The sequence below is a fragment of the Ascaphus truei genome, chromosome 1 (genome assembly GCF_040206685.1).
Source record: "Ascaphus truei isolate aAscTru1 chromosome 1, aAscTru1.hap1, whole genome shotgun sequence".
Taxonomy (NCBI): domain Eukaryota; kingdom Metazoa; phylum Chordata; class Amphibia; order Anura; family Ascaphidae; genus Ascaphus; species Ascaphus truei.
This window is the reverse complement of record NC_134483.1, coordinates 353,923,901-353,991,071: the sequence shown is the minus strand read 5'-3', so window position 1 is coordinate 353,991,071 and position 67,171 is coordinate 353,923,901. Positions and strand designations below refer to the sequence as shown.

General features: G+C 41.0%; 2 protein-coding genes across 2 annotated transcripts; both read right to left on the bottom strand.

The window, feature by feature from the left end:
* Positions 1–12,283: 12,283 nt before the first annotated feature.
* LOC142499735 (alcohol dehydrogenase class-3) lies at positions 12,284–27,845 on the bottom strand. Its single transcript, XM_075609554.1, has 9 exons — positions 27,669–27,845; positions 26,231–26,332; positions 23,346–23,487; positions 21,853–21,940; positions 19,358–19,577; positions 18,076–18,336; positions 16,209–16,344; positions 13,691–13,829; positions 12,284–12,510 (listed from the first exon to the last, which is right to left on the bottom strand). The coding sequence occupies exons 1-9, from the start codon at positions 27,804–27,806 to the stop codon at positions 12,486–12,488; spliced, it is 1,251 nt and encodes a 416-aa protein (XP_075465669.1). The 5' UTR covers positions 27,807–27,845; the 3' UTR covers positions 12,284–12,485.
* Positions 27,846–36,687: 8,842 nt separating this feature from the next.
* Positions 36,688–56,369, bottom strand: LOC142499727 (all-trans-retinol dehydrogenase [NAD(+)] ADH4-like). Its single transcript, XM_075609543.1, has 9 exons — positions 56,224–56,369; positions 49,855–49,956; positions 46,960–47,101; positions 46,011–46,098; positions 42,985–43,216; positions 42,072–42,332; positions 39,123–39,258; positions 38,316–38,454; positions 36,688–37,001 (listed from the first exon to the last, which is right to left on the bottom strand). The coding sequence occupies exons 1-9, from the start codon at positions 56,239–56,241 to the stop codon at positions 36,977–36,979; spliced, it is 1,143 nt and encodes a 380-aa protein (XP_075465658.1). The 5' UTR covers positions 56,242–56,369; the 3' UTR covers positions 36,688–36,976.
* Positions 56,370–67,171: the final 10,802 nt, after the last annotated feature.

Sequence of the window (67,171 nt, the reverse complement as noted above, 5' to 3'; positions counted from 1 at the left end):
GATTTACCAATGAATGATGAAGGGAAGGAAGGAGACGGAGAGGAGGGGGGAGGAAGGGGGAAGAAGGGGGGGAATTCATGAAATCTCAATTGTTAAATTATGAAACCCTGACCATACATAAACTGATATTTTTTCATATCAATGAAAAATACATTTCATGTTAACGAGAACGTGTATATGCAGAGATCACAAGAAACATAACATACTCATATTAATTGTGTAAATGTACACAGAATCATTGTAGTTAGAGACCAAACTACCAAGGTATCTTTGTAATCTAAAAATGTCCACACACAGTATACTAATTTAACTGACAGTACTATAGAACAGTTTTCTAAGCAGCTAAATTTGCTATGTTTAGATAACGATTTTTTCAGAATGACGTGTATTTTTTGAGGGTTTATTTAAAATATGTTGTGGCCGAGCTGCATAGGTGAGGTATATGTTATGTACAATGGTTCCCAGTATAAAGAAATCGTTGGTGTTAAAGGAAATGTTTTATCTCCCAGTCGACGTTGATTCCTCTTGGTGTCATGGTGTCCATTGTAAAAATCCAGAACATTTCTTTTTAGTTAAGGATGTTCTGGCGGTCACCACGTCTGACTGGGGGTGGAATGTGTTCTATTCCACTGAATGTTAAAAGATCTAATTTCCCTTTTGAACATTCCAAAAAATGTCTTGCTACTGGGAACCGTTGGTCTTTATTTTTTATACTTCTGATATGCTCCATTATACAAAGTTTTAATGGACGTGTTGTTCTCCCTATGTAGCTCATACCACAACCACATGTCAAGATGTATATCACATAGTTTGTATTGCATGTGATAAAACTCCTCAGTCTGATTTTATCTTTGTTTATTTTGGAATGTATCACTTTTACGGACTTGGCGTGGGCGCAAACTTTGCAAAAACCACACTTGAAAAAACCTGTCAGTGGAACAAAACCCCTAGTTTTCTTCTGAGGGTTTGTGTATATACTGGGTGAAATATAGTTTGACAAAGTTTTTGCTTTTTTGAAAACAAATTTAGGTAGTTCTTCAATATATGGTTTTAGTTTAGTGTCTAAAGTCCAGACGTTCCAATGTCTTGCTACTATGGAGCGGATGGAATTGGCTTGTCGGCTATGTTGTGTGACAAAGTATAAAGGTGTATGAACTTTCCCACATTCTATTTTTGTCATTCCTTTTCGTTTTTTCAACAAGTCTATGCGCGGGGTATGAAAAGCGCATTCAAAAGCTTTCTGTAGATCCAATTTGCAGTATCCTCTATTGCGGAATCTGGTGGCCAATTGTTTTGATTGATAAATGAATTGGTCTGTGTCTGAACAAATGCGTTTTAGCCTTAAAAACTGAGCTTTAGGTATGCCCTTAATTAATGAGTGAGGGTGACCACTATCCGCTTTCAAAAATGTGTTTCTGGAATTTAATTTCCTGAAAATGTCGGACTGGATACACTGGTTTGAATCAATGTATAACAGTAAATCTAAATATTCAATTTTTTGACAGTGATAAGAAAAAGTAAAATGTAGATTGTAATCATTTTTGTTCAAATGGTCCACAAACTCCATCAGGAACCTTGTGTCACCTTCCCAAATCAAAAACAGGTCGTTAATGAATCTTCGATAAAAAATTATATTGTTACGAAAGGTATTTGTATGACTAAAAATGTGTAAAAACTCCCAATAACCCATAAATAAATTTGCGTATGATGGTGCAAATGAAGTGCGCATTGCTGTGCCACGTGTCTGTAAATAATAAGTGGTGTCAAATAAAAAATAATTGTGAGTGAGTAGATAAAGAATGGATTCAATAATGAAAGTGGTTTGTGCAGGTGATAAAGATGAGTGATTAAGAAAGTGTTGTACTGCTGTAATACCTTGTGAATGATCAATGATTGTGTAAAGAGATGTAACATCTAGAGTGACCCATAAATAATTCTGGGACCAAGTGAAAGGTGAAAGTGAGTTGAGTAAGTCAGTGGAATCTTGAAGGTATGACGGAAGTTTGTGGACCAGTGGCTGTAAAAAAATATCAATGTATCTGGATAACCCATCTCCCAAAGATCCAATACTCGATATTATTGGTCGTCCAGGAGGGTCGACCAGAGATTTATGGATCTTAGGGAGATGGTGGAAAATGGGGATAACTGGGTTTTGGACGAACAGAATGCTTCTCTCCCTCTCACTAAGTACCTGCAAAATCACACCAAAATCTAGGATATTTTTTAACTGTTCAAGGAATACGTCAGTAGGATCAGATTTAAGAGTAATATACGAACTCCTATCTTGTAGCTGTCGTAGAGCCTCTATCCTATACTTGACACTGTTCTGGATTACAATTGCACCCCCCTTGTCGGCATTTTTTATGATCAGATTTTTATTTGTCATCAAACTCTGAATGCTCAGTCGATCTTGTTTACTCACATTATTGCCAAGATTGGGGGTGAAATTGTAACCTTTGGCCATCAACAATAAATCTCTTTCAACCAGTTTTTCGAAGGTAGCTATGTGTGGACCTTTAACATAAGACGGATAGAAATTAGAGCGATTTTTTTAGTCCTGAGTCTCTAGAACCTACCAGAAAGGAGGACGCATGAACTACCTCCTCCTCTGTGGTTTGTTCATTTAAGAGGCTATTCATGTCTTTTTGCCCCTAGACCTTAGGAACCCCCACACTCGACCACCACTGGGTCCGGGAATGAGGGACCCCGTAAAGGGTCGCGCTCACCTTGAGGGTCGTCCCATTGAATCCCATGGCGGCGCCGGCCCATGCATTTCCTATGGCGGCGCCGGCCATTGATTCCAATGGGAGGAAGCCGCGTGGCTTTAAAACGGCTAAGTCTGAAAAGGTAAAAAGAGTAAGCCCATATCTCCGATTCTGTGAGGACCAGAGCGCTGGGATTTGGGTCGCATGTTGTCACTGTTCCGGCATGACTGCATGGCCATTTCCAGCCCTCTCTGATCAACCAGATGGAGTATGGGCAAATGTAAAGAATTGTGGTTTTCCTATAGGCTTCAATGGCGGAGTTGCTCCATTGAAAGCCTATAGCGGCAGAGCCCATAGACTTCAATGGCGGAGTTGCTCCATTGAAAGACTATAGCGGCGGAGCCCATTGACTTCAATGGCGGAGTTGCTTCATTGAAAGCCTATAGCGGCAGAGCCCGTTGATTTCAATGGGAGAGTAAAAAGCAGAGATTTATTTTAGCTATGGCGGAGAATCCTGCATTAAAGTTAATAGGGGATTTTAACTTGTTTTTTGTATCTCCGGTTCTGGGGGACGTGGGAGGCTGAAACCTGGCCACCATTGCAAAGGTCCTCTGGCATGAGGACCTGGCAAATTTCAGCCCGCTCAGACCCACAGAACGGATTATTTTAATATGTGAAGATATTAAAGAGTGAATTGTATTTTGGGTCTGGTATAAAAACTCAGAGCCCATGTGTTATGTTAATGCTCAGGGAGGGCGACAAAGGGCCTACAATAAAAACCCTGATCAAAGACTCCCACACCCTGTTTTTGTATGGGAGCCCAGCAGAAAGCAGGACGTGGGTACTTGAGGATAAGTGTTATAAGTCACACCCTAAGACAAAGGGTTTCCTGGCCCAGGTAGACATTCAGGGGCCGGGCTTGTGGTTGGGGGGCTAGGGAAATAAGCCCCTGATTAGAATAATACCCACCCAGTGGGCAGGTATTACGGTGCCCCTCAGGTGAGGTGGCAAGGAGAGATTGGGTGTAGGTAATTGTTCTCCAATGACATGCACTCAATGATAAGGTATAGGACTGGAATTACATATAAACCAGTGTCAGTCCTATGCTTGTGTTGTTCGTTGTTCGTGTTTTCGTGACTTCAAGTTTACCAACTATTTGATGCCTGATGAATTGCTAATCCTGTTTCCTGAGTATTTCATCATCCCCATTCCTGAGTAAGTGTCTATATTTTACCTGTTATTTGTATATCTTGTGTTCACCTTACTGGGATAAGGGAACAAAATTAATTGTCCTTGGAACGAAAGAAATTGTCCTTTGCTTGCAAGCACCAGAAATGCAACCTTGGTTTAAAAGTCATGTGGTTATGTTGTTATTAACCCCTTCACTCCTGGACTGGTTGCTGCTGTGCTGGAACAAAGTCTTGCATCTTTACATCATGCATCTTGTCTTTTAACCTCGCAGGCAGGGAATGGCCTGCAAATGGGGAATAAAAATGGCTGGGACAGGGCAAACACAGTAATGCATAGCAAATAAGTTTAACCCCTTCCTTCCCCGTCACAATCGAGCACCAAGAAAGCTCTGTTCTTCATTCATAGTATACCTATTTAGTCTGTATACTTGTAGATGAAGCTTGATATTTTGCCTCAAATAAATAATGGAAATGTAAGAGATCTGTTTTCCAATATTTCACTTGACATTGGACAGAGAAAGGATCTAGAAGAATATAAAAGAAACATGTTTATTTTCATAAGCTCTGAAAACGGGTATCAATGGCAGGTAACGCTGGGTCTCTTGCCTTCATCACCATTATCAGTGGCCCTAGAAGCATCAACCTATAAATTATGTTTTTGTTCTGGATTACTATATATAAAAACACACATATGCCGGGTGGTAATATTACCAATGGTAACACTACCACCCTGTATGTGTGTTTCCATGTAGATTATTATGATGGGGAAAAAAGAAGCATCTTTCATAAATGTTTCAGCACATTTAATCAGGTTCTCTATGCATTCCAATAGGTAATATACGAGAATGTTTGTACTGTGTGTATAGTTTTGTAGCACCGACCAGTTAAGCTTTACAATTATACAGACATTACAATACAGAGAAAAATATAACACTGGGCGAAAGAAGAAGGGTCTTTAAAAGGGCCAAGCTACCTAAAGTGACCAATGACTATAAAAAACATCATATCTATCGGTGGCTTTAAGGCCAAGAGGACCTAGATAAACCAAGACAGCAGTTTAATAGACGTTCCAGACACAATATGAACTTTAGCCCCACTATGACAGGCAGTGATTTTGACTTTACTGATTCCCAATATGCTTCCACAGCCCCTCAACAAGGTTTTGTAGCCTGATGACAATGGCGCAAATGCAAAGGGGACAAAACCGCAGAGGGGGTGGCGGCAAATACAAGGTCCCAACCCCCCCCCCCCCCCAACACCATGCCTGACACAGTAGTAAATAACCTATCATCCTACCCCCTGGAACAGTCCGAATTACCACTATTACAGAAAGGCCTATAGCTCATTCCCACATTTAAACAAACATCCTTTGAAACAGAGGTAGAACTATACAAAATGCACTGTCATTTCAGGATTAAAGATTTCTATCAATCTAAACATCTTGATACCTCGAATAGCCCTAACCCATTCAAGCTTAGAAGTCAATTTGATCCTATTAACACACATGCATCTATTATCACATTTCAATGCATAGTGAGCCGTGAGATTAGGGACTTGCATAAAAACCCGCACACATTCTAATTTACCTATGGCTGAAAAGGCTACTATAAAAAAAATCTGACAATCAAAATATGATCAGAGCAGTTGACAAGGGAGGAGCTATTGTAATCCTAAATTACTCTGACTACAGGTCTGAGATTATGTCCCAATTACAAGATATTGAATACTACGAATTACAACCCAGGGATCAACCCTCCCATTCAAGAATGAAATTGATACCATCCTTTTATTGAGACTATCCAATGGGTGGATCGATGAAACCACCCACAGATTATTCACACAAGAACACCCTGTAAAACCTATTCTCTACACATTACCAAGGATCCATAAAATACTTCATAATCCTCCTGGCAGAGCTATCATTTCTAACAGAGGATCGTTGTGTCAATCTATTTCACAATGTTACTTTCTTCAGCTATACATTACATCTTTACCCAGTGTTAGAAATCTGTTTATTAAAATGTCCGAATGAGAATGTATAGCAAGACAATTGAATGAGAATATGTTGTAAAACAGCAGTGCGGAAACTGGGGGGTGCGAAACTGCCTGCGGGGGGAGGGGGGGCGCGGTTTACAGAGGCCCTGCACGCTTCCCGAAAGCACTTCAATTAAGTGCTGGGGGAGCTGCAAGGCCTCTGTAAACCTTTACTTACCTGGGCTCCACTCGCGTCGCCATGGCAATGCGGCGTCATGTGACATGTTGCTATGGCAACGTGACGTCCTGATGCCAGAGCCGACGCTGAGGTAAGTGGGAGGGGGGGTTGGCAAAGGGGTAAGGTGACCGCCGGCAAGGGGGAGCAGGGAAAAGGGTTTGTGCCCCCCTGTTGAAAAATGTAGAATTCAAATGTAAGTGTAGCCCCTCTTTATTTTACCTCAGATTATATGGCTATCACAGAGGTGGAAGCCTGAGTCCTATGGGTTACTGTTTAATTCTTATAGTGTGTGGTACATGGTGTGTGAGACTGTAGTGACTAGACACAACACAGTGGTAATGAATTATAACAAGCTTTATATATTCACATAGCTATAATTTGTGGTGTTACATATCGCATATGAATCAGTATGGTGACTATTAATCTCAGAATCACTCCATACACATATATACTTAAACAAACTATACCAACAGTGCGAACACTCCGCAAACAACTTTTATCTCTGTCCGGCCTCCCAATCATGGGGCACTGGCCTGTAGATCCTGGTGTGCTAGCATCGTTGCAGCTCATAAACTGTGTGTGTGTGTTGCTGGGCTGGTGCTTCACAAAGATGAAACTGATGGCAATATAACTGCAGTTTATATCCTTTGTTGGTTAGCTCACCCACTCCAACCTGGTGTAATTCCTGCACAGCTGAACTCCCTAATCTCTCTCTGTAGTAGCCTCTGTCTGCCTGCTTCCCTCTGCACTGTCGGGTCCTGGTATCTGCTGGGCCCTGCTGCATGCACTGGTCCAGTGGGGCAACTCTCTCTCTCTCTTTCTCTCTGCAGTTCCCTCTCTCTTAGAGGTCCTGCATGGACTCTGTGCAGGATGGGCCTGCACACCCTCAGCACCATTTCCAACTGTCACCAACTGTCATTCCACTGGCAAAGCAGTCACATGGTCAGTGGAATGTAATTCTTAAAATGGCCATGTCTTGTGCGGATAGCAGACACAGGGGGGTTACATAAGCCAACACAGATGAATGGCAGATAAGGGTTAATGCATAACAGATGTTGGAGGTTGGTTTATAGTTCACCTTTCAGGCCTACAGTAGTCTGAAGTGGCTAAAGTTCTTTGTTACAGAAAAGCACGGGGAGAGAGGGGTCGGAGTTCGTGATCAATAAATACAGTCGTATCTTATTCAGCTCTCTTCCTAAGTTCACTTTACAAGAAACATCTAAGCTGCATGTGAGACAAAAGTCTCTTTGTTCTATCATTACCATCTGAGAGAGAGAGCATGTTATCATCAATGATTAAACTTCCATTTGTATGCAACGCTATAAGAATAAACCATAACGTTGTCTGCTGCACAACAATCTTCTAAAATATTGGAATCTTTCTGATCAAGGAATAAGGTGAAATTATTCTAACACCCTTCTACGTTAGGGATACAACTTTTTTTTCCCAGCAGACTCATTAACCCCAATCCCTCCGAATGCCTGGTTGGTCACTATGGAAGTCTCAAGTTATACACCTACATCCCACACGAAGAGGGCATGAATGCTGTTCGTGAATTTATCACCGATAACCCTCAGTACACTGGTCCCCCTGTTGACTATTTCATCGTGTTCATGTGCATCATTTTACACAAGAACTATTTTAAATTTGAAACTAACTTTTTGCAGATCTCGGGTACAGCCATGGGCTTGAATATGGCTCCTCCTTATGCCAATGCCTTTATGTGCATGTATGAAAACACATACCTGCCAGCAGACTTTCTCCTATATATTGGGGTACAGCAGGTATATAGATGATCGCCTTCATTTGGACGAGGACCCGTCAGGTACTTTCCACCTTCTTTGACGCATTGAACATGTTACCAACACCGATCAGACTTACCATGACGTATGACATGCATGAGATTCACTAACTTGATGTCAAACTGACAAATCACCACTACATTTTTCACAAAACCAGCCAACAGTAACACTTTGCTACATGCCAGGAGCTTTCAGTAACCTACCTCTTAAACAAGGTCTACCATTCTCCTAGATGGTTAGAGTGGCAAGGATTGTTAGTGAATCGACAGAACATCTGAAACAATTTAAACTTATAGGACTCAAACTTATACAGTCACACAGACATGGATGGCAGTCTTGGAATGCGTCCTACTATGTGATAGGAACACTTAAAGGATCCGACACGGGACATAGTGACAATGTTACATTTCACATTAAGTATAGCCCTATCTCAAAAGGCATCCGTAGCTATATACAAAGCAATTGGCATATTCTATCTAGTGATGAAACTATGGATCCCTCATTCAAACTACCACCAAGGTAGTGGCCACAGATCCGATTCCTAAGTACAGCAACAGGACTGACCAACTGGGCAAACAGCGCTGTATAAAATGCCTTGGCTGCATCACCATCGCTGGCACAACATTCAAACACCCACATACAGGCACATACAGGCAAACAGTACAAGATCAGACAATGGCTCACCTGTTCCTATACACAGGCCGTCTATCTTATTGTCTGTCCATGCAGACTGTACTATATTGTAAAGACTAAGAGATAGTTCAAGGAGCTTATGGCCGTACATATGAAGCATCAGGCTGCGACTGGCACTGGGAAGCCAGATGAACCAGCGGCAAAACACTTTTTATCCTGTAGCCACCAACTGACAACACTTTGCTGTATGCCATTTTACCAGGTGACAAGACCCTTACGGGATGGTCATTTGGACCAATTATTACTACAATGTGGAAGTTTCTGGATTCACGAACTGGTCACTGTGACCCCTAAAGGTTTGAATACATGTCTGACACGGTCGTGTTCTCTGCCATCCAGACCTTAACTACTTATACTGTTTGTCCAAGTCTGTTGCCATGTTTGATGTATGGCATTATATGACCATGCTCCTGCTTTGTGACTACCAACTCTGGGTTGACTTTTACCTTACAGGTTTTATATCTTCCCATGTACTCCCTTCACCCTAACAGTTAGAGCCAGTATGATATTACATCTGCGTTTTTTGATGAAAATGTGGCCACCTCTCTACCAACATCTTTTCCCCCCCTATACAGAAAGTGTCCACTCTCATTCATTAACCATCACTGTATAACTCCCCCTGGTGGCTGTTAGTAACATGTGGACGGGACTTTTGAACCTGTTCTGAGTACATCGCATACTGTACATGCTGATTACCATTGAATGAATCAGATAACTCTGTCATGAGGATGTCAGTGATCCTGATTCATATTTAACTTCTGGACACATTCACTTATGCTACATGGTGCTGACCCTGGCGACATGATGTAGTGTAAAACTCATACTGTTCTATTCCAGGGTATGGATACTCCTACAGGTAAAATAGAAAGAGAGCCATGAAGGAGAGAATAGTTTAGTAATGATGTGGAATTTAATAGGAGCCAGCAGAAAGGTTTCAGGAGAAGAGGCAGATATTGCTGGACAGGAGAGCGAGGTTATCCTCCCAGCAGCATTTCAAATGGATTAAAAAGCGTAGAGAGTTGGCAGGAGTGGGGAGAAGGTTGCAATAGAATAGATGTCAGAGCATAAAATAACATTTTAGAAGTATAGAGAGAGAGAGAAAATATGGTAAATAAGCAATGTTCTAGAGAAAGAAGCAGCAAGATTTAGTGATGGTATTAAAGTGAGGGAATAACAGAAAGATATAGCTAAACAATATGACACCTAAACAAGGACTTTCAGAACGGGATTGTAGTGTTATTGACTGATGGTAAAGGGCACAATGGAGTTGGCTCAGCAATGAAAGAAACATTAATCTAAACAAAGGATGAATAAACTCACTAAATCCTTGTTCATTTGTTAGCAAATTTGCTATTTAAAGAATATTCCTTTCAAGGTATAATTCACGTCTTAGGCTAAGGCCCCGATGCACGTGACCGCACGGCCACCTTGCTTGCCGGCGGTGTGTGCAAGTCACTGCGCCACGATCTGCGGTTAACTTTTTTGGGTGCGGCAGCGTAGCCAAAACTGGTTGGGTGGGTGTGGCCATTATGGGGGCGTGGCCAAAACGGCAACAGCAGCAGCGTGCAGGCAGATGTGTATAATAAATGCTACCTCTCCCTGTTTTATGGCACAGGTTTTGCTATTTGCAGTTGGTGGTAACGAGTCTCTCTCCCACCCGAGACTAGCACAAATGCTACTAGGGAACTGGGGGGTGCAAGATTAGTTAAAGGGGGCGGTTAGAGGTCCAGCACCCATCCCCACAGCATTTAAGTTAAATGTCGAAGGAGGCGCGAGGCCTCTAAGTACCACAAGATTAGCGTAAAGCAGGTGTGGTGCCTATATTTAAAAAGGGAGCTAGATCACAACCGGGAAATTACAGACCTGTAAGCCTGACTTCAATAGTAGGGAAACTACTTGAAGGTTTAATACGGGATAATATTCAGGAATACCTAATGGAAAATAAAATTATTAGTAATAGTCAGCATGGATTTATGAAGGATAGATCTTGCCAAACTAACCTTATTTGTTTCTTTGAGGAAGTAGGAATCTAGACCAGGGTAATGCTGTTGATGTGGTCTACTTAGATTTTGCAAAGGCTTTTGATACGGTTTCACACAAGAGGTTGGTGTACAAAATAAAGAAAGTTGGACTCAGTAATAATATATGCACCTTGATTGAAAACTGGTTAAAGGACAGACAACAGAGGGTTGTCATAAATGGAACTTTTTCAGGTTGGGCTAAAGTTGTGAGTGGAGTACCTCAGGGATCGGTACTGGGACCCCTGCTTTTTAACTTGTTTATTAATGACCTTGAGATTGCTCTCGATGCCAAAGTCTCCCTCTTTGCTGATGGTACTAAATTGTGTAAGGTAATAGAATCAGAGCAGGATGTAATTTCTCTTCAGAAGGACTTGGAGAGACTGGAAACGTGGTCAGGTAAATGGCAGATACATTTATCTGTATTAAACCGTAAGGGTATGCATTTGGGATACAAGAATAAAAAGGCGACTTACAAATTAAATGGAGATATATTGGGGGAATCCTTGATGGAGAAGGACTTAGGAGTGCTTGTAGACAGCAGGCTTAGCAATAGTGCCCAATGTCATGAAGTAGCTGCAAAGGCAAACAAGATCTTATCTTGCATCAATGGATGGAAGGGAAGTAAACATAATTATGCCCCTTTACAAAGCATTAGTAAGACCACACCTTGAATATGGAGTACAATTTTGGGCACCAATCCTAAGAAAAGACATTATGGAACTAGAGAGTGCAGAGAAGAGTCACCAAATTAATAAAGGTGATGGACATTCTAACTTATGAGGAGAGGCTAGCTAAATTAGATTTATTTACATTAGAAAAGAGGCGTCTAAGAGGGGATATGATAACTATATACAAATATATTCAGGGACAATACAAGGAGCTTTCAAAAGAACTATTCATCCCAAGGACAGTACAAAGGACTCGGGGCCATCCCTTAAGGTTGGAGGAAAGGAAATTCCACCAGCAACAAAGGAAAGTTTTCCTTACAGTAAGGGCAGTTAAAATGTGGAATTCATTACCCATGGAGACTGTGAAGGCAGATACAATAGATTTGTTCAAAAAAAGGTTGGGCATCTTTTTAGATGGGAAAGGTATACAGGGATATACCAAATACCAGTACGTATACATGGGAAGGATGTTGATCCAGGGATTAATCTGATTGCCAATTCTTGGAGTCAGGAAGGAATTCATTTTTCCCCTTAATGGGGTTTTTTGTTTGCCTTCCTCTGGATCAATAAGTATAGATATAGGATAAAGTATCTGTTGTCTAAATTTAGCATAGGTTGAACTTGATGGACGGAAGTCTTTTTTCAACCTCATCTACTATGTAACTAACTTACCTGCTGTCAGCCGGGTCTTCGGCGACGCGGCGTCAAGTGACGATGTGAGGTCATGTGACATCACGCGTCAAGACAACGCATGTCAAATGACACGGCGGAGTCATGTGACGCAACGTCATTTGACGCCGGTTCAGTCTGAGGGGGGGGGGGGTGCACCCCTTTGCGCACCTCTGTCTTAGCATACAATACTTCCCTGCAGCCAGGGATTCTGGGAAATGAGGGGAGAGGGAAGAGAGTTTTTTTTTCCCCCAGGTGAGTGGCATTTTTATAATTTGTCGAGCCCTGATAATAACCATCAATAAACACAACGACAGGAGAACCAAGTTGCCCAATTTCATTTTTATTAGACATTTCAGGTATTCTATGAAATTGGCTGACATGATATGCATCAAAGGCTCAAAACAATTGAATTTTTATTGTAACGTTTGAAGTTTTTTTTTTGTAATGACAGACGCAAGTCAGACTGCTGGTGGGACGGCATATAATGCCTGGGTGTTCTCAAAGATCTTCGACACAGGATCCTTAAACATTTAGGACACTTCGGATGCTGCAGAGAAGAAAAAAAACTAAATAAAAAAAAACTAAATAAAAAAAGGTGGTGCAGGGTTATTTTGGGGTATCGCATATTATACATGTTTTGGGATTGCAAGCCTAATATTGTTTTAGCCTGGCTTAAGAAATACATGCAAAATATATTTTGCCTTTATAGTGATAAAAGTTCCTCCCCATGTAGTAAACGAAAAAGAAAGTAGTTGGAAAGATGCAGAGAGCTCATAATAAATGGAGATGATATTGCAGAATAAGTGTGGCAAAATTGCCCAATATGGCCTTCTCTGACCGGCTCTCTAGGGGGCAAGGCTATAGAAAACCCTTGATTAACGAGCACTTCCCAATTTAGAACCCACTAAGAAAAGCAATTTGTAATGCAAAACAAAAGCCAAGATACAGTATCTGCTTTTCGCACAGTTAGATTAGTTTGGAGGAGCCAATTAGATTGCTAAATAGTTTACAAAAAGGTTGATGTTTTTGGAAGGCTACATAGGATTGCAACTTGAAGTGAAGCAAAGAGCCACAATGACATTCAGACTTACTGTTCTTGATGCCGCGGACAAACCTGCTTAAAACCGTGGCATGATGATGTAGTAGATGCCCCAATATGGGTTTCACAAGGTAAAATACTATAGGATCATATTTGGGAATCTATGCCATCAAGGGGCTGGATAGAGCCGACTGACTGCAGACTGCCTCAGGGCGCTGCTCATTGAGACAGAGCGAGACAGCTTCTGTGATCTCTCTGCACAGCTCTTCCAGACTGTCCGTCTGCTGGTTGACGACCCAGGAGGATTAACGCTTGAACCCCCTGCAGAGTTAATCCTCCAGGGCAATTTACGGTTTTCGGTGCCGTGATCGCAGGTGGCTGCAGTGCAGTCCGGCGAACGCAGCACCGAGAAGAGAAAGTCTGGACACATTAGTAGGAAACTTCTTCCTGCCCTTTGTGAACTTGTACCCTACATTTCCCAAATGCTGTACCATATACTTTTGACTCAAACTAGGTCAACCTTCTTACAGTCTCCCAAGTTAACATTTTGTCTAAGGAATTTTGAGATTGCCAAAGACGGCTGTGCAGGTTGTTATAATACAATATGCCTAGCTAAAGAAGGAACAGTAGGAGAGAGTAAAGAAGTGGAACTCTGGTGTCAAGTCCTGGACATAGGAAACAGACTTACCTCTCCCCTGCATGCATCAGCTCGAAGGCTTCGTTAATGGAACTGAAGGGCAAAGTGTGGGTCACAAACTCATCAACTTTAATTTTCTTTGCCATGTATTCAGAGACCAGCTTTGGCACACTGTCTACACTCTTCCAGCCTGAAATATACAAAACCAAAAGGTTTTTTTTTGTTCATACACTGCAGTTTCATTAAACAAAACAAAGGGGGGGGGGGGGGGGGGAAGAGAAACACTTTTTAAAACTACATTAAAAAGTGAAATTTAAAAAATAAAAAAAACCCACTACTTTTTTTTGTAAGTCAGCCAAAAGGACTACTCAGGAAAAAAAGAAAAAGCTTCATCTGTTAGTAAATCTTTAAAACATATCTGGCTATGATCTGCAAGAGATCGATTGTGTATTTTGACCAACACCTATTTTGGGGCAGCTTTCCTCCTAGATGTCAGCTAATGCAGATAATCAAATATCTTTTATGCACTTCAGTATATACAGATACACCAGATGGTTGGTCACGTTGGCGAGGAGGCCGTAGATGGCAGCTGCCTGAACCACTGCGAGATGGCAGAATCCCGCCACCGGACAAATGGCCATTCGGGATTAACACAGTGCGAGTCCCTGATTCTGAATCGGACTCCCACTGTGTTAGTCCTACCGGGCTGCAGCAGTATGCAAGGCTGCGGTCCCAGTGCGTTCTACAGCACGCGCACAGTGGAGCGGGGGGGGGGGGGGGGGGGGGGGGGAGGGGGAGGTGGGGAGGGGGGTGGTGCGTGCACAGAGCTTCCCCGCAGTCTTGGGAGAGGGAGCGTTTGCGACGGGAGGGGGTGTGGCAGGGGTGGGGTGGCCATGCCTCCGTCGCAAGTTCCACATACAAAAAAAATTGTGTGTGTGAAAACTTGCAATACAGCGCGGCAGCTAAATGCGCGCTGACGCATGTACTGGGCCCGGATAGATTGGGGGTGGTGCTTGTGCGCACGCTGAGGTGTGCGCTGTAGAATGCACTGGGACCGCAGTCTAAGAGACGCGCAGTGAGTAGACAGAATCAGTCACCCTACCTGTGCACCTCTAACTGGTGATCGCACCGCTTTTATTTTAAGAAGATTATTGAAACAGGGGGTCTCTGGAGCTAAACTGCATTAATTCCAGACCCGGGGACCCCCGCTTCCTCAGTTATAGGCACTGGTATGGGGTTCCAGTATCTGCTCCATGGTTAAGTGCCCCGGTCACGTGGGCTGTGACGCGGGAGAATTAAACATGCAGGAGATACCAGCACCGCATACTGGGGCCTGTATCATGGGAAGCAGTTACTATCGCTAAGGTAATTAAGGTGTTACTGGTGTTTTCATGTTGTGGGGGATGGGGGTAGTTGGTCAGGCCTACAAGAAGGATTATAACCGCTAAGGTAATTAAGAGTTTAACCCATCCTGCAACCCTCCAGGGAGGCCTAACCAGCCACCCCTGGGCAACCAGGAGTACACACCCTTCACCCACCCCATTAAAAATCACCAGTAACCCCTTAATTACCTTAGCGGTACTAACTGCCAAGATAATTAAGTCGTTACTGGGGTTTTAATGGTTGAGCATCGGCCCTTACATGTTCATGTAGAAGAGGATGCCTTCATCCGTGCAGGGGTAAGTAAAACATTTATTACTTTAATTTAAGCATTTTACAGTTTTGAATGGACAAAAGCACTAGTCGCCATATTTGGCGACTAGGGCCTTCGCCCATTCCTTGGGGGTTGGGGGAAGAGAAGGGTTTTGTTGGGGTAGAGTGAGTGAAGGGGGTAGTTACTCCTGGGTGGGTGGTTAGGCATCTCGGGTGGGTAGCGAGAGTGGTTAACACCGCTAAGAAAATGGAGGGGTTAACACCACCTGCAACCTTCATGGTAAGCCATGTGATCGCTTGCTAGAGGTGTACAAAGAGGGGGAATGATTCTGTCTACTCTAACTGCACGTCTCTAACAGACTGATGCAGCCCGGTAGGACTAACAGTGGGAGTCCCATTCAGAAGCGGGGAATCCCGCTGTGTTTATCCGGATGGGCTATTCTCCCCTGATATGCACTTTGCCGTGAATACTTCACTTTTGGTCTGCCATTCACCAGCACGTGTTGCGGCAGGTTGATACAACTGGCTGTATCTGTACAGTTTGGAAATAAAGCCAGGGAATTATCAGTGTGTGTATTCATTCCTGCCAATATGAAGATTATGGTAAACATGTTTGGGTCTTTTCCATTGGGCCCAAGGGAAAGCACTGTAATGGGAGGATTCCTAATAATCACAAAATTAGTAATTAGTGACACACACACACACACACACACACGGGGAGGGGAGGCCAGGAAGAGGACACAGCTGTTCTAAAATTATTTTAAAAGGCTTGTACTAAGAAATTAATCAAAGCCTTGTTAACAAAAAATATTGTGGTACTGTAGTTGACATAATCTGGTTAATTAACACCAATTGCAGAAGCATTTCAGTCAGTGAGTAGAAAAGTAGTTATATTGTACAAAGACTGCAAATTCACCTCCAAATGCAGTTCCTTTCCATGTGCGCCCTGTGACAAGTTGAAATGGACGTGTTGAGATTTCCTGGCCAGCTGCAGCCACGCCAACCACAACGCTTGTACCCCAACCTTTGTGACAGGCTTCCAAGGCAGCTCTCTGATCAGAGAAAAGAACATATACACTGATCACTAATCTGTAGCAGAATACAAAAACAAATCCATTGAGACCCCTGTGAAGCCCCAGCTGCTAGATCACGTTAAGGCCAAAGTACAACATTCACTAGGGATTAAAACAGCTCTGGATAGTTTTAACTGCCCAAGACAATGGCCTGCAATTACGAAGCAGTGCAATTTCACAAAACACTTTCATGCAACTGCGTCTTGTGGAATAACACCACTTTGTATCAAACTAAATGCATTAGACCATATTTACAGATAAGTAGATACAAAAAGCACAGGTCTGGCGCTCAGGTGTGTAGAACTGGCAACAACCTCAGTGGAGTAAGGATGAAGAAGGTAAAACAGTGACCCCCCCAGTGGTAGTTAGGCTAACTAATGTGAGGCTATAACCCAGGGTGATAATAAACCCCAAACATAAAATGCATAAAAAGATCCCACTCAACCTTCACACATGGAAAATGTCTTTTTTCCTCGGAGAACAGCAGGCAAGTGGAGTGAGGGAGCGGGATATCACCTATGCAAAATAAAGGATAACAGAATAGTACAGCACAGTTGCAAAAATGGCAATGAACACAGAAAATCTGCAAATGTTATACTCGCATACACGTGAGCAAATAAAGCATGTCACACTCAATGAAGGTGTACAGGAACAGTGGTCCAACGTGAAGGGCCCTCTGGATTTGGAAAGATGTAGGGGTGTGCTAGGACAGGATTTGTTTTTGTATTCTGCTACAGATTAGTGATCAGTGTATATGTTTTTTTCTCTGATCAGAGAGCTGCCTTGGAAGCCTGTCACAAAGGTTGGGGTACAAGCGTTGTGGTTGGCGTGGCTGCAGCGTGAACGTGAAGGGCCCTCTGGATGAAGGAAAGATGTAGGGGTGTGCTAGGACAGGAAACGGAGAGACACCATAGCGTAGACAATATATGACATGTATTTAATAAAGGAAACTCACAAACGCGCACTTACAATTTGTGCATTAAACACAGGCAAATAGGAATTAATGGAGTGAAGACGTCCTCACCGCTCCTCCAAATGTCAGAGTCCACGCCTGAAGAACACAAACGCCGGGCGGATGATGCTCCTAATTCCGTCCGCAAGAAACACCAGATCAGCTCAGCGTCTGTCTACCCGTCTGTCACTCCGTTTACTCCTTTGATTCAACATGTTTCGCTACATATAGCAGCTTCGTTAATCAAAGGAGTAAACTTAGTGACATCGGGTGGACCAATGCTGAGCTGATCTGGTGTTTCTTGCGGCTGCAATTAGGCGCATCTTCCGCCCGGCGTTTGTGTTCTTCAGGCGTGGACTCTGACATTTGGAGGAGCGGTGAGGACGTCTTCACTCCATTAATTCCTATTTGCCTGTGTTTAATACACAAATTGTAACTGCGCATTTGTGAGTTTCCTTTATTAAATACATGTCATATTGTCTACGCTATCTCCGTTTCCTGTCCTAGCACACCCCTACATCTTTCCAAATCCAGAGGGCCCTTCACGTTGGACCACTGTTCCTGTACACCTTCATTGAGTGCGACATGCTTTATTTGCTCACGTGTATGAGAGTATAACATTTGCAGATGTTCTTTGCAACTGTGCTGTACTATTCGGTTATCATCCTTTTTTTGCATATGTGATATTCCGCTGGCTCACTCCACTTGCCTGCCATATTTACAGATTGCAAACTATTGTTTATCTTTTGCATAATTACCATAACTCCAACATTGCCAATACACTCAAAGGAATAGTCCACTCCTCCATCAGTTAGTTCAATCAGCACCTCCTGGATGGGCTTCTTGTAGTCCTTGGGGTTGACGCACTCAGTGGCTCCAAACTCCGTTGCTTTTGTAAACTTCTCTTTGTTGAGGTCGATCCCAATAATGCGAGTGGCTCCTGCTACTTTGCAGCCCATGATGACTGCAAGGCCAACCCCTCCCAGGCCAAACACTGCACACGTAGAGCCAGGCTCAACCTAACAATGACAAAATGAATAAACCAACAAACAACTTCAATTTTGGTGAAGGAGAGAAATATACAAAGTGATATGATGGTCGCTGAAAATAGTATCAATTTATTTACAAATTTAGTTAGTAGCATGTAGAAAGCCATTTTCAATAAAAAATTCAGATTAAATGCTGCAATCTATATTTGAGTTGTCCAGTAAGAAGAAAAGTTACCGCTCAAATTTGTGGGTTGTTATTTATTTATGGTTAATCAGGGTGCAAGAGCCTATTTTGTAGATGCATTTACTCTTACGCAAAAGTGATTGGATAATGGATGCCATCTACAAAGGGCAGCTCATAGCCAAGATATGAGCAGATAAGTCGCTTTATGTTTAAGCTGCCAGGCCGTTCTTGCAATAAGACACCAAGTGCTGAAAGTCACTTTACACATGATTCACTTGAATGTAAGGTGACTATCCCATAACCTTTTTTAGTAAATATGGGTCTAAACCGTTGGCTCCTCAAAGCATTATTCTATGTATTGTAATGTTGTCTGGTTCCATGCTATCATAACTAGATTATACAATATTTAGGTACATTTCCGACTTCACTAACCTATTCTGCTTCAACTTAGTGACACATTGTAGCATTACCACTTCTTAGAAATTTGCCATTGTGCGATTTGTAGCCATAACCAAGTGTGACAGCACTCAGGAGAGAGAGTTACAACTACTTAGAGAATCTGATACCAGCAATCATTAATAAGGCTCACTAACCATCGTCCCCTTAATTCTACGTCTAAGTCTTCACAATATTTTCTAACCCCAATAGAAAATAATGCAGCATCCCAATAGAAAATGTAGAGCAGTGTGATGCTCTACAGATTATGGCTGCAGTTAATCTACTTTCCTAATAAGTATCCGCTGTGGGAAGTGGTGTGTGTATTCGTCATCATTAATCAAGCACGCCCCTTGAGTATTAGGAAGATACCAGATTGCCTCTCACCAAACCTGTGTGTGGGTATAGGAGCAGAAGAACAAAGGCAGTTACCTTGGCAGTGTTTATCACAGCCCCATAACCGGTTGAGATTCCACAGCCCAACAGGCAGACTTTATCCAGCGGAGCCGAGTCATCAACTTTGGCAACAGAGATGTCAGCTACAACTGTGTATTCCGAGAAGGTGCTGGTGCCCATGAAGTGCAAAATCTGCTTCCCGTTGCAGCTAAACCTGCTGGTGCCGTCAGGCATCACTCCCTTGCCTTGAGTAACTCTGTTAAAAGGAGCAGGTTAAACAGCAATCACTTCCTTTTTACCTCCTTTCAAAAAGGTTTTGAAGAGTCTGCAATGTTCACCGACCATTAAAATGAACGGAACAAAATAGGACCGCACTCAAACAAGCTAATGTGGATAATGAATGGTGCAAAGAGGAACCCTATTCCCTCCAAACAATCAATAGACACAAAACAATGTTCCCATGACTCCTAAAAGATAAATGGAAAAAAAAAAGAAAAGAAGTATAAGCCAAATAATTTCATGAAGAGAGAAAAAAAAAAAAAGCAACCCATCCCCCCATCGAAAGGGAAAAAACAAGGTGAAGGTGAAGGGTGGGGGAGTACAAACAAGGTGGTAATACAGGGGAAGGGGGGGCAACTTTTCAGGGTTAGGGCTCTTCCTCAGGCCGGTTCCCAAGGGGCAAAAAGGATGTCCAATGGTACTTCCCTTAAACCCTGTAAAAACTCCCTATGTAATAATGAAAAAAACCCAGTAAATAAAAAGTCAATCCAAAAGGTGGAGAGGGTCCGTTTGGAGGCGTTCCTCCTGCTCACTCTCTCTGTAGGAGAACGCCGGCAAACACGGACGAACGTTGTAGCTGTACTTAGGACTGATACAGGTCGGTAGAGAACTACGCTAACTTTATCTGTGCTACGATTAGCATTTTCCTTGGTGTATACCCCATTCTCATGTATCCGAATGTGCATTAGCCAAGGATAGTTTGGGAGTTTAACCAGGGAGTTGGGGCTTATCCTCTTAGCAAACTGAGCTTTGTTCAGGAGCAACATATCCCTTAATATTTTCTTTGAGGTCCTTTTTTTTTTTTCTTCATTAAATTATTTGGCTTATACCTTTTTCCATTTGTCTTTTATGTAGCAAAAAAGAGTAGAGCACTGCCAAAAAAGAAAATCAAAAAAGGGCCTGGTGCAAAAATAATGTTCATTTATTGGGCATATAAGCCAAAAAGGACAAACACACTAATGTTTAAAAACATTAGTGTGTTTGTCCTTTTTGGCTTATATGCCCAATAAATTAACATTATTTTTGCACCAGGCCCTTTTTTGATTTTCTTTTTCGGCAGTGCTCTACTCTTTTGCTACGTTCCTAATCTTCTACCATAGTAGAGCAGCACGCCACGGTACTACCATTGCGGATCAGCTGTGAACATCGAGAGGATTTCCTCTTCAAGCTGCTGAGTGGATTGAGTTCAGCCAGTGTGTAGCCGATAACCCTGTCCCTCACCTGCACCGTGAAGCAACATAGCTGACGGACACATCACGGAGGAGTGGATCGTCCTGTTCCCTCAACCAGCAGCCACCACCTACCCCCCCGACAGCAACGGACCAGCACATCGTGGGGACGTCCATCGGGCACCCGGTAAGGCGGCGGGAGACCCTGCTTGCAGTGCTACCATCTGCTTGTCCACTGATACCGGGTTGCCGCACGTTCGGCTGAGGAGGTTTTTATCCCATTTGTCTACTGGGGGGTGTGTGTATCATCGGCGTGGTTGGAACTTTTCCTCAGCTCCAAACAGGTGAGGTGGGGGTGATTCAGGCCCACACACACACACCATCGGCCATACCCACGGGACACTCTGCTTTATTATCATTTTTATACCGATCAACCCAAGTATATTTTTTTGAGTACTTTAATGACAACCTTGCACATTTGGAGCACCACCTGGGGGTTACCCCCATTTTTCCCAATTTGTCTTTTATGAGTGCTGGGAACATTGTTTTGTGTCTATTAAAATGAAGGTCGTTCCCATTTGTGGCTACTGGATTCAAGACCCATTTCATGAAGTATTGTTATTATTCCTCAGCATGAAAAAATAATAAATTATATAATACAATTATATTATATAGTTTAGTCATGACATAATATATACAGATAAGCACCACTTCCCGTTTCTATTCACTGAAGCTCTGCAGCAAATACAAAAATGATCACCTTAAGTACTATTTCAAAAGTAGTGGGGGAAAAAACAAACAAACAAACAAACAAACCACTTTTATAAACCATATCATGTACACACACCGTTTGTTAAATGCAACACTTTCCTCACAATAAGAAGCAAAAAAGATTAAAAATAATAATAATACATAAATGTTTAAGTAAAAATGAAGGAAAAACCATGGAGGACAGGGTGTAAAGTAATATGGAGTGTATTTTGTAATATGAACAAACAATGACATTTTAGGGCAAATATCCCATTACATTTCTGACCACTCACAAATATACCAGCAACAAAACAAATAAAACAATTGTTCTACCTTATTTTTTGGCAGAGGTTGGTTTTGGGATTTAAGCAGAACTTGCATTCCTTGCATTGTGGGATGTAGAGAGGAAGAACTTTGTCTCCTGCAAAATAAGATGGTCAATATATACACGTTTTGCTTGCGCAAAGAAAATAGTAATACAAGCCAAAATATGTAACAAAAAGAGTAAATCTGCAGAATTACAGCATACATTCTCAGTGACTGATAACTGGTCAAAACACCCTTTAATGAACGAACAATAGATTTCTTCACTGTTGTAATGATGGACACACACACACACACACACACACTTTAACTTTGGCCCCAAAGCATTGTAAGCCCCTCCAAGGCATGACCATAATTCACAGGTCCTAACTGATTAAAATTCTTAATAACCTGTACGATACTAGGAAGAATGATCACAATTGATCCGTCATAATCTGCTGCATATGCACAGGTCTTTGCATGCAGCTGATTGCGACAGATCTAATACAGAGTATTCTTCCTGGTATTGTACAGGTTATTAAGAATTTTAATCAGTGTTAGGATCTGTGAATTATGGTCATGCATTGGAGGGGCTCACAGGCTTACAAATGCTTTGGCCAAAGTGTTAAACTAAATGACCCTTTTATTCAAGAGAGATATAGGTATTTCACTGTGTATTTTTGCCATTGGATATAGCACTGGGCTCTGTTTGTAGTATATATTGCCATGCCCAGTAGCACTCCTTTGGGGCTTAAATGAGCTTACTGGGTATCTGTGTGTTTGTTAATAGAAAGAAGCACTCAGTAAAGTTAGTAAACAAATATTTATTAATCAATTGGGAAAACGCCCATAAAATGTAAAATAAGTAATGGTAGTAATTGGATATAACCATCAGAAAAACAAAAAATATGAACAAGCAATGTAGTGCAAGGTGAAAACACACACACACACACACACACACACACACACCTCAAGGCGCACCAGGGGTTAATGTAAGGACAAGCAAACTTTAAAGGAACAGAATTCGAAACTTACAATGAGAAATACAGCACAGAGCTCAATGGATGAATCCTGTCACAGTAGTAACATGTACAAGTCCCCGGTAATGGTTCACACCCAACCAACAAACAAACAAAACAGGGACCCCCTAATAAAGCCAGACTACGTGCGAAACGTCGTGCTCCAGGGAGTTATGTTTCTACTGTGACAGGATGGGATTAATCCACGAAGCTCTGTGCTGTATTTCTCATTGCAAGTTTGGATTTCTGTTCCTTTAAACTTACATTAACCCTTGGTCTTTTCTGTGTGCTTCTGGAGGTCCGTGAGGACCTTACCTTGCGAGCATGCTCATTTAGTCAAGGCTGCAAAGGGGACTGAATCGACCAGCAGCTCATTTGGTGAAGAGTTCAGTGCAAGAGGCAGGGGGGGAGGTTATAATGATCAAAAAAAATAAAATAATAAGTTATGTCCAGTTAACACACGCACGCACGCTCGCACGGCCGCACGCTACTGAGAATCCCTACCTGCTTTAACTCTTGTAACTCCTTCTCCAACACTCTCTACAATGCCAGCTCCTTCATGACCCAAAATCACTGGGAAACATCCTTCGGGGTCAGCGCCGCTCAAAGTGTAGGCATCAGTGTGGCACACAGCTGTGGCAATGATCTGCAACGACATTACCGAAAGAAGCCAGAGATGGTGATTAACCATGCATGTGTTATACAATCATAGTATGCCTACCAGCTGTCCCATAGCCAGGATTGTGAAAGTTTTTCTTCACTAGCCGAGTAGCTTGAGATTTATTATGATCACCGTGCCCACATTAGATGCATCTTTCCAGGTAACTTGTCTTGGTAATGGAAACATGCACAACCATGTTTAGGTTGCATTTTGCCTCTTTTTACAGTACATGTGAAGTACTACTACAAAAAAATTAAAATAAATAAAAGATAGTGGTGGTAAAGCAAAATAAGAATACAATAAGTGGTCTTCCTTGTGGCTCCTACAATCTAAGGTTGGGACATTACAAGGTGTTCATGTAACGCAAACATTTTATAGAACTTCTTAGTCATATCAACTAGTCACCTCATTTATAAAATGTTTTACCAGGAAGTAATATATTGAGTTACCTCTAGTTTTCAAGTATGTCCTGGGGACATGGTTATGATGACTGATACATGGTTACAAATACATAGTTACATTAAGTGAACAGGGTATACATTATATACAAGACATTGCATGCACAGTTAGAGATAATATATATTATAGGTGTATGTAACAGTTACAGACCAGATTAAAATGTGAGACAGCTTTAATTTTGAAAGAACTTAATCACAAATGACATTAAACATAAAATGTAATGAAGCTGTAGCTTAGCTTGTAACAATGTTGGAATTATAGCTATGTTACATTTAGAAATACAAATGTAAATAAATAAATGAGTTCCTCCCCATGAACTATATTTTTCTAACTCGATACTCGCCAAGAAAACCCAGTACTAAAGCGCGTGTACAAACTTAGGCTGGGTCCATGGTGGCCGCGCGCTCGCGTCCTTGCGCGTGACGTCACCCGCGTTATGGCGGGAGTGTTTTGTGGCCAGGCGTGTCTGTGACGTCACGGAGCTGGTTCGCCCTCATTGGGCGAACCGTTCACGTGACCTGGCATCAAATGTATTTGATTCCTCGTGCACAGTCTATGGATGGGATCATTGCCTCAAGGCACTGATCGTGCCACAAACGCACTCTTCCGCACGGTCTCGCCGACGCGGGCTTAGGGAGAACACCCATCTTAGACCTACACTACAAATGGGACCTGTCAAACATAGGGGAACGATGAGGAAGACCAACAATGGGTGGAAAGCACAAACGGGAGCAGGAAAGCAGGCTGCCAGAGTATTAGGAAGTTTTTTTTTAATTCCTTTCTGAATGGATTTCTTAAAGCAGCAGGTAGCTTATTTCAGTGTCTTGGGGTGGTCCACGAAAAAGCTCTCTCCAGCTTTATTGACCTTAATCCGAGGCTCAATCAGTTGTGGAGTGACAGCAGATCAAAGGGCCTGGTTTGGGGGGGGGGGGGGGGGGTGTACTAATTAGGCCAATATACCCATGTTATCCCCAAACATGAAACATTGAATCAGTTATTTTTACTAGTTAGTAAAAGCACACAGAATATGTAAATTGAAATCCATCAACAATTGGGTACAGCTTATTAAAGTTGTTGGAACAGTAGTTTATATCAGGAGTAGAAATACTATGGGAGTTTAAAGCAGTGCAGAAATGTGCTCTACATTAAACAGGAATAATTACTACAAACTTTTACATAGGCCGATTGCTCTTCAGGTTTCCTGACTTGGAAAGAGGAAGTTCTCACCAGGTAATAATCAACTCTAGCAGTATAGTTTCACAGCTAGCTAGTCATGTGGCAGGGCAGGCAGGACTACTGCCGATCCTTCCAACAGATAACTAACCAGCAAACTAGCTGCAAATCCCACCCTCATAGCAACACAGAACTACATTTTAGTTGGAAGATAAAAACCACTATTCAATATGCTGTGAATCTGCTTTCCAGTGCTGGAGAAGAGTTCAGCTCCAGAGTCTTCTCCAGAATGGGGAAAATAAGATTTTGCAGCATACCGAATTCTTAGAGCAACACTGCCTCTCCCTGAGAAGCGTCAAAGTTGGCAGCGAAGTTTGTTGGAATTCTTCTCGGACAATGAGTCAGCAGACTTGTTACATATTGCCGGTAAACGATAATATTTTTAATGATAAATAGTGCCCATTACTCCCCCCCCCCCCCCCCCCCCCCAGCACTGGGATATATTTTGCCAGAGTTGCCCACAGTGTCTCGCAAGTGTTTCCTGCAACAAAAGGTGTTAATCATACTTGCAAATTCCAGAGAATACTTCTACATTTGGTTAGTCAGAAAAACATAAGCTTTCAAAGACTTGTATTTTATTTTGCCTCTCAGTCAATCTAGACAGGGCAGGAATATGTCAAGGTGAGAGTTCTAAAGGAATACGTCAAAGATTTAAATAGCTAAACAATTCAACAATTGCAGTGCAGATCATAAACTAAATTAGGCAATAGTGATCTGTTTGGAAGTCTTTACACTCAGGTAACATCCTGCTAGACACTAAGGCCAAAAGGAGAAATCAGACCAAAAATAAAAAATGCAGACATTTGTTATAAAGCTGGTTTAATTAGTGTATTGGTGGTGTAATTGTCCTTGATTGGCAGACAATGAAAGTTACATTTCTAAAGTTTATGGTTTTATATACTTGTATCTTAAACCATTTCCGGTCAGTGGCGGCCCTCATCAGGACCAATCACAAAGCGAGAATCTTTACAAGTTGTCCCATGGCATTTTGATGAACGATAATATGAATACATGATTGTACCCTGGGCACCATTACCTTAATGCGAACTTCATGAGCGCTTGGTGGTGCCACTTCCACTTCTTCAATCGAGAGGGGCTTGCCTGCCTCCCAGGCTACAGCTGCTTTGCATTTGATGACCTATTGAAGGATGACAGATCACGAGCACATGAACTCAGTAATAAACTTCCTATAGCAGCACACAAATACATTGTACTTTTAATTTAAGTTTCCTTAATCCTTCTCCTGCCTGGAGCGTCAGCAATGTATTAAACGGCAATGTCTTGCTGGTCCCTCTGTTAGCACAAGGGGCAGAACGGGTTAAGCATGGTGCCATAAATGGTTTATGTCGATGTTAACATTTGCTTCATAAGAAAAGATGATAGTTGTCATATTTTATACCCAGGACATTCAGCAGCAAATTAAAAATGGGAAATTTACACTACTGACAAGTATCATGAAGAAAAATGCAACACAAAGATATATATCTAGATATCTCTATCAATAATAATAATAATAATAATAATAATAAATTATATATATATATATATATATATATATATATTCAGTGTTCGACAAACCTATACATTTGCTCGCCCCGGGTGAGTGGATTTAACCCCCGGGCGAGTAAATATTGGCCCAAGCAGCACACGTTTGGTACTAGGTGGCGCGTAGATTTTTTTGTGTGGCGAGTAGATTTTTTGGTGATTTGTCAACTATATATATATATATATATATATATATATATATATATATATATATATATATATACACACATATATAAATATATATACACACACACACACACACACACACACACTTAAGAGAAACAAACGTTGCAACCCTGTGATGCGTTTTAAATGTGTGCACTTTGACTTTTAAAAATGAATCATGCTGGCCCATTAATGCATCACTACCTGCAACAGACCTGCATGGTTTTAATGCATCACTACCTGCAACAGACCTGCATGGTTTCAAAAGCCACTATCATTTATATGCTGAAACCCCAGAGTTACGCGTAGTTCATTTTATTAGATCTTGGACTTAAGCTCCTAGAAGCAGGGTAATTATTTGATTGGCTTCACTCCCACTCAAAAAGGAAAAAGATTTCTACCCCCCCTGCAATCATTAAGATTTTGTCAGAGTTGGTGCAAACTCCAGGGAAAGGCAATAATACACAACACGTGTCGAGCCCTAAAACCGCTAACCGGGACCCTCGTGTTTTAACATGTAGCACTGGCACTGTGCAACTGCATCAGAAAACTGGTTAAGCAAAGCCAGCAGTTGCACACAAACTGTAGTGACAGCGATACGTGTTAACGTCACTCCCAAAGTGCCAGCTCTTTCAGTGAAGCAGATCACTGCCCTGCTGAGCACGCAAACCAGCCTAGGATACTGAGATTGCGGGCGTCTGTGCAGCCCCGCCTGACCCGCAAGGTCCCGGGTTCTGCGGACAATAGCACAATTCTATTCTCACCTTCCCCACTGTAGCCATGATCCGAGCTGCTCTCTGCCCAGTGACAAGCCGCCTCTCTCCACGCCCACTGCTGTCTAAAAGGCGCCTTGCAGACGTATTAATAATGTGGGTTGGTGCGGTGGGCGCCACCTTCAGCATGGAAGGACCCGGGATGTTATTACGTGTACTTGCTTTCCGTCCCTAGCAAGTAATTGTTTTACAACTTCTCCCCCATTGCCAAAATCATTTCAATTCCAGGCTTCTGAGGGATATCTGCCTTTCCTGCAGCATGTCAGCCCCAAGGACAAAAATCAGTGATGTTTAGAGATTGCTAAGAAACAATTGCAGGTGCAAAGCAGAGAACAAATGAATCACATTGAAGAAATTGTATTATTATTATATTATTAATAGTAATACAATCTCAAAAATTACACTTAAATAACACCCATCAAAGAAAATTCCAATAATAAAATGCCAGGATAGGCAGGAAATGGGCGAGCAGTGCTCTGATGGGAATATTATACCATGGACAGTTTGTTTATAATAGTTTTCAGAGCATATGCAAAATCACACAGGGCAGTGGATATTCACAGTTGAGTGCAAATAGCCGCACGGCTATTCGCACTCAGTAAACATCCCAGCCTGGAATCGAACCCTTGTTCCCTTACGGCTATTCGCACTCAGTAGAACTTAACTGAGTGCGAATAGCCAAGCTTTTATGAACAGGTTTCTATGCCTTTATTCACCAGGAAAAATTCAGAAAGTCTTATAGCTCAGTGGTTATGCAGCAGGCCATTCGCATAGTGGACCAGGGTTCCATTCCTGGCTCATCCAGGGATGTTTATTTTTTCCATTTTATTTTCTACAGAGCGCGAATAGCCGTGCGGCTATTTGCACTCAACTGTGAATATCCACTGCCATCACACAGCATCAATCCACCTATGTCATTGGAGTACACTGTGATATTAGCATCCTGCCCAATGGGAAAATATAGCAAAGTGCAACTGTTTCAACATACAGCAAGCAATCAGAAGGAAACAATGTTGAAAGTCTCAAAGAACAATGGATTATTGAGGAACCAAGCACGAGAGGGGCTGTACTGGATTTGGTAATATCAAACAGTATAGAAGTAATAACAAATATTCAAGTCCTGGAAACATTTGGGTAAAAGTGATCATAACATGGTCTCATTTGAAATAAATGATCAAAAAGCATATTACTTGGGTTCAACAAAGACTTTAAACTATAGAAAGGAAGATTTGAATAAACGGAGGGCTAATCTACAATAAACAAATTGGGAGGATGTTATTGCAGGGAAAAATGTGGAAGATAAATGGGAAGTATTCAAAACGTTGTTAGAAAAGCACACTTACACTTGGGTAATAAATATGAAAGAAACAGGTCTAAACCAATGTGGCTAAATAAACATGGAAGAGGAGGAATTGGAAAAGAAGAGACGGAGGCAGCATATTAGAATTAAAAGGAATGTAACAAAAGTGGCAAAAGGGCAATTAAATTAGCAAGAATGAATAATGAAAACGAGCAATTGGTCAACTGGGGAAGGTTAATTGGTGTCTTGATAAAATTAAAGTAAATAAGGCACCTATCCCAGATGGCAAACATCCAAGAGTTCTTAAGGAGATAAGTTAAGTAATAGCCAAATCATGACATTTAATATTCAAGGATTCAATTTCAACAGACACAGTACCACAACATTAGCGTAAACCAGATGTGCCTATATTTAAAAATGGAACTAGATCACAACCGTGGAATTACAGACCTGTAAGCCTGCCATCAATAGCGGGGAAGCTGCTTGAAGGTTTAGTATGGGATAATATTCAGGAATACCTAATGGAAAACAACATTATTAGTAATAGATTTATGAAGGATAGGGCATACCAAACTAACCATATTAATTTCTCTGAGAAGGTAAGTAGGAGTTTAGACCAAGGTAATGCCGTTGATGTGATCTACTTAGATTTTGCAAAGGCTTTTGATACAGTTCCACACAAGAGGTTAGTGTATGAAATAAAGTAAATTGGTCTAGGTACAAATATTTGCACCTGGATTGAAAACTGGCTGAAGGATAGACAACAGAGAGTTGTAATAAATTGAACTTTTTTCAGGTTGGGCTAAAATTATTAGTGGAGTACCTCAAAGATTGGTACTAGGACCCCTGATTTTTAACTTGTCCTTGGGGATTGGCATAGAGTGCAAAGTCTCCGTCTTTGCTGATGACACTAAATTGTGTAAGGTCGTAGAATCAGAGCAGGTTTTAATTTCTCTCCAGAAGAACTTGGATAGACTGGAAACTTGGGCAGGTAAATGACAGATGAGGTTTACTACAGATAAATGTAAGGTTATGCATTTGGGAAACAAGAATAAACATTCAATTTGCAAATGAAATGGGGATACATTAGGAGAATCCTTGATGGAGAAGTTTTAGGAGTGCTTGTCGACAGCAGGCTTAGCAACAGTGCCAAAAGTCATGCAGTAGCTGCAAAGGCAAACAAGATTTATCTCGCATTAAACAGAGAATGGATGGAAGGGAAGTAAACATAATTATGCACCTTTAGGAAGCATTAGTAAGACCACACCTTGAATATGGAGTACAGTTTTGGGCACCACCCCATAGACAATACATAATGGAACTAGAGAAAGTGCAGAGAAGAGCCACCACATTAATAAACGGGATGGATAATCTGATTTATGAGGAGAGGCTAGCTAAATTAAGATTTGTTTACATTAGAAAAGAGGTGAATAAGAGGGGATATGATAACCAGTGTTCAACAAACCTATACATTTGCACGCCCCGGGCGAGTGGATTTAACATCGTGGCGAGCTCCTATTGGCCCAAGCAGCACACGTGTGGTACTAGCTGGCGAGTAGATTTTTTTTGTTCGGTGAGTAGATTTTTTGGTGATTTGTCGACCACTGATGATAACTATATACAAATATATTCAGTGACAATACAAGGAGCTTTCAAAATAATTATTCATCCCACGGGCAGTACAAAGAACTCGGGGTCATCATAGGGTTGGAGGAAAGGAGATTTCACTAGCAACAAAGGAAAGGGTTCTTTACAGTAAGGGCAGTTAAAATGTGGAATTCATTACCCATGGAGACTGTGATGGCAGATACAATATATATCTTCAAAAAAAGGTTGGACATCTTTTTAGAAAGGAAAGATATACAAGGATATACCAAATAAGTATACATGGGAAGGAAGTAATTGGATTGGCAATATTTGGAGTCGGTAAGAAATTTATTTTCCCCTTATGAGGTATCATTAGATGATATTTCACTGTGTTTTTTTGTTTGCCTTCCTCTGGATAAAAATACAAAACATACAAATATAGGATAAAGTATAAATATAGGATAAAGTATCTGTCGTCTAAATGTAGCATAGGTTGACCTTGATGAACATGTCTTTTTGCAACCTCATCTACTATGTAACTATGTAACTAATATTAATGTAATATCACGTCGGTTGTATTTGATACCAAATCAAAAGCTAGAGTGTTAATTCTTAGAACAAAATTGATTTTTAAATTGACCACTGACTTGCTCCTTATTTCAGTCTGTCAGTGCTCTTCTAGTTTAATAGCAGCAATTAGTCATTTAGATACTTGCTGAAAATGTCTCAGTAAAGAGATACAACTACAACCTTAATGACTTAATAATTGACAGACCTACAGTATAATATAGTCAGTCAGTGTTTTTGTGGCAGCCGATCCTGATTGATCTATTTTCCATATAACAAAAACACTGGATGGCGCTCATGATGGAAGCTATAAAAAAGAAAAAATCTACATAGTGCAATAGTGCTATATACAGTGAAAAAAAGTATATAATAAGGGAGCTCCAAAATTCTTACTCACAATTGAGTAGAAATATAAGAGCAATAATCCAGCCAGTGATAGCAGTTCCTGGATGGTGTATGGTAGTAGGATCAGCAGTCTCAGACAGAGAGAAACAAAACCATAGTGCAGGTCATACAAAATATTTATAGAACATAGAAAACTCACACATGGAGTCTTAAAATAAAGAGATAGGTTATGGGCAGGATAGGTATATACTGTGGTTATCAGGTAAGTCACGATCTCACCGCTCCACCGCTATGCCGCCCACGCCATCAGTCTCTTTCGCATCCGTCTAGTTCCTGCCGTCACATCCGGTCGCAAGAACTTCAACCGCCGTAGACGTCAGGGAATACCTTGGTTCCCTGTGGAACCACCCGAGGGCTCCAGACCCCTGTGGGAACCAACTGAGAGCCCCAGACACTTGTGGGGATGACCCAGGGACCTTCAGACACTCGCGGGCACACCCGAGGACCCCATTGTGGCCCACGGTGACCCGCGGGGACCACCTGGAGGCCCACGGCGCCTAGCAGGGACCACCCGAAGACCCCAGACACCTGTGTGTACACCCCTCTGGTGCACTGTGGGGCCTGTGGACACCCGTCGGGACCACCAGGGACTACCGTAGGCCTGGGGTATTAAGCCTGTATGTAAAATAATAAATCATGTTTTTATGGGGAGCACAGGGGGTGGGTGAGTTATGTATTAATGTTTATTAAATTTGGTAATGTTTATTGTGGGGCCTAGGAGGTGGAAGTGGGGCTGTTCTGTGTATTGTTTTTATTGTGGGTAGCGGGGGTGGGGGAAGGGGGTGGTTAGGCCTCCTGGGTGGGTAGTGGGGGAGGGTGGTTAGGCCTCCCGAGTGAGTAGTGGGGGAGGGTGGGTTAACCCTTTAATTACTATAGCGGTTACTAACCGCTAAGGTAATTAAGGGGTTAGCGGACATTATATTGTCGCTTTTTATTCTTGAGTATTTTTTGCAGCAACGAAGGGCAGGGACTGGGTGAGGATGAGGATGGCCTTCATCGTGGCAGCCTGGCAGGGGTGAATGCTAGATGTATTTATTTTATTTATTGTGATTAATGTATTTTAAATGGCAAATGTACTATTATCCATATGTGGATAATAGTAATTTTGCCAATTACTGTACTGTATGTGTTAGGGGGATAGGGGGGGGTGTATTTTTTTTTACAAGTATTGTTTTTTTGGGGGGCACACCATTGTTACCGCAGGCCCGTGGAGACCCCCGGACACCCGCTGGGTCCCCCGAACTCCACGGGGATCACCCCCGCGGGCCTGTTGTATGGATGGTGTGCCTGCAAAAATGTAAATAAAGAAACTTTTCTAAGTCCTGCTCCTTTTGCGTCTGCTTTAGCTGGTGTGTTTTTCCGGCGCGTTTTTAAAGCACGATTCACTTAGCGCTGCTTAGTGAATCCCAAGTACTGGCAAAAATCGGTGTGTTTGCCAGATCGGGCGCATTTTGCGAAATGATTACCACACTTCTTTTTATTATAAATCTAAACTACTGCTCCAATTACAAAAGTCAATGGGATCTGCTTCAGCATTTCCATTCTTAGAACCTAGTAGTGAACTGTTGAGAAAAGCAGTGCAGAGCCAGGAGAAAGGGTCCAGAAAAAAACTTTACTTTATTAGAACATGGTGAAAAAATAGGAGGTACGCAGCTCTCCTACGCGTTTCGTATGGTAAGTACTTTATCAAGGAGTAAAGATGTCACCTTTCCTAAGCACTTTTATACTATGTCACCTTTCCTAAGCACTTTTATACTATGAAGCTCAGCTGTATTTTCACGGCAAGCACGTAGTGACATCATGGCGTGCGCACGCACCCCGTGTGCATGCGAGCACCCTCTGACATCACACGTCCCGCACGTCAACCTAACTGGGTTCCAAGTTAATAAAAAGTATGTAAAGCATCCTCCCTTACCGTACACTGCACCACTGTCAGTCTTGGCATCCAGCACAGTGCTAAAGCAGCACAAGCGAGCCCATGTAGATGCCTGCGCATGCACCGACACATAACCTCCGTGGAACAACCCACACAACCGGCATGGAACGGCATATGACAGGGCAAGAGAACAAACATAATACAAAAATTAAAACAATTAGACTAGCAATACTGCTATAAAAGTTTAAACTTTCTTTTCGGGAAAATATAAGTTGAGTTACACAGACATAAGCTGTGAAACTGACAAAAGATATTTCCTATCTATTATACATGGTCATTCCCCTTTTCACAATACTAGGTCTATAAAAAAACCTCAAATGATTATTATATACCTTACGTTGATTCATATAAACTCCTAACAGATGCCATTCTTTTCTTGTGTGACTATAAAGAAAGAAAAATACCAGATCCAAAGGGGAGCAAAAAGAAACTAATCCATTTTGAAAATAAAATAGAACCATTAGTAACAATTATTTGTTTTCATTGTCTAAGTATATGAATACACATTGTAAGGATCCGCGCTGCGGGTATACCCGCTGCCAGCGCCTCCTTACCTCTCTTACATGCCGCCCAGGCTCCCCGGCGGCGTACCTCGCTCCTTGCGACTCTCTCCCGATGACATGGCGCACACTCCACACGCTTCCCTGTCTCTTCCCCGTCAGGTCCGCCCTCCAGGCCCTTCTCTCCCATCAGGCTCTTCTCTGGGCCGCTCCTCCGCTCCTCCCCTTGCTGTGACAGGCCCCAGCTACCCAGACACCTTTCCCCTCTCAGGTCCTCCCCCGGGCAGCTCCTCCGCTCCTCCCCCTGCTCCGATAGGCCCCAGCTTCCCAAACACTTCCCTCCTATCAGGTCCTTCCTCTGACCACTCCTCCGTTCTTCCCCTTCCTCTGATAGGTCCCAACCCCCTATTTAGTCTCCCCTCACCATTACCTCCTTGCTCTGCATAGCTTCTGTACCTTGGTGCTGTCTGCTGTTGCCTGGCCCCTTTTGTCTTTCAGTCCCTGTTCCTGTCCCTGGATATACTGCTGACCTCCCTGGATATTGACCTTTGGCTTTGGACTTCGTTTATGCTGCTGTCTGGTACCCTTGTACTTGGCGTTGGACTCTTTACCTTGCAGACTTCTATATCCCTTGGACACGGCTTACGGACAATCTACTTTGCTGCTCTCTCCACTCCATGACCCAGGCTTACAGACACTCAACTACGCTGCTCTCTCCATTCCACGATCATTGGCTTACATACAATACCTACCACCGCTGGAGTTGGCAAGTACGGTACTCTTTCTATTGTTGTTACCCGGACCATCTACGCTACTTCCACACTTCGGCCGTGCCCCCGTTTACTGTTAGGTGTGTGGTATTATCCCTTTCCACCTCAGTCCCGGGGTCTCGTCTGGCTTGTGGGCAGGCCGAGCGTTACACACATAAGTGTTTTGAACGGATACTTTAAAGATCAATAGAATCACTAGTAGCCACTATTTGTTTTCATTGGCTAGATATCTTCAAACATATTAGTGTTTTGAAAGGATATATAATGTGTCAGATACCATATTAATTATAAAATAACCCTAAACAATTTTAAATCTAAGGAGTAGGGCATCCTAAATCAATAATCAAACCAAGAAGTGTCTTACAGTAGATTCCAATCCACATTAATACCTTCTGGAAGCCGAGTTCTTAAGGTGTAAATCCAAAAGGATTCCTTAGGTCCAGTAGATTAATTTTATTACCCCCCCCCCTCTCATTCATAGAAACAATTTCAATACCCATAAATGAAAAGTTTTTGATGCCACCCTGTTTACATTCAGAAAAATGCTTTGAGACTGGATGTGACAAGTCATTCCTCTTGATAAGTCTCAAATGTTCCATTATTCTTACTTTTAAACTTCTCGTCGTTCTCTCAACGCATCTCTTCCCACATCCACATGTCAGTAAATAAATAACATAATCACTGTTACAGTTAATAAAATGATTAACAATAAACCTCTTGTGGGGGATGTGGAAAAGAAACATGTCGGTGGCTTCATAAAGGAGCAGGCCACTTTATTCAATCCTTCAGGGGATATCTGTCATTGATTGATAATCCAAGGCATCAGGACTGTATATCTATCTATATATATATTATCTATATCTGGGGAAAGGTGGGATTGCAGACCTGCCTAATACATGCAGATGAGCATACAGCTATATTTGCATATATATATATATAGATATATATATATATATACACATATATATATAATATTATTCACCAAGCCCACATTGGATATCTCTGGTTATAATCCATGTCTTTTTGTGATCTGGTTGCTAGAGCACTCATATAACCCCTTTTTTCCCATTCTTAGAACCTAATTGGAGCATTCACTTTTTTCAATTCTGTCTTGAGAGCAACTGTATTGTGTTGTCGAATCAAGCACAGCGATGGTAAGGTGCCCTGTGATAGTGGCACTACAGCAAAATGTATGCACTTTATATTTATACATAAAATATGAAAAATTATATTATCTTACTTGTGATGCAATGCTACAGTAAGAGTCGTATTGTATATGCTCTTTAGCTGATAAAAGCCCTTATGGCTACTTTGGATTATTTTTAATTACTCCCTCAATTTTAAATATAATTGAAAACAGACGAATTTGATGCAGTGATTTAAGAGTTCACAAATGCAAAATGAGTGAGTATATAGTCGATTGAGATGATTACCTGCAGCATGGGTGGCTTTAGGGTTCTTGGGGCCCCAGGCAAGAGAGTCATTGGGGGCCCCTTAGAGATTTGAATTTCTGATTTAAGTTTCACTTTACCCTGTCGATAAAGCGACAATGAAAGTACCAACTGAATTTGCCCCTCCCCGCCTGCTTATAGTGTGAAGCCCTGGGCAGTTGCCCCAGTTTGCTCTTCCCTAAGGGCACTATTGGCTGCAGTCATACTGTATAGTAGAAGTACATGGCAGAAATCTATGCAGGTTGCAGAAAATGGTCTTGATTGAGTAATGTTACAAATGTTATTTGATATTAGACTTTTAGTTTTTACTGATGGCTTCAAGCAAGTGGATAGAAACGTTAAATACATGTGGTGTGGAGATCTAAGCAAGTTTTCTGATGTACTTCATGGGTTGTGACAATAAGATGACAAAAGTTCTCTTTGTGTCACTACTTTGATTTTAGAAAAAGTGTTTTTGTTTCATTGGTAAGTGCAATAATAAAGCAGAGAAGAAACAGTTTGTGGACGATGTTTATTACACTGTGTAAATCATGCATAACTGAGAATGAACAAATGCAGTGATAGCTGGACAGTACACACAGTCTGAATAGCAGTGCACACATTTAATGCATACAGATACACAAATTACAAATCTACTTTTGATTGCCTATTTTTAAAGTGACCTTTTAACATGCTATATAGTTGACATAAATGCTGGTTCAGAATACATCTTCATTTTCCATGCTGCATGAATGATGCAGTTTACATTGGGAACAATGGATTTTCAGTTGCTCAGTTGCATACTTAAAACACCAGTACTGTTCGGATACTAAAAAAGAAAACAAAGAATACAAATGTTTTAAATTTAGTTTCCTCTTTTTTCACCCTAAATATGACTTTTCTGTAGTATTAGCGATACTGTAACATTATCTACATCACCCCCCACAAAACTCTCTAGTTTTTGAAGTTGTCTTTTCACCATGTGAGTTCAGATTTATTTAATGGTTGTAGGACATGAATGGGCCTCTACATTTTCTGAGATCTTGTTTGCACCATTTAGTACTGTAATTGTGGGCTATGGTGCCGTCTGTGTTCCCTGTAACAGTGTTCCCTGTAACAGTGTTCCCTTTCCCTATGCCTCCCAATGTTTGCTAGTGGCATATTCAATACACCCTTATACGTTTTAGTGGCAAGCTCTGTTTCTGTTTGAGGGACAATAACCAAGGCTGCGATAATACCGCCGAACTGTGGGGCGCGCGCATCTGCGATGTCACATTAGCGACATTGCAGAGAGACATGTGCACAAGCGCATGCTACTGCGTGCGGCTGCAGGCTGAAATCTGTTTTTTGATTGGACGGCCGTGTCCCGTGACGCGGCCTTCGCAACCAGAAAACAAATTTGCAAAACGCTTCCACTGTCGCCCGTATTGCAGTAGCAAGCGGCACAACAGTCGTGTTTGGTATAAGCGCTTTCCGAGCATGTATAATTTTTGTTTTGGTGGTGCGCTGAGCCACTACATGCGGCGCTGCATGCGTTTTTATGTATAATCACGGCCTTAGACAACTCAGGAGTAGGAAGTTACAGATTTGTCTGATCACAAATATTCTGTGAGTGGCAGAGCTCCACTAAAAACCTTAAAGAACAAGCAAGTGTATCCAATTATTCTACACCTCACATTCACAAGCCTGAACTCCGTTTTTATTACTCAACTGTATAACTGCTAACGTTTTAGAAATATTATTGAGTTGAGAGTTCAAAACAATTATCACAAAAGAGACTATGATTTAACGACTGCAATCAATTAAGATCGGCCTCTTCTTTACTTCACCTGCACACACATACGCTAGTTGCTTAGAATCAGTACCAAGTCATCATAATAAAATAACATTGCAGTGAGTCAGTAAATTAACTTATCAGCTGAACGTTATCCAAAAAGTTATAAAATGAGTTGGGAACTGCTACCAACTTAAAAGTCTGGTCATTTTTTTATGTGACTAAATAATACTACTAAATATTACTTATATATATATATAAATACAGTTTACATATCATTTTCTTACTACACACCAGTATCTTCATACGGTGTGTTTTGTAAAAATAAGGTCTAAAAAAAAAAAGTATAACTAAAAAGAATGCACTCACCTCTTCCCGTCACGCATGAGGTCAAAAGCCTCATTGATTTTGTCAAATGGCAGAGTGAAGGTCACTAATGCATCCAGATTGAATTTCTTTGCCATGTAGTCAGATACCAGCTTGGGAACATTGTCCACACTCTTCCAGCCTGGGAAGAAGAACACACAGATGCATACATATTTATTTTACAATGTGAGTTATTTTTCAGAGTAATTTTAAGTTATTGTGATCCCGAATTATTCTAGGCTAGTAAGGAGAATTTCTTCCCCAGTACACAATCACGGAAATATCTATTTACAGGAGCTTATCCTCCTACTCAGTTATATTTAAATACCCATTTTGTTACAGGATGGGAACCGGCGGTCTCCTTGAGCCAAACACCACTATTTTCAGCTTTGGGGTTCCCCAGTTCCCCCAAGATACCTACCAGAGAAATTACTGAGTTTAAATCTCCCTCAGGGGAAGAAAATGACTGCCAAATCTCAGGCTAATAGGAAGCTGCAAAAGTATTGTTTGTGTCTTCAAATTGGATGGCCATTTAAATCCCCTTTAAAACCGCGACGTAATACCAGATAAATAACTTAATCAGCGGTAACAGCAATACTTTAAACCAGAAGAAATGACCATGATTAGTTTTTAGTATGCGTATATATATATTGTTTATACTGAACATCCAAATATATTAGTTCCCAAAAAAATCCTACAAAATCAACATTCCACAACGTTCCTGTTCCCTGTAAAGTGACCATAGTATGATATACATACATAACATACATACATACATACAGTACATGTCATATAGAGATAGCATCTCACCTCCAAAGAAAGTGGCTTTCAAGGTGCGCCCCATTATCAATTGGAATGGAGCAACAGGCACTCCTTGGTCTCCCAGTGCCACTCCAACGATTGCACATGTGCCCCAGCCTACTGTGGTGCACTCCAGAGCAGCTTTCTAGAAAAGGAAAATGACACAAGTTAATAGCATATTTATACATAAGAACATTTACCCCTCCTCTATACTGACACATATCTGGGTCTCTATCTAGATTTGCCTTCTATCCTCAAGCTGAAATAGACCTACAGAATCAGAAGGTAATGGAACACAGGAACGGAAAGCAGAAGCTGAGGTCTAGGTGATATGCCGAGAAGCCCACAAAGAGTTTTGTCATGACCAGAGGTCTTTTGTATGGACAGAAAAGGTGCTAGAATGCTAAGCGCAAACAAATAAGTGGATTTGTAATAAAAAAAACATGTCTGTCAGTATCCCAACAGAATTTTATAATCATTTGATGGTGTTTAAAAAAAACGAAAGAAAAAAAGAAACATTCTGAATCTCATTTCCGGTAAATTCTCCCCCACAATAAGTCATTGTTCTGTCTACTGATCCATGGGGTAAATGGGAAATGTTGTAGAAAAATATGTAAAACTAGTAAAAATAAAGAATGAAATAAAATGAATCTCCTAAAATAGATTTTATAAATCTCAGAAGCATGGTACGTTGTGAAACAGGTAGTCTATGTATTAACAGCACCTCAATAGAGGTAAATCACTACTAGATGAAGGCTGGAGATATTTCAGCCACAAGGCAGCAGAATTAACACACAACGGTGGTTAACACCACTAGTAGAAATGAACAATGGTTAATACTGCCACTAATGTCAAAGAAAAGGACAGACCTGACAAGCACCTAAAGTCAAATAACCACAGAATCTGATAAGAACCAAAAGTATAGTAACGAGTTACTGAGACCAAACAGCAGCAGTTCAGGGAGTGCACGTTCAGACACCCTGCATTATGACTGTGTATTTTTGTCATATTGTATGTAGCATTGAGCATTTCTTTCTTTTGTTGTAGACATTTGGCCATGCTCAGTAGCTCTCCTTTTGGCATATATATATAGTGTTCGACAAATGCACCTCCCCGAACGCCCGGGGCGAGTGCATTTAACCCCCTGGCGAGTGCATTTAACCCCGTCGAATGCCGCTGCTGTGCTGCGGCTCATTTCAGAATGTCGGGACGCGATCAAGCGGGTCACCTAGCAACGCGGGACGCCGGAAGAATAGCCCAGCCGCAGACATCCCTTGGAGGCACTGCAGTGACGCCACGCCACTCACCAACGCAGGCGCATACAGCCACGCACTCCCGCACTAAGGATCTCCTAGCAACTGCCGGGACCAGAGGGGAGAGAGGCCTGGAGATTGTGGCTTTGGCTGGATGTGTCTGCGGAGCAGCGCTGTGTGGCTGGAGGAAGTTGCTGCTGCCTCCGTGTGTATTGTGGGCGAGGCGGACTGAGGGAGCTCTCCAGGCTGGATTCCCTCACTGTCATGGCAGGTAAGAGGGGGGGGAGAGAGAGAGATGCAGCATACCACTCCAGTGAGCCGGCTTCAGCCTTAAGAGCAGCCGTGCATGCGGTCACTTCTATATTTCATCTCCTGTCGGCACCGCTGACAACAGGGAGAGAGAGGAATTTGAGAGGGCGGACACTCGCTCTCGCAGAGGGAAGGGGGTGTCTGTGTCTGTGTTTGTGTGTGTGTGTGTGTAAGTGGGGGAGTGTGTGTGTAAGTGGGAGAGTGTGTGTGTGTAAGTAAGAGAGTGTCACCCACCCTGTCTCCCTCTCACCCTGTCACCCTCTGTCTCACCCTGTCACTCCCTGTCACCTCTGTCTCACCCCGTCACCCTCTGTCTCACCCTGTCACCCTCCGTCACTCTCCGTGTCTCCCTGTCTCACACACTCTCTGTGTCTCACACACATATTCTCTGTGTCTCTCGCACACACACACACACACACACACACACACTCTCTGTGTCTCACACGCACACTCTCTCTGTGTCTAGGGTGGGGCTAGGTGGCGAGTAGATTTTTTTTGTTTGGCGAGTAGATGATTTTGGGTGATTTGTCGACCACTGTATATATATAGCTTTGTATTTAAATGTATTTGATTATTTTCCAATCTTTTTAAAAGGATTTAACAAAAAGAATAATTGAACTTGAATTTGACAATGGAGATACAGTGGTTAATGTACTTTATTAAATGTAAAATACTGTAAATATAATTAAACAAATATCTCCACTATACAGTATATTGATGCATTAATTGATCTAATGGTGTTATATCATAAATATGATACGGCAGGCTATTTATTATTACAATTTATTAAAAACTACAATGTTTAAAGGCATGGTCAATGGTTGCTAGATTGGTAGAAATATGGAGTAATTATTTTTACCTTGTAGCACAGTTTAAAAAAAAAAAAAAAAAAAAACATATTACCTGATGGATGGTGAATACAGTATATTAAAGATGTAGTTCTGCCTACTTGTTTCTTTTTTTTTTTTTTTTTTTTTTGCATGTGCATGGGAAGCAGCATGTCCACAGAGCTGAACATGTTAATTTCAGCTCAGAGGACCCACTGGCTCTTGAGATACTTACCTCTGAAGGTGCCCTGGCTATAATCCTCTGCTGGGAAAACATAATGAAGGTTTAAATCTCCCACAGCACACGGGCCAATAGGAAGCAGACATGTCATCTGTTGCAGCTTCCTTTTAGCCCGCATGCCATGGGAGATTTAAGAACCAGGCACTAAACGGCAGCACCTACAGAGGTATCTCGAGAAGCAGGGGGTCCCTGGAGCAGAAATATGTTCTGCCCCCGTCCCCTCTCCCTACACCTGTATCATATCCATAAACAAATTGAGACTGATTGATGGAATGCTGTTTAACCAGTAATAAAATGAATTGTAATCATATTTAGTAAAACTACCTACCATGACCTCAATAATTCCAATGCACTCAATGGAGAAATCCACACCACCATCAGTCATTTCAGCTATGACCTGCTGAATAGGCTTCTTGTGGTCTGTAGGGCTGATGCAGTCAGTGGCTCCTAACTCCATAGCTTTCTTGAATTTGTCTTTGTTGATATCAATGCCAATGATCCGAGTTGCTCCTGCTGCCTTGCATCCCATGACAGCCGATAGTCCAACTCCTCCTAATCCAAAGACGGCACAGGTAGAGCCAGGTTCAACCTGGTGGTAAGAGAGAGCAAAATACTGTACCAATGCCAATAGTACCACGTACAGTCAGTCAATAAGGAAGATATGTATGGCTATCGGATTTTAAGGTAGAGCTGGTGTAGAGCCAACTGCCTATACTAGAAAAGCTCCTGAAGGTGTCTCCACTCAAAGGCTCCATTATGAAGATCTTTTACGATAGGGGCTGACATCAAACAAAATCATTTTTGACACCTTTTACCTGCAGTACGTCCAATTTTAAGGGTACTTATAAGGGGGAAAGTGGTCATGGACAGCAGACATACACAGTGCTGACCCTGCCTAATACATGGCTGAGTAATCCCTAAAGAAAAGGGTGAAGAAGCCTATGCTCAGGGAAGCTCTTGGATGTTTACATGGACATACTAAACCCTTTATTATATTTAGTCAAAGAAGCTGGTATCCTGAGAGAGCTTTGATGCCTTGTGAGAGATGAAAGGAATGAGAGCCATAGATGGAAAGGAAGAAATAGCTATGCAACGTTTATTAGAGTTTTACACTGGATGCCTGTGATTTAGTCTTTCTTTATCTAAATATATACTGCACAGGCCAAGCTCAGTTGTTTGAACATAGACTACAGTATGTATCAAGCAGTTAATCTGGACCCTGTTCTATGTCAATATTTTACCTTGGCTGTGTTGATAGCAGCACCATAGCCAGTGGAGAATCCACAGCCAATGAGACAGACTTTATCCAGGGGGGCCGCATCATCAATCTTAGCAACAGAGATGTCAGCTGCAACGGTGTATTCAGAAAAGGTGCTGGTGCCCATGAAGTGGTATATCGGCTTCCCCTTGCAAGTGAACCTGCTGGTGTTGTCAGCCATCAGGTCTTGATCAGAAATGGCTGTCTTAATTTTGCTAATTAAAGAGAAGATACATATTTAAAGTCCAATTTTTTTTATCATGGGAAAATGTAAAGGAACACTATTTATGAATATAGATCAAAGAATGTATCTCTTCCCTAAAAAAAATGTTCAGCCTAATCTGATTGAAGGAAGGCATTGGCAAGTCGCTTTACCTCCCTTTGCCTTAGCACCAAAATTAGTTTGCATGCTTAACAGTATGTCTCATTGTGCCTACAAAATCCTATGTACTGTGTACATTGACAGCACATTGTAAGAAAAAAACATAGTATTACATGCAAAATACAGGAGACTGCGTTTGTTTAACATCATTGATAGGATTCTGAGAATTTGTACTAATGGATAAGTCATATTGTCATGCAATATTATCTTTGGTAAAATGTGCACTCCCCAAAAAAGTGTTTTTTTTAGGACAACACAGAACATTGAAGTGCTCTAAATATAAAATATAAGTATAAAAATATACAACATCCTGTTCATGTTTTTCTTTTTAATCAGCATTACAAATGCCAAAATAAGTATGTATCACCCAAGCTTCATCCCATGGACTTCTACGGGGAAAATAGCACCTATCTTTCTGTCAACAGTCTATGACATTGGAGGTTGATCTCTGTATTGTAACGTCATTAACATAAGATAAAAATATAATCTTAAAAAGCACAAGGAACTCCGTTAGATGACTACATTAGCAATCAAAAATGAAGTACTGTTTATTTACCATACGGTTCATTTACCACTTTAGATCGGACACAGTGTACTACACAATGAGCACTGACAGCTCTGAAAAGCGATGTGACCTGTGTGCATTATAGCAGATAAGTGTCAAGATTTGTAAAATGTTGTGGTGATGGTGAACTACTGTATGATCTCACCTTATGTTGAGGCTTCAGACCCTTTCTTTGTTTGTTTTGCAATGGTGTGTTTTTAGTTAGTTGTATTATAATTAGTAATGGATGTAATGTCTAACATTTTTTAAATACCAACAGGGAACTTTTCGTTTCACGTAAAATGTTTAAGAAAAATACACCATTTGCTTTTACTTTTTCATCCAGCTCTTGCATTTGACTATTCTACGGGTCAGTGCTGAGAATGTATTTTTTAAAGGGTAAAAATAGGACAAAAACTGAGAGTTTCTGAATAGTTTGTACTTTACCATAAAAAATCGACATGAAGTAAAAGGTGACACATTGTGTACCCATTTGCATGCCATTACCCAGAATCCATGGCTGCAGTCGAAGCACTGTATGCTAAGAGATAATGGGGAAAACCAGGGTTGCAGACCTGTCTGAGACATCTGAATGTGCTCACAAGTGAGATTTTTATTGGCTGTACGCTGTACAGTGGAGGATTTCTGTCACTGTTTCACCCACCATAACTTATGGTATATAATGTATACTTTACCATGTAGTTTATGGGGGTAAAGGCATGCGAAAGCTTAGTTACACTAGCACCCTTTTATAAATCTGGGCCTAAGGATGCAATTTGTACTGCAGCCACTATGTGCTCCCAGGCACCTTTAGCCAAATAAGAAGCATTATTATTGACTTTGTTTTGGTTGATGGTCATCCTTTTGATTCTTCCAATTTTGTAAAATTAATAAGTATTTTAAATAACCACACAAGTTTACAATGTAACGCAAATAACTTTGAAATGTGGAAGTAGTATTACTAGACTAATGCTAATAAATATGAATAAAGTAGCAGTTCACATCAGACTCATAAAATGGGAAGAGCAACACAATTGACTTTGTTAAATGTTTGAGTCTCTTTTAAGTTACATAGTAGATGAGGTTGAAAAAAAAACATACAGTATGCCCATCAAGTTCAACCTATGCTAAATTTAGATGGTAGGCAAACAAAAACCCTAGTGAAATATCATCTAATGATATCTCATAAGGGGAAAAATAAATTCCTTCCTGACTCCAAATATTGGCAATCAAATTTCTCCCCGGATCAACATCCTTCCCATGTTTACTTATTTGGTATATCCCTGTATACATTTCCTTTCTAAAAAGATGTCCAACCTTCTTTTGAAGATATCTATTGTATCTTCTATCACAGTCTCCATGGGTAATGAATTACACATTTTAACTGCACTTACTGTAAATAACCTTTTCCTTTATTTGTTATTGAAATCTCCTTTCCTCCAACCTTAAGGTATGACCCTGTGTCAATTCTTCTGCCCTAGGACAGCTCCTTGAATTGTCTCCGAATATTTTTGTATATAGTTATCATATCCCCTCTTAGTCACCTCTTTTCTAATGTAAACAAATCTAAATTAGCTAGCCTCTCTCCTCATTCAGTAAATCAGATTTTCCATCCCCTTTATTAATTTGGTGGCTCTTCTCTGCCCCTTTTCTAGTTTCATAATGTCTCTTTTATGGAGTGGTGCCCGAAACTGTACTCCATATTGAAAGTGTGGTCTTACTAGTGCTTTATAGAGGGACATCATTTTGTTTACAGTAGTTCCCTTCCATCCATTATCTGTTTAATGCAAGATAAGATCTTATTTACCTTTGCAGCTACTGCATGACATTGGGCACTATTGCTAAGCCTGCTTTCTACAAGCACTCCTAAATCATTCTCTATCAAGAATTCTCCTATTTTTTTCCTTTTTAATTTGTAAGTTGCCTGTTTATTCTTGTTTCCCAAATGCATAACTTTATTATCTGTATTATACCGCCCCAAATTTCTAGTCTATCCATGTCCTTCTAGAGAGAAATTACATCCTGCTCTGATTCTACTAACTTACAAAATTTAGATGCCTTAAACAAGATAGTATGTTCATACCTAATCTTTTGACATAGGTTGGTCTTGGGACTCAAACAGAACTTGCATTCACCACATTGTGGAATATAGAGAGGAATAACTTTGTCACCTACAGTAGAAGACAAAATCTGCATGTTAGTCATGTTTTGTATGAAGCATACTGTACTACACCTTTGGTGTATCTGAGTCCATATTGACATTAGGACTATGCATGACATGAAACCAAGGTAGTTTACTAAATGCTGATATGCCTCTTCAAATGTATTCTGAAAACAATGTGCAGTATATTTCAATCTGATCCCAAACCGTCACTAAATCAGACAACTGCATCTTTATAAAGTGACGTACATCTTCACTTTAACCAGTCAAAACACTGCGTCAAATTTATTTCCTCCGCTAGTACCCAGTTTTATAAGTTACTGTAGCTCTCCCTACATAATTCTGAATCAAGTGCAAAGCAGGATCCTTCTTCACAAACTACAGTAAGTGTTTGATATTGGCAAATACTGTGAGAAAAGAATATTTTTGAAAAGCTTAAATCACTGGAGGAACCCACTTTTCCACCCCAAAGATACCAATCTCTTGGTTGGCATTAATTACTTTTGCGCAGGCTTTTTTTTGAATGGGCTAACACTGGGATCCTAGACTGTCTCACATATTAATCAACCAAGCTTAGTTTTACTTTTAAGGCTGCGATTTACCAATTAATGTAGTATCATTGGTGAGCAAGTAGATTGGCCTTGATGTAACATGCTTTTTCTGCTGCCCATGCTAAGGGTTCTCAGACAACATCTGAAACATAGCATAACTACATACAGTATCTAGTGCACTATACTAGTAACGCAGCATTTTAGGATACATACTGTATTATCATCAATCAAAGCAGTTCTACTGATTCAGTAATTCAATAAAGACGAGAAAGTCACTTATAGCATACTGTTAGTCATTGTTAAAAACACTGTTTTTATACCTGGTTTAACTTTAGTAACTCCTGGTCCAACACTCTCCACAATACCAGCTCCTTCATGGCCAAGGATCACCGGAAAAAGGCCTTCTGTAAAATGAGTGCTTACAGCATGGGCATCTGTACGACAGACTCCTGTGGCAACAATCTAAAAACAAATAGCATGTCAAGTATTAGAAAACACTTCAAAGGAGTAAATATGCTGTAATTCAGGGTAGCACAGAGTGGTATAAACTGAAGCACACAACATGAGAATACTGTACGTACTGTATTTACTATACAATTGATGGAGTAAATTCGAAGAAGATTTCAGGTGTCAGAACCTTTTGAATTGGAAGCAGAATGTAATACTTAAATAAACAAATTATATATAATCATACCAACCACACAACTGTGCTCACTGTAGTTTTACATTTGACATACAGTTCTTGTCACTGATTTCCCAAGCCAGGTTCATCCTTGGTATGGGAGGTAGGCCAGTGATTTTCTTGAGCAACTTATAAAAAAGTGCTTGCAGTACATTCAATTGACCTACCCTGTGATTTAACAACGCTACACTTATAGGCAGGGATTTTTTATTCAGGAAGAACGAGGTGGAACGCAGTTCCCGTACTTTTTTTCATCGACCACATGGTATATGGTTTCATTCCCACCTATCAGGAAGATCCCAACATGTGTCCATCTCAGGCTCTAACTCCAACCCCCTGGATATCACCTGTGGTGTCCCGCAAGGCTCTGTTCTGGGGCCCCTACTCTTCTCAGTGTTCATTAATGATCTTCCCACAGCTTGTAAGGAAGCCTCAATACACATGTATGCAGATGACACAATCCTATATGCACACAGCCATAGCCTCTCTGACCTTCAACACATACAGTACTTCAGTCTGACTTTTTGAGACTCGTAAACTGGATTTCCCAAAACAAACTGTTTTTAAACACTGACAAGACTGTAACAATGGTGTTTGGGACCAAGACTAAATTTTTAAAGCTTCCAGTGACTGAGCTCCTGACTAGAACCAATGCTAACACCACCCTAACCCCTGTCACTAGTTTTAAATACCTGGGCTTATGGTTTGACTCCCACTTAACATTCGGGATGCACATTGATACCCTGACAACCAAGACCTATGCCAAACCAGGGGTACTTTACAGGAACAAATCCTCCCTAAGTCTCCTGGTCAGAAAGCGTATCGCACAGCAGATGCTAATGCCAATTATTGACTATGGAGACATAGTATATGGCTCAGCACCTCAAACCCACCTTGGCAAACTTGACACCCTCTACAATTCAATTTGTCGTTTTGTTTTCCAATGCAACCACAACACACATCACTGCGAAATGCTCAAAGAACTAGATTGGTCATCACTAGAGTCTAGGCGCAAAGTTCACCTTTCATGTCTTACCTTTAAATTCTTCGTGGGCAAGCTACCCAGCTATCTGAACAAGCTCCTCACCCCTACCACATGCAGCACCTATCACCTGAGATCAGACTCCAAAAGACTGTTCATGGTCCCAAGGCTCAACAAAGTATCCGGACGTTTCTCCTTCTCCTACCGTGCACCCCAAAACTGGAACAACCTACCAGAGACTCTCACATCCACCACCAGTTTAAGTTCTTTCAAATCTAAGGCTGTCTCACACTTTAATCTGGTCTGTAACTGTTTCATACGCCCATAATATATATTTTCTTTAACTATGCACGCAATGTCTTGTATATAATGTATACCTTGTTCATTTATGTAACTGTATTTGTAAACATGTATTATTTGTTTTACTCTGTGCCCAGGACATACTTGAAAACGAGAGGTAACTCTCAATGTATTACTTCCTGGTAAAATATTTTATAAACAAATAAATAAATATATTTTAAAACATTATTGTCATAATCTAAATAAAAAAATTAATTGTTATATGTTTTATAAAATTAGAATGTAATCATTATTATTTACAAAAATTATAGATAGATTTTGAAATGTGATTATATGAATATATTATTGTGCACGTTGAAGAATAATTTCCACTCCCGGTCCCATCAGTGTTTCCTCACCTTATTTCTTGAAAAAATACGCTGCTTAAAAGAATAATAATACAATTTTTTGCAACAATTCCCTGCTTTAGAGCTAAAAATCCAATTTTGGTCTCTGAGACTCATGCAAAGAGATGAAGTAACTTCCCTAAAATCATGTACTGTTGCGACCGAGCTGAGTCTAATGCGGCTGCCCCCGCAGTTTAAAAATAGCTGCGGGCGGCACGCGGCTGTCTTCGGCCGAAACCCGGCCGTTTTTCCCGCGCCTCGGGCGCTTTCAATAGTAAGCGCCATTAGCTCCGTTTATAAACGGAGATCAGACCCGCGGCTAGCCCGCTATGCACCCGGCGAACATTAGATTCAGCCCGGCCGCATCAGTAACTTGCTTCAAAAGCAGTGACATCACCACTAGAGATGGGTGAATCTCCCCAAATCCGTTTTCCCAGATTTTCAGCGATGTTACCCTCAAAATCTGTTTAGCGGTGTAAAACCCGCAAACCGTTTTGGGCGGTTTCAATCCACGTGGAGTCATCAAAAACTGCCATTGGATAGAACCTGCGGACGGATTTGTAGAATCCAATCCCCGGATTCAGCAACACGTTGGCGGATTCTTAAGAATGACTGATTCTGCAGATTGGATTCTACAAATCCGTCCACGGTTTGCGGAATCTGTGGAGTGTATTGGTAATAATAATAATAATAATAATAATAACATCCGCAAAAGTGAATCCCCTTTTTTACATTGATCCGCTGAAATCCACGGACCAAAGGAACCAACTGATGCGCGCGGATTCAAATTCGCCAAAAAAAATCATCCATCTCTAATCCCCACTGAGCTACTTCTTCAGACAGTGCAGAAATTATTATTTCTTACCTTTATACGGACTTCATGATCCCTTGGGGGTGCGACTTCCACTTCCTCTATTGAAAAAGGCTTGCCTGCTTCCCAGGCCACTGCCGCCTTGCATTTAATAACCTGCCAAAGAAACACACTGTACTTTAACCTGCTCACTGTAAAACTCCTTGAAGGTTATTATGGAACATGTATATGTAAGACCCTTCCCTCCTCCTCAGAGCGATATACGTGTTATGGGTGGTATGGTGCTACCTGTTAGGCTCACAAGAGGCCTAAGCCTCCGCGCTTGGGGAGCCTGTGGTGGCTGGTGCAGTGCCTCCACCCGTGAGGATCCCTGCGTTGGCGGGATAGCCCCTCACGGGAACGGGTACACCTACTGTACCTACTGTACCTACTGTACCTCCAATAACCACAATCACAAGAAGTATGTACAACCTATTTACTATGTCCCATTGTCTCAACAGTACAGCACACACAGAATACAGTAAACGTCCCCCAAAGTACTCAGGGTGCTCTGGTCACCTGAAACCCAATGTCCGTCCGAACAGTCCCACCCAGATATATGTGAGGGCAACGCTACCCTCCCGGTGTGGTGTTGGTGCACGTGGTGGTACCTTCCTGGCTTACTCAGGTAAACCAGGGGATTTGTAGACAAGCTGCAAACGTGGTCCCACGATGCAGGGGCCTTCAACACAATTCCCTTCCCGTTTTACGTCCGGTAGTATTACGGAATGGATTCCACCAGGCCTGCAGAATCTTCCGCTGTGTCTGTATACTAAGGAGCAAATCCCTTACTATGGGCCGGGCCTACAATACATCCGCTACTGTGTACGGGAAACTACCTGGGGACTTTTGGGAATCGGGTCTGCCTGGTCCAGAGGTCTTGACTAGCTCCCCGGACACTACCGCTGCCTTTGCCGGCTCCGTCAGGATTGCCACGCCGTCTCCAGTCAGTGGAGGTTATCTGAATGACAGGACCTCCTCCTCTTGCAGCGCCAAACTCAAGATGGCCGCTGCTTTACACATAGTCCATATGTATGTGGCTGTGCCAACCACAACATGGTCGACACAGCTCACTAAACCCTCTCACGCGACGGGAGCACTGTCAGGGAGGAGGCAAAGGAGGGTACACTGCTACATACAGTATATAAGGAAACAGATGTCTACAAAGCAGTGCCTTTAAGGAACGAGCACATGCATCATTTTGAAGTGTCATCTAAATACAATCGACATTCTATTTTCTGAATAAACTGTAATAAATAACAAGAATCCACGCTTAAATTTAATGTAAACAAAATAAATTCATTCTGTAGTTTAAGCTCTTGAGATTTTATCATGGTTTAAATACCCCAGCACTGGATATCTAACATTAAAGGTTTAAGAATGACAGTATATATGCCCTGTAAATGAGATCCTTATGTTATTTAATTTTTCCCCCAACATGTTTTGTTAGAGGAATTTGAGTGCTGTTGGAATTACAAAATAAATTGCAAATTCTTTGGCATGTCATGCACACATTTAATAAAAAATGTTGGGTTGCTGGTTGAACTTTCCCTTGCAAATGTTTATATAATGCATAGGTGAAATATTTAAACAGGCTGGTGTTTGTCAAACTCCTTTATGCTGCGCTTGCAGCAACAATAAAATGTGTGGGGTATTATGACATTGGTCAAAGTGCATTAAGCAAGTTTGGAAATAGTGTTAGAATTCAAGGGATTCAAAAACAAGCAAACCAGTGGTGATACTATGGGGACTGTGCACTAAAGTAATATTTGAAAATGTGCACCAATTTTGTAGTATAAACCTTCAGAAAATTGTGTGTTGTATTAAGGTAGTTATGTGACTTCATATATACTGTAGACGCATAGTTCATTGTTTAAAATCAAGTTTGATGCATTGCATCATGTTCAAAGCTGATTGATACCTTTTCAATTAAAATAGAATTGTGTCTATTGTTTATTCATAACAATTATTAGTAAATTTCATTTATAAGTGTAATATTACTTATAATAGCCATGCTGTGAAATATTTTTTTAAATTAACCTATATAATGAAACATCTGTGCTGCGTTATATACATTTTTGGTTCATATGCAGCAGCTTAATTCTGCGTTAACAATAAAAACAGACATTTTAAGATTTATGTCAGGTTTGACTTATTGGACGATTTTGATGCAGGTTCAACTATATTTTTTGGTAGACAGATACAATTTATTTTAGTACATACTATGTACATCTGTGCATCATGCGCATCCCATTTGTTTGCACCAAAATCCATTTTTTTGTGCTCAAGGCGCACATTGTGAACTTTGAGTAGCTACAGTATGCTACTTCTGTGCAAATAGGTACAATTTACTTCCAGTGCTTTATGCATGACCTCTTGTCAACTGGCTGAGGTCAAATTGCTACTGATAAGCTTAAAGCAGCAAATTGTGAAAAATCCTATATGTTTTTTTGAAATAGATAATTTCTGTAGTATTAGATAATGCTGTCTGCAATTTTTTTTAAACTCCTAATGCCTTTTTTAATGATCTTTTAAAACAGGTTCCGATACCTTTTTGAGCTCTGCCTTTTTATAACAAAGTATCACAAGCAGATCTGTTGCTGTGTTCCAAACATCAAATTGTTTATTGCTGTAATAATAATGTTTTACACTTAGTAATATAATGTTACATTTCAGCATTTCACAGACTGCAGCACAAATTTGGAAGACGGCCATTATGTTAGGAACACAATCAGGATTGTCACAAATTTATAACAGGAGCACCCAACGATTGCCAGCTTAGTAATGGATGTAGAATTGTACACTGTCACATGCTTTACATAAAAAAATAAGAAGAAAAAGAATACAAGGGGGAATGTAGACTTGCTGCTTTAAATAGTACTGCTTACTGTACTAAGTGCTAATAGAAAAGTTGGGTTACCAAAGTAGGAAAACCAATTATTTGAGTTGAGTGAAAGAGGAGGGGGGAATCGAGTGAAAGAGGGGGAGGGGAATTGAGTGAAAGGTGAGGGGGAAATTGAGTGAGAGGGTGTATTGAGTGGGAGAGAGGGGGGTTGAGGAGGGGGTGAGAATTATTGAAAGAGGTAGGGGGAGAGAAAGGGGGAAGAATGAGAGAGGAGGGAGTGAGAGGGGAGAGAGGGGGGAGAGTGTGAGAGAGAGTGGGGGTGAGGGGGGGAGCTAGAGAGGGAAGAGAGTTAGAAAGAGGGGGAAGAAAAGAGAGGTGGAAGAGAGGGGTGAGAGGGGGAGTGAGAGAGAGTGTGGAGGGAGAGAGAGAAAGAGGGGGAGAAACGGAACTGTGAGAAGAGGGGGAATAAAGGAGAAGTGTGGAAGGGGGAGGGAAGGAGAGAGAAAGGGGTGAAAGAACGAGGGAATGGTGTCTGAGAGAGGGGGTATATAAAAGAAGGGAGGGGGGACTCGCAGGGCCTCCAACACAGAGAGCTCAGGTGGATACTCTAGTCCTGGACCATGGGAAACCTGTTGACAGGCCTACCTGCTTTATAACAATCAGTTGTTTTGATATATATTAGATATATTTTTCTAATGAATATCTACAATTAGGATTTTATTACCAGAAATTAGGTATGCTTATTACATACTTAATATAACAGTAAGAACTAAGATTTTTTATTTAGTTCCTTACTAAAAAATGTCCCCCCTAACTGTACAGGAGGAGAGAGGGAGAGAGGGAGAGAGGGAGAGAGGGAGAGAGGGAGAGAGGGAGAGAGGGAGAGAGGGAGAGAGGGAGAGAGGGAGAGAGGGAGGGAGGGAGGGAGAGAGTGAGGGAGTGAGGGAGTGAGGGAGGGAGTGAGGGAGAGAGGGAGACCATGATCAAGTGGAGCCTGATATTTTACAACAGGTAGGAACATGGGCAGAGTAGGTGGGCCAAGTGTTCTTATCTGTCATCAACCTCTCTGTTTCTATGTAGTGTTTAGTTCTAACTAATGGGTTTGTGTTTGTGTGATTATTTTAATCCCAACAAGATTGTTTGCATTACTAATTTAACATATAATTTAACATATGATGTTGTGAAGGGAAGTAGTTACAGGTAGTGTAGGTCTCTGCTTTAAAGACTTCATATCTATCACATGTCTATAAATTGCTGGCCTGAGAAGATACAGTAAGTGGCACTCAGGGCTTTACAATGTAAATATATAGTACTATAAAATAAGTGCCCTGGCAATAAATGACTTAAATATGACATGTACATCTGATGATAAACTAGAAGTAGAGATTACATTAGTCAGCTCTTGCAGGTATTGCGTCTATAACGCTGTACTTGAGTTGTCTATGAATATGTTTTCAAATTATACAATTGTTTATAATAGGAATTCTGATATCAAAATACCTAATGTTTGATGTACTTCTATTAATAAGGCCAACCCTGATTATATTCCACATTCTACATACTGTACAAAAACTCTGACACTGATAAACTATCGTTGCCATAAAAATGAAGGTCATTTGTCAAGAAAGGAAAGAATGCAGATTCCAAATTCCATTTAGCCCCTCTTTTAACCTCGATTTGACTAATTAAGTACATATGACACACATTTGTCATGTAAGAGTGACCTTAGTTTCATCTGTAACCCCAACTCAAAGTAAAACTAAGCTTCAGAACCTATATTGTTTTCTATTAAATTGTCTCCATAAATGTCTGTGACTCAGCAGCGTTTTTGATAAAGGACCATACATTCCATAAAGTTCACTTACCCGAGGATTAAAATGCAGTTATAAGACTATGCTTTATTTTTATTAACTGATATCTTAAAAAATGTCTCAAATACTCTCAAACCTCACTCTTATGCGAATTTGACATTCCCTCTCGTGTCCTTATACTGTAGCAGTAGCCTGCTCTGGTAAACAATTTTTTTCATTTCATTTTGTACATACTTTAAGAGACCTGTTCCTGCCCTTTTCAGCACTTTTTTTTCTGTAATGTTTTTGTTAATCTGATGCTTCATTTGGGAAATATGAGGTTAAAATTGATCTCTTCTCAGAACTGAGTGCAGTCTATAGGTTACCACGGTAGCCTCGGACACTATAGATTAAGAACATCATGTTTCTTAACATTACAAAACATGTTTTCTTTAAAAAAAAAAAGAGCAAGACATACTCAGGGCTCAAGATACTAACATAATATGAGTTACACTCATATAGGCTTCTCTGGGGAGGGATAGCTTCTTTAAACCAAACCAGACCACAATTGAATGAGAACTACAGTAAAGGGGGTTATCTTGTAAATGCCTCCTGTCTGCAGGATTGGGGGGATACTGGTGCAGCAAAACACCTCCAGATTAAAATAAATAAATAAATACTTTTAGCTGAATTTTGAAAATGAATTAATACTGTTACAGTATGTTGCAGGTATTTGCACCAGTGTTATGGCAGATATCGCTAAATAACGCCAAAGCATATACAGTATCTGCATCTCTTGCATCGTCCGTGACTCCTGAGTAACCTTGCTTTTTGCCATAAATGTATGAACTCAGAGAGCTACAGATGTAGCAGAGATTATTACCCTTGCTAACGCAAAAAAATAACACGTGAAATAACACTTGAGTAGTTTGCTTAACCATTGTTTTCAATGGCACTACTGGTAAATAACGTGGCAGTGTTAACGCAACCCCCTGCATTAATGAATAGTACAATAGCGTCCGCTACATCTGCAGATTTACTGAATGACGCATTTTTTTTTTTGTGCCAGCGTCGACACACTAAATATTGTTTTTGCATGCAAATGTGCTTGTGCAATTTAGCTGTGAGGGATCAAAGATTCTCTAACGTACAACTGGAGCAATCTTGGTGCAGAACTTCGCACCAACTAAGCCCTTTAAATGGAATTTCTTCAGATGACATATCTGGTGCAGTTTCGTTGCAAAACGGCACATGTGTTGCAGGTTGAGACACCCATCTCTGGGAGATTTACATTTCAAAATGTAACACTTTTGAAACCCTGCTCTTTGCTGCGTATACTGTGTGCATTTTTGTATGCTGTGTGTGTATTTCACATGTTGCTCCTATTTTCCTTCCCCTCTTGCCAGCTGCTAATGATGCTTATTTTCTCTTTGACATTGCTCTCTCACCCTTTTTGCCTTATATGTCCTCCAGTGACTGCCCAGTGACTCCCAGTTGCACCTCCTGCATAACACTTGGCACACTGCAGTGTGCCTATCCTTAGCACTCATGCCATGGGCTGCTGGTTTATAGCCATAGCGTAGAATAATGAATACATGGATTCACAAAGATTTGTATAAACAAAGTTGACAGAATTTTGACAGGTAGGAGAAATGAGATGAGATGAAAAGGAGACAGGTTACCACATAGAGTATATAGTACATATAAATATCTAGGAAAAGTAAATAGTATATACTGCAGTTCCCTTACTTTCCCGACTGTGCTCATAGTGGCTTGTCTCTTCAACACTTTACGAGCTGCTCAGACTGCCTTCCCCTGGTGCTGATTCTCAGAGCTGCCTGATACGGGTTAAATATCCTACTACACATCCAGCCCATAACCCTCCCAGATATACACCCTGTACAGTATCCCGCCCCCTGTCTTTCCCTCTGTGGCAGGTCCTACTGTGCTTCTAATAACCTAATTCTTTCTTGATCCAAGTAGCAAACGCTGTAAAGATCAGAGAGATTTAAACTGCTGGTCACATATACGGTAAATATATGTGTGCTCATATTTATTAGCAAAACCCTCTGGATATCAGCTTTTGCTATGCTGTTGAAAGGGATTTAAAATAAATGGAAATTAGTTTATTTGATTGAATATGCTTATTTATTTATCTCGTGTTCATTTAGTTCCTCGAGGATGTGAATAATAATACATAACACCTTTTATAGCCTATAAAAAAAAAGTATAGAAGGGAATCATCAAAACTAACCTGCAGAGAAAAATATCTCTCTCCATAAACATATATAACATATATAAAAAATGTTAATATGTATGATGTTGGCATGTATGAAAAAGGACTTAAAGGAGCAATTCATGCGATTTTTAAAATGATTATTTTTAACACAGGGTTGAAGCAGGGGTTGTCTGGAGCTGAACCCCATTCATTTCATTTCCAGAGCCCCCCTGCTTCCTGAGATACAGACCTCCGCAGTGGGTGTTGGTATCTCATAAAAGTTTAAAGCTCCCACATAACGCGGGCCAATAGGAAGCCGAACCAGATGACACCACGGCTTCCTTTGGCCCACAGAGTGCTGGAGCTTTGAAACGCCGCCATTACGTGAACCCTGTTAGCCGAGTGGAGCGGCTACCAACACCGGCCTATCGAGGTAAGTATCTCTGGAAGCAGGGGGTCACCCAAGCTGAAATGAATGTGGTTCAGCGCTTGTGAGACCCTGCTTCAATCTTATGTAATAAACTGAGCAGAAATGAGAAAAAATGGCTGCTTCGATTGCCGCTTTAAGGATGTTATAGTGCATCACAAAATATGAAACAACAAAAGACAAAAATACCCAATGCTGCATCCAATGTTACAAAATACATAGATAAATACTTTAATGTTAGTATTCTCATGAGTAAGGGTCATTTAGTTAAACCCTTCAGCCAATGCATTATAAGCCTGCAGCCACTTCACGGCATGACCAGGTACATGGAAAAAACGGCTACTTAAAAAGTGGGGAGGGGTGAGCTTAATCCCTGGAGGAGGGGCCAGCAACCTCCTACCAACTGATACCAATTGGAAATTACAATTAATGAACACACAGTCCCCGCAAGCGCTAACCCCAGAACCCCACCACATCTTATGTATTTTGTCACATTGAATGAGCATTGGGTATTTTTTGTATTTTGTAGTATACATTTGGCCACGCTCAGTAGCACTCCTGACATAAATATATATATATATATGGTGTGGTGGGTCTGGGTTTAGAGCTTGCTGGGATTGTGTGTTTACAAAATATTAAATATTAAAGATGGAAATAAATGACCATAAAGAAAGGGTGGCAGTATGCAGCCAAGTGTATTAATTACGTACTTGAGATTCGCCGAGTGCAATATCTGGTGCAGATGCTGGAGGAACCACCATTAGTTCTGCTGCCGGTTCTGTTGCAATATTCAAAGCAGAATAATATATACTGTAACATAACGATCGTTATATCGTAATTCATGAGATTTCTCAGGGATTTTTTCTTTATGAAATCTGGTGCTATTTTTTTCTACTCGTTTTGCTGCAGGGACCTTGTGGGCCTATTTATCAAAGTTTCCTGGTCGCAAAACTTATGTAAAACGACAACTTTTTCATTTAAAAAACAAAAATCAAAACGTGCTCTTGTTATACATAGGGGATTATTCATTGAAGTGCAATAAGACCTCACAAAAAGTGCACAAAAACCGGAAATGACTTTGACCAGGGAGGCGCGAGTATCCTCCCCTACTCCTTTCCCTACTTTTCCCGGTACTGACCGAAAGACGAGAAGGACAACGTTTTGGAGGTATAAAGGCCACGGCTTTGTTTATTTACAACAACATGGAGATAGTTACTATCCCGGTCCGCACCGGAAATGCTCGGTGCTGGTAACGCAACGGAGGGGCACCCGGATGTATGACCCGGTGACCTGCCCCCTCGCTTCAACCCGCTTTACCAGCCCCGAGCCCCTTCCGGCAGGACGAGCACCTACCCCCTCCCCCAACTGCCGCCACCGACGGGCCTATAGGCACCGTCACACTTTAATGAAATATCCTTACAGCCCTGAATACAGTCTAAATGTCAGTACCTCAGATGGGACATAACATGCATAAGGTAATGTGGCCAAGGTCATACATATTAAATACTGCAGGACTTACTTCCCATGGTTAGAAACCCCTTGTCTGTTTAAGCTATAATTATCTGGAGTTAAACCAGCTCTCACTGCACTTTGTCATGCAGGTCCCTTTCAGCTGCAGCGCCCTAGGCAGACTCCAATGTTACCTAATGATCATGATATCTACAAATGTATTAAACAACAAGGCTATTTCCCAAATCATATATAACTTGTGTAATATGTAAATCAGAATAATAAAAGGACTTAGCAAAATATAAAAGGTTAAAAGTAAAACGATTGTCTTTTCTGTTCAATTTTTAGTATCTCTGATGATTAAGTACTAAAACCACCTCATTGAATAGTGACTTGCCCTGGCTTCCACTCAAAAGAGAGCGCTAATTATCGAATTCATTTTAGCCCATTTATGGGCTCCATGTGCGACGGTGCTGTGCAATGCCATGCTTGGAAACCAACCTGAAATAAGTCCACACTCTACAATATTACGTTTGGAATTGGATTGTCACTAGTTACCTGTCTGGATTCTTGAGAGAATCCCCCATTGAGATGCTGCGCATGCAAGGGTCAGATTTACAGAGGTCTGTTAACTCAGTGTTAATAATGAGCTGTTATCAAAATCATTAACGTACGCTATTTCACCTGCGGTTAACGCATATCCACAAAGCTAATTATATTGAAAAGCAACGACCTCGATCGGCACGGCCTCGGTTTAATGAATAACCTGAATTACTGTTGATGTAAATGTAGTGCTTTCTGAAACCCATTCCTTAAGGTCACGGCAAAATACTTCTGTCATTTTATGTTGAAATAATGTGACAGAAGGCCTTCTGCGGGGTTAGAAACATTTATAGTATAGGTATAAAATGACCAGATTTTTTTTAGGTCTATTACAAAAAAGGGTAGTTTTGTGATGTATGCTACTCCAGCATCTCATCCCAAAAGGGATATGTATAAATAATTTTTATTTAAAAAAAAAAAAAAAAAAAAAATTGGAAATCATTTATTACATAAAAAAATAAATTTCTCATCTGAAATCTTTAGCGGCATACAGTAAGCTGGCATGTAATTAGTCATGTTCTTACATTTGGTGCAGGCTTTCTTGTTTTTTATATGGTCATCAAAATTAAATCTCCTCTTGTTCGCTGCACTGTTCAATCACAAATCTCACAGTTGAGTCTTTCAAACTTTTAATTGTAGAACTGTTTATCAAACGCACAATGTTTCGGAGGAACTCCCTTCCTCAGGTGGGGTATTCACTTGAAAATATATTACACCTGAGGAAGGGCGTTCCCCCGAAATGTTGTGCGTTTGATAAACAGTTGTGCAAATAAAAGTTTGAAAGACTAAATTGTGACACGTGATTGAACAGTGCGGCGAACAAGATAAGATTTGATTTGGCTGTTCATTGTTTGATGATGGAGGGGAGATTCCAGCCACCCCTCTATCAGCACCAACAAGCTACTGTATGATCAGAGAAATACCAGAGATATATGGAGGGAGAGATGTAAGGCAGAGCTCATACACTCCGCTTGCTTGCGAGAGTGCAAGTGCTTACCGTGCCGTGCGGTTGTAGCACAAGGGATCCCTGCTCATAGTGTTGGCGGTGATGGGGGGCGTGGCGGAGGCGTAGCTATGACGTCGCGGAGCTGGTTCACCGTGATTGGCTGAACCGCTCACATGATGCTGCCATGACGCGGCCGCTGCCATGATGTGGCCGCTGCTTGAAAAGACAATTTTTTTGTCTTTTCAAAACACGGTCACGCCATTGCACTCCGTTGTGCATGCGTGCACACTAGGAGAAGCCTCTAAGGGAGCCTGGAATTTGCGCTTGGCGTGTGCACAAGCACACACACGCGCAAGCGCCATCGCACACAGTATGATCCCAACCTAAGCATGTACTTGTTTTTTGTATGGTATGAGTCTTGTTTATACTTCTGAATGTATTAAGAATTCTTTGCATCTAGTTGCATTTCTCTTTAACACCAGCGAAAACTTTTGAACAATTTACAGTAGGGCGCCCAAAAGTGGAACAAACATGCAATTTATTATTACAGTACACAGCATTTGCATATGTGCACCACCGACAACATCCAAACTATGCCTCTAACTCCCTTTTCTTATGAAAAAAGTTAACGCACATGCAGTAAAAAACATTAAAATCGATTTAGTTTCCACATTTTTTACACTCTGTGCAACAGTTTTACGACAAAATTGCATTGTGGCTTGTTTTATACATAGGCCCCCATATGGTTTACAAGTCTTGTTTGAACCTTTTCCTACAGAGTTCACCAACGCTGTGGCCACTGGGCAGATGGACTATAAGCGGGGTGCTCTGCTCTGTATCCCCCCATCCAGTTTCGTTTACACTACACCTCCTATTATAGTGCACTGTTGTATTTTATGTTACAGTTGCACTGATTTCTGGTTTACTTGTATTTTAGTTTTAAGCTTTCCCTGTTCTGGTTGGTCAAAATGATCAACCAGATCAACCAGATGTTTGTATCATCAACCAGATCAACCAGATGTTTGTATCATTTGATTGGCTGGCTATGCCAGCCAATCATGTTAAGGCTTAAAAATAGATCTACAGGCTTGCTTCCAAACTACTACACTGCTACTGTGCCTCTTTCACTAGGCATTCTGAATTTTGTGTACTAGCACTGTAGATTTTCATGGAATCTGTCACCATTCCCTGCCCCAGCCACACATTCCTATAATCACTTTTAATGACATGGTTTGACAGCTTGCTCTCACCTCACCCTCTAACAAGACAGACACTTCTAGACATTCTTTTCAACTTTCCCTCCTTTTACATTTGCCACATACAGCATTGTGTATATTCAGCTACATAGCATTCCTCCCAGATTTCTATTTTATAACAATGTGCCCTCACTTATCCTCATATAAGCTGTACAAAAAGACTTGGGGAGTCAGTCTGCGATTATAGTGCCTGGCGACGCGACGTCGCTCCAAAACAAATCAATTGACTCCATTGCAAGTGCTTATAGTAAGTGCGACCGCGACGGAGCGACGTCAAGTCTAAAAATTTGGAAGCCGGGTAAATTAGATTTTTTAGAGCAAGTCGCCACATGTGACTGTCTTTAAACCAATCAAATTGCACGGCCCATCCCGTGTAGTGATGTTACTGGCCTTGTCGCCAGCGACATCACTAAAAGTCAAATTACTGTACAACTTTTTTCGCCGGTGGCGACGGCGACGGGTGACGTCATCGGTTGCATGGCCGTCACCAGCACTATAAGCGCAGCCTCAGGGTTTCCATTTCAGAGGTGTGTGGTGGTAGCTAAATCCACTATCCTTCTCCAGTTGTCATGTTTCAGTAGTTTCAAGTCATTTTTCTGCTGGCCTTTACGAATCATAAAAATATGGTGCTCAATGCATCTTATACTTGGAATTATACTGACATCCTTCAGTGTTCTTCCCTGCCTTTTTATCTGAAAAGGTTGGACTTCATCTGTTGCATTTAGCCGACCTTATCTGCAACACTATCTAACACTACTGTGGTTCCTCAGTTATCATTATGAGTGCATCTCCAAATGTTTGCACCATCCACTCAAATTATGTGGAGAGGAACATTACATTTCAAAGCACACCATGTGATCTTGATTCCTAAAATTATTCTCATAATTTATAGGTTTCTAAAAATATATATTTTACAGTATCTTGTGCAAGAGATGTGGGTGGAAAACCATTGACTGTCCAATGGCCTCTGCAACATCTGCACTGCATTATTCCTACATACTGTAGTTCCAGAAAGATAATAACAGCTCTAATGTTAAATCAGACTGATTCAAAGTCTTCTTCAGTTAAACAAGCCTGTATGCAAAAAGGGGTCTATGTACTGTATCAACGTAGAGAAAAGTGTGTTTAGATGCAATGCTGCATTTTTCTGGAGTAAAGCTGCTGCATATGTAAGAAGAGTTTCTCACGTCTGATACAGACTTTTGGACTTGCACTGCTTCAGATATATGTAGGATTTGGGGGGCCAAAAAAAGGTGCACTATGTAAACTTTCCAACTCCTCCTAATGACACTCCCCAAAGTGCAAGCTGGGGCAGACTGGGTACAATTGGAGAAAAATGCATTGATATGTGCAGGGGGAAAATGCCCCAGTTTTTCTCCAAAATTGGGGCATAATTATCAATGCAAAAGTGGAGCAATTCTGGGGCAAAATAACTGCAGTATTTTATCAAAGAACAAAGTCCCATTGAAATGAGTGGGATTATTTCCTTTGGTACACCTTGTGCAATTGTTGTCCCCCAGATTTGCACCACTTTTACTTTCATATATTGACCATAAGGGCATAACTATGCAATCAAAAAAAGGCACACCCCGGTTTCTCTGTTAGAAATGCAGTAATATACATCTCTAGCACTTTTGTAGCTACGGTGTGAATGGTCCACCCTTCACACCCAATTGAAATGAATTCAAAGGTGGGTTATAGACAGCATGAGAACAACGTTCAGGTTCACAGTCACAGAGAAAGGTCAATGTTTACTAAGCAGTGCTATGCCCTAGGACACCTTAAGGTCAATGAAAGTGATTGAGATGTATGGTACCTTCCAGAGATGGAAGTTCTTTCATGGAATGACACCGCCTAGTAAATATGACTTCACATTTTCTCGCTGGCTTTGAGTCAAATTGCTCTGTAGTTCTACAAATTACTCTGTTTCCAGCTTTTTTTGTTACTGATTTTACCTCCTGATCTACAGTAGACTGTACATATCTCATTGTTTCTTTAACAAAAATTCTGCAATTATAATGCAGTACACAAACACACATTAATAACCTTATCTTTACCATGCTGAATTTGAATATGCAATGAAGCTTTGTGTACGTAGACTTTAGTCTTTATTATTCCTATCTCACAAGTCATTTATCAGCTTCTTTGTTACAGCAACTCGTACACATCTCTGTTTAATGTCCTTGTTCTGCAAGACTAGTTTTCGTTATTCACAGACAAAAGAATACAGGTTTGCTGGGATACAAAAATATCTACCAAAGTCCTCTGGCTGCCAAACTGCATCAGATGTATCAAAGACAAATGCCCTTGCTTTCAATGGGATTCCTTTTCTTTAGTTTGTGCCCAAGTTTAGGAGCAGAGAGACTTTTAAAAATATAGATTATAAACTGTACAGGGGTTCATTCTGAAATTAGGTTTACACTGGAGATGATGATTTGTGTTTTGAGATTTTAGACCTTTCTAGGTTAGAATTGTTTTTACATTACATGTTTCTATCATTTTGTCAAATTTTCCTATGGAATTTCAATATCTTTATTTAAATTGTCAAAATGTGACATAATGTATCAAGGCAGTTTTGCGACTAAATTGATCCAGTAATTTAAACGAGCTATAAAGTGTCTTCCAGTCTTAGAAGGCATGCTATGGCAGAAGACTATTTGGTAATTACAGCCCAATGTCATTTGCTTTGGGATTACAGCATTAAAGGCAGGATACTGTAATCTCATACATTGGCCACTGACTTTCTGGCAAGGCACATTTTATGTATCTTCTGCAGACTGTATAATCCAGTTCATTTGCTGGATTACGAGTACGCATGTTCAGATTTTTAAAGCATGTTATATGTTCTTTATCTAAAATGGACCGCTGCCTCATTTCTCCAAAAAGTGTTTTGTGAGATCTGTCTCTGTAATGTATTACAAACGCACAACAGTTCAACAGTTCAATTACAGTAAGCAGCTTCAGTTTATTTGCTCTTTTTTGCCCTTTAGTTGTAATATACTACCCTGTATTACTTTATTAAATGTACATTCAATGCACCATCCGTTAAAAATGAATAGACATCTGTTCTTCATTCATATCTGTTCAGCCCAATGAACACATCATGATACAACAACAGTCACTCAGTATGAAACAGTTTCTGTCATTAATTGCATTATCTTTGTTACCTTTAAACGTTATCTCTTACAGATTTGGAGCAAATGTAATCAATGTCCACAGAGTTGTGTTAATCTTTCAACCTTGTTTATTTTGGATTTATATCCACTTTTCTACATCAAGGAACATTTATATATACTGATATTTGCAGGATAGTTATCTAGGTTTACATGTTATCTACAAATGATAAAGATCCCCTTTTAATAAAGGATAACCGTTCAAACAATCTTAATTAGCCTTTTCACGTATCAATGTCCATGGTTTGTTATTGCAAGTGTAACAGGTTTCCCCCACCCTCTGGTAGATTTCACTATTACACAGTGTTCTTGTGCTGCTCACCTGCTGGCTCACAGGATACGGACTGGCCGCCGGTGTTAATGGGGAAGACAGGACAGACTTTAGAGTTCTTTCTCAGTTCTTCACTCGGTGCAGCGCCTCCATTCCCCCACAGGCCCAAGCAGAACTGGGTGCAGTCCCTGGAGGAAAGCTCTCTGGTACTCCCCCTGATTAACTGCACTTTCAGGCAGGAGTATATAAAAGAGGAACAGTCTTTAATCTTCCAACAGAATACAGCATACAACCGGTACACTTCTTAGGATGGTCCCTGGACTCAACCCCCCTGCTTGAGGCCCTAAAGGTCTATCCTCAGCTCCCTTATTCCCTGGTGGAATAAGGGGTAGTTGTCCCACACCCCTAAGGGAGGGTAAGGAAGGTGACCAGAGCCCTAGCTCCACACTTACAGCTCAGAGAACCACGTTGAAGAGAACAGAACAGACAAAATTTAGGCTCTGCAGCTCCTTTTCTACCCAGGAGGAGGCTTCAAGGTCTGAGCCCCTGATTGGGCAGTACACATGCCTTAGCACGCCCCCGTGGTCACTCAAGGAAGTGACAAAGTGAGAATATGACGTAAGGGGGGGGGGGGGGGGCTGACATAACAGCACTGGGATCTAAGCAACCATTTTGAGTCAGCATCCATCTTAGGTGCCTGATATTGTCTATTGTCTGCATGAAAGTGGAATGAACGTTAGTTTAAAATACATTTTTTTCTTCTGAAGTTCCAATTGATATTGAGTTGTTCAGCTAAGCCAAAAACCTTGAGAACAAGAGCAATGTGCCAATGTTATGAAAATACACGACAGATAGGCACTGTCCGAGGGGGGGGGGGGGCAATATGTTCTGTATGTAGAGTAAAAGTCACCGGCTTGTATAAGGAATATTAGCTGAATCATTTCATTTCTAATATGCATCCCATAATAATGCTTTAACTCGATGTATTCGTGTGCATAATTTGTTTACCTTTTACGCTCACGTAGTGACGACACGCAACCTTGTAGAGGGGGCGTGGGTTTAGTATTTTGTGTATAAATAAGGCCTGTATGCACCATGTCTTTGGGAGGGTTTTATTTTGAAACTCTCCTCTGCGTGTGCACCGCACAAGCAATAAACTTATTTGTCATTCTGCCAAATATATCCTCAGACTTGTGTTTTGTTATTCACAGCTTTTACAGTATGGCGCTCCGAATAGAAACCCAGAAATACACCTGAAAAAAACACTCCTCGGTCACTCAAATCTGAGCGCTCGTAAGAATCAAGGTAAAAGGCACCTTTTGAGGAAAGCCTGAGTTTAAAAAGTTGTTTTGAGTGATGTGTAGAGAGATGTGTTTTGAAGGGTGTCTCAATCTGTGTTGACGGGTTAACCTAGCAGTGTCAAATAAGTTTATTTGTCTGTTCCTGTATCCATTTTAAAGTGTTATAGATGTTAAGTTTTATTGGGATTAAGGTGAGAGTCCCGTTAAAATTTTTGGTGTTTTGGTGATGAAGGTGAGTGTTTGTATGCTTAAGGGATTGTTTTTCAGACTGTCCTGGGTTGTGATAAATATTTTTGTTGTCTGAGCAGGAAGGGTCCCTGATTGTACATTTGCTCTGTCTTGTCATTAACATACCATGTGAGTTTATTTATGGATATCTGTTTAGAAGGTCTTATCTGTATCCATGTTATAGAAGTATAAGGTTTATCAGGACTGGGTTGGACCCGCTGAAGTAATTTAAGTGTTTTCTTAGGTATAGTTATGGTGAAAAAATCAGAACAATAACATGCCAAAAGAGTTGTACGTAATCAGCTTGCGCTGATTATTGTATCAGGTGTATTGTACAGGTCAATTAAATGTGATTACTGTAACAGGAGAATAATGGGAAACCAAAGTTCTAAAAATTTGCCGTTAGAGGTTGTGTGTCTGAAGACAAAAATAATAAAGAATGGATACAGAGAACAAGAAGAGACAATATAAATATGTTTTGTTGGCCAATGAAAAATACATGCAAGTTCAATGAAAAAACACATGCCACCCCAATGAAAAAAGTTTGTTTGCAATAAATTACTATAGAAGGAAGCGTGAACCTATGAGCAGCCGCACCAGTTTTCTTATTCGTAAGAATGCGAACGCAAGGGCTCATAGTGGAACCTTCTAACTTTCAGTAATCCCTGTGTGTCTGTGGCAGTATAAATCTTTGGATTTTATGAGGTTTTTGTGGCAGAAGTCATGCATGGCAGGCCCGGCTGGCGGACGCCGCACAAATCAGTTATGAACGTATCAGCTTTTCCTTCCATTTCCCCACATGCAATAAGTGGTTATAAATCATTT

What these genes read in the sequence shown, in the direction of transcription:
- LOC142499735 (XM_075609554.1), bottom strand. Translation starts at nt 27,806, where the DNA reads ATGCTGAAGGTGGCGCCCACCGCACCAACCCACATTATTAATACGTCT. An exon ending in CTCATGAAGTTCGCATTAAG is followed by an intron (nt 23,488 to 26,230) that starts GTAATGGTGCCC and finishes ATGTCGTTGCAG; the next exon opens with ATCATTGCCACAGCTGTGTG. An exon ending in AGTTACAAGAGTTAAAGCAG is followed by an intron (nt 21,941 to 23,345) that starts GTAGGGATTCTC and finishes CTTATTTTGCAG; the next exon opens with GAGACAAAGTTCTTCCTCTC.
- LOC142499727 (XM_075609543.1), bottom strand. An exon ending in AGTTACTAAAGTTAAACCAG is followed by an intron (nt 46,099 to 46,959) that starts GTATAAAAACAG and finishes CTTCTACTGTAG; the next exon opens with GTGACAAAGTTATTCCTCTC. An exon ending in AACCTATGTCAAAAGATTAG is followed by an intron (nt 43,217 to 46,010) that starts GTATGAACATAC and finishes CTCTTTAATTAG; the next exon opens with CAAAATTAAGACAGCCATTT.